The 72,089-nt window shown below is 35.9% G+C and overlaps 1 protein-coding gene and 2 pseudogenes across 1 annotated transcript; 2 read left to right on the forward strand and 1 right to left on the reverse strand.

The window, feature by feature from the left end:
- Positions 1–25,536: 25,536 nt before the first annotated feature.
- LOC149214554 (benzyl alcohol O-benzoyltransferase pseudogene) lies at positions 25,537–26,214 on the forward strand (annotated as a pseudogene).
- Positions 26,215–26,717: 503 nt separating this feature from the next.
- LOC149214555 (uncharacterized) lies at positions 26,718–30,911 on the reverse strand. The gene is made up of 2 exons (XM_089389430.1): positions 30,490–30,911; positions 26,718–26,727 (listed from the first exon to the last, which is right to left on the reverse strand). Exons 1-2 carry the CDS (start codon positions 30,909–30,911, stop codon positions 26,718–26,720), a joined length of 432 nt encoding a protein of 143 aa, XP_089245556.1.
- Positions 30,912–53,534: 22,623 nt separating this feature from the next.
- LOC149214556 (protein ASPARTIC PROTEASE IN GUARD CELL 2 pseudogene) lies at positions 53,535–53,852 on the forward strand (annotated as a pseudogene).
- The last annotated feature ends 18,237 nt before the right edge of the window (positions 53,853–72,089 follow it).

The following is a 72,089-nucleotide window of genomic DNA, read 5'->3' on the forward strand; positions in this document are numbered from 1 at the left end:
ATATTGCGACTCAATTCCAAAGCCCTATATGAACACAAAACATCTCTAACCAGCTATTGAGCATTCATTTCCTTTCCTTAACACTCTTCTTTGTTTCTAAGTATTAGGGTTTAGGTTCTCAAAATGTTCCTCAATATTCTAGGTTATTCTCTTCTTGTATAATGTCTCTATTAATTTTTTATTTAAGAGGTCTATAGGCCTTAACTCTCTACTACAATTGTTATTAATATTTATGGGTTTAATAGGCCTTTGTATTTCAATGAGTTGAGGTACTCGTATATCTTCACGATATCAAGCACTGGTGAAATAATTACCATTACTGAAACTCTCCCCATTAATTATTTCCCCCAGAAAGAAAAAAAATTTTGTTACATCAAAAATGTTTTTACACCATACACACTCCTATATTTTTTATATCAATTTAAAATAACTCCTTTTCTAGGGGTTTTATAAACATATATGCAAACAGAAATTCTCATCTTCCAAACTCCATAAAAATTTCTCAAATGAAATGAAACCTTAAGTCTTGTATCAATATGCATGATTTCTTGATCGTATATTTGTTGTCACATAAAATGTTGGTAGCATGGTGTTGGCATTAAATTCAACCATGGAGCTAGTTGTGTTGGCATTGATGTCAACAAGCTTGATGAGCTTGTAATGATGATCAATGGTTTACTGTTGTGTCGTAGAGGTGTGGACAGATTTTGGAGGATGTACAGGTGCATGAGGAAGTGGTGGTGAAGTTAGAAGCAGTTATGGGAAAGGAAGAATTTTCTTTTCCAAGTGTTAATGCATTTCCATGGTCATCCCTTATTCAAATAGTGGCACTCCCTTAGTGATATTAACATGCCACACATAGAGCACAAATATTGATGCAATATACACATTCATATCTTGCGACACCTTGCTATAGATGCGAAAAAGATATTCATGGGCTTTAACTAGTAAAATGCCCATGGAAATGAACGTGCTTAAGGTGCCTTGCCCGGTGCATAATGGTCATGACGATTTTATCTTGATATTCTCATTCATTAGAGTATGAATGTATTTATTTAGTGATTATGGAATTTATTTGGTCACCTGGGTGTCACAGAGTGAGCTAATTAATGCATGGATTTGGTCAGTGGATGGTTATGGGAAATTTTGTCCTCTATGATGATGTGTGAATGTTGAGCATTAAATGTGAAGTGTGATTCTTTTATTTGGTAAAAGGGATGATGGGACAATTTAATGTGGTTTTTATGATCCAAGGAGTGAAGGCCAATTATTATATATTGATGTTGTGTATCGTCTCCAACGTTAGATAGAATGGATATCCTCTTATCCATGAGAAATGTTTTGCAGAGGTGCACATGGAGCGAGGCTGTACATTGTGGTAGCTTAATATGCAGAGAGATTTTTCATGTATCATAATCAAGCAACTAGAGGTTCCTTAGCAATTAGAACATATGCACATGAAAAGCCGAATTCTATATGTTGTGTGTGAGATTGTATGATCTTCCCTATAACTCGTGGTATGAGTATGATGACATAGAGATCACATATTCCCTATACCTATGCATGAGTTAAAAGAGTTTAAGAGTTTATATGAAGATAGACTGAATGACTACTACACATTGTTTTATCTAATGATACAGAGAAAGTCTTAGTGTGGCTAACTTTTGTGCTTTGCCAGAGCTCAAAGTTTATTGTTAGAGATGATATATCGATGGGTTTTGATGCTTTGATTCATTTTTAGAGTGTCGTATCTTATGAATTTCCTTGTATTTTGTATGATTGTGTATTAGTGGTGGATTCTTGATTAATGGGGAAGAGTATTGTTGTATGCTGCCAGTATTGCCATTGTGACTGTGTAATGATGTTGGGGTTTGAGTAACAAAGAGGGGTTATTTTGTTGAGAGTGTAATTTCTGCATCAATTGAGGTATGAGTGAATAATGTATTTTGAGTGAGTTGTTTGTTGTTGGGTTCCTGATTTAGCATGATGAGAAGAGTATTTTATTGTTGAGGGAAGATTGATTGTCAGTGGCTAGTTGAGTTTCAGTTTCATTGATTCAATTGATTGTGTTGTTGCTGAGTATAGAGTTACAATGGGTGTAGTATGAAAATGGAATGAAAATTAGCCTACAACATTTTTATGTTGATGTGTGGATCCTAGTTTTAAAATGCATGAAAAGTGGTCCAAGAGAGCTTGAAAGTTGGGGCCTTCAGTGGGTGACTTGAAATATGTTGGTCTAGGGTGTAGTCGAATCATTTGGGTTGTGGCTTGAATACTTGTTAGTGGTGGATGCAAAAACTATTGGGTGTTGGTGGCCTACAATAGGTAGTGGCCTACATAGTTTAGGGAGTGATGGCTTCCAATAGGTGGTGGCCTACAAAGTTCGAGACAAGGTAGCTTCCATCAGGTAGTGGCCTAGAGAGAGTAGCTACTTGCACGAATAACAAGTTAGGGATTGAACATTGGTGGTGGCCCGTGCATGTGTAAAAGACTATTTTCAATAATAAGTAGAAAATCGAAGCAAAAGTAGCTGGTGGTTTTTCTCATAGAAGGGTTTGCACTTTAGGTTTGGTGTTCTCATGTGATAATTTTTAATGTGCTTGTGCCTTGGTGTTTTGTTCTTCTTATGATGTACTTGTTCACATGAATTGCTACTCAATGCTTATGTTATGTTTAAATATTCTACTTCGTAGTTGTGCTAATCAGTTGATGATTCAATTATTGTGCAAGATCCCATTTTCACTAGAAATTTTTGGGCAAAATTATTTTCTTATCTTGGTACTCAGTTATCTCATATCTCCATTTATCATCCTCATTCTGACGGGAAAATTGAGATAGTGGAGAAATGTTTGAAATGACATCTTTCTTTGTTTGTATATGCTAAAGAAACATAATTTGTCAAGGGGTTACATCTAGCTGAATGGTGGTATAACACTTCATTCCATATTGCAACAAAAATGACCCCATTTATGGAACAATATGTATATCATTCACCATCCATCACATCATCTTTTAGAGAAAATTCTAATGTTCAAGCAATGGATGATCACATCGAACATCAACAAGTTCTCCAAATCTTAAAGGATAACCTCACTCTGGCGTAGAATCAAATGAAACAACAAACATATGAACATTGCAATGAAATATGTTTTGACATAGGCGAGTGGGCATTTTTACCACTACAACCATATAAACAAATGTCCCTCAAGCAAGCTAAGAAGGATAATAAATTTTCACCCAAGAACTATGGTCCTTGCAAGATGTTGCAAAATATTGGTACTATGGCATAAAATTTGGAGTTTCCTGCATCTTCTCGAGTACACCCAGTTTTCTATGTTTCATGCTTAAAGAAGGTTATCAATGACAAGCTCCTAGTTTAAACAATATTGCCAAAACTTGGTGAAGAAGGAAAAATCATATTAGAGCTTAAAGCAGTCACAGAAACATGAACCCGACAGCTACGAAATCGACTAATTTCAGAGTATCTCATTAAGTGGATGAACTTACCCACTGATGATTCAACATGGGAGGAGGAGAATTTTATACAGAAGCATCCAAAACTACTCAAGTGTTGAGAAAAGCACTTTTTTTGAACTAGAAGGGAATGTTAGGTTCTTATAATATTAGTGTAGCCCCCTTATTGTTATTGTTAGTGTATCCCCCTTATTGTTATTATTAATGTAGCCCTCATATTATTATTATTGTGCCCCATATAAACACAATATGGTTATTAATGTGCCCTTAAAATATTATTGTTATTTAGAATCTTATTATATTTTAACCCCTTAGAATTATATATATAGAAAGGAGGTCTTGTAATTTGTATCATATAATATCTTTTTATTTATGTGATGTAAAGGAGGTTCCCCTCTCTCTTGAGGTGTAGAATAGTTGTAATTTTTATATATGTATAGTATGTAATTCTAGTAAATTATATACTACAGAGTAATTCTAGCTTAGGACTTCATACATGGATTTGTAGAGATTTGAGGGTCCTTAGATCCTCTACACTTGGGTGAAAATGGTGATCATCTTTATGTAATTCTTCATTTTTATTATTAATATAAATAGCTCCACTCCACAAAAGAAAGAAATAAATTTGATCTTATATTTTTCAATAGAAGTCTAGAAAAGGGTTAGGTCTAAATGACAAGTTTAGGTACAAATAAAGGAAACAAATTTTAGGAATTGAACCGAACAAGGAATGGAAGTTAATTTGATTTTGAAAATTCCTAGTTTTAATGAGTGTTTCTAGAAATGCGTTATGCAATCATAGGTTGATCATATAAACTCATAAATTAAACAAAGAATGGTTTTTAAAAGTTTTTATTGGTGTTTATAAACCTATGATTAAAAATCACATGAATTAATTTAGGTTATCTCATTTTTACATTTATTTACCATCTTGTCTTTATGAATACAATGTAGTATTCACATTGATTGTTGAGGTAATGTCAGTAGTTAATGCATGTGCGTAGATTTGAAGGTTTATATGATGGTCAAGTATTATGAAGGATTTTCTCATCATGCAAACATCAATTTTTCACTACGAAGGCTCAAGAATGTTATTATTGAACTTCATTGATATAATGCAATTCTTAAGGTGGTTGTTTAGATAATTTTAGTAATTAATCCATAAATTAAGATTTAAATATTTACATGATTCTAAAGTATTGTGAAGGTTTCTTCCATCATTCGAATAACATTTTCTCATCTGCTCAAGTATCTTAAGTATCTTACTATCGAATCGAAGCTTCATTCAACTGAATTGTTTTAGAAAATTAGTATGTTTGTTAAATTATTTATTGATACCTTTTATACATATATTTTATAGGAATGGTTTCTCGAAGACAACTTTTTTCCTTAATAGCCTCTACAGATGGTTCTAGTGATTCAGATACTTTGGTTGATTTATTTTGGGTAAGGGTAACATGAGAGGAGAGCATGAATCATTTGAAATTATGTTCTATATAAGTCAAATCCTTTCTCTATTGGATTGAGCTACTTAGCTTGGGTTGTAATACTTTCAACTTTTCATGAACTAGATAGTTGATGGTTTTGGAAAGCTATACAATAGCTATGTAAATGGTGGCAAGGAAATTTTGGATATTACAACCTAATTTATTACTCTTATACTCCTATCAACTTTTAAAATAATTATATACAAAGATAAGTTGGGCACTAAGGTGAAAAATTAATCTTTGAATAAGAAACGGTAGGTTAATGAAATAAGATGTGAATAATGATACTATCAAATGAGATTAGTTTTAAACTATATCAACCATATGAATTAAACAATTTTAACATTGAAAGTACAAAATAGTTACCTTATCTTATAATACATCTCATATTACCTCCAAAAGATATAACAATTAATTAACTTTTTTTTTGTATAGTATTATTAAAAAAATTGATATATGAATTAAACAAACATGTAACAAGAAGATTTATTAGTTTTATAATTACAATTCACTTGTTTTAAAACTATAAATAGAATTCATTGTAATACCATAAATTAATATTAAAACTTATTAATATTATAAAAAACCATAAGTTATTTCATAATTATAATAATTTATATAAATCTAGTTTTATAATATGTTATCCTTCGATCGAGATAAGAGATGACAGGATGACGATAGAGGGATCCATGCCTCTGACATGATATTGAATATCGAGCAAGGTTAGTGGGCACAGAGTTTCCCACATGCAATATTTCCCATCTGCAAGGTGGTGAGGGGGGAAATTACCACCTAGTGTCGGCATTTGGATAGTCATGCACCCTCATTAATCAGATTTCCCACAAGGAGTGAGGCAAGTTTTAGGAGAAGGGGTTATTGCAATTTAGGTTGTTCTGGCAAAGCATACCAGAATAGGAAGGTGATGCTTCAGATGACCTTGGGTTCAAACCATCTCAACAATAGCGTGGTGAACAGGTATGTTAACACAATGAAGCCCTCATATCATAATTCCACTGTAATCTACATAGTTTTTACTTGTTTCTTGTGGGTTTTATCGGCCTTGTGTCTTTTGCTGAGAGATATCATGTATATGTTTGAAGTTAATGTTGAGCCTGATCTTAGTGATGGCCTATTTGGTACCCTGCAATTTAGGTCTAGCTATTTTCTTCTCCGTAGTGGTGTTTTGTTTAACTATGTCCTCAAGCACTACTGGTCAGTCAAGTCTATCATGGTGGTAGGCGAGATTGGGGGGCTTCAACCCAACTCCTCGAGTACTCCCCATCTTACTTGGTATGAATGTGTTGGGAGGGGTTTTCAATTGTATTATGTACATTTCCTTTATGGAACTTTTAACTGGAACCCTAATATGTATGGGTACTTGGTCGCTGATTTGTATGGCAACTATATGGACAAAAAATTTAACTATCTCACTAGGAACTAGGAGCTTGTTTATCATGGACTTTTCCCTAAGGTTGTAATCTCAACTGTATTTGTGCCCCTAGCTTTTACAAGCTCACTCTTTCCATCCCTGTGGTGGCATATACTCCATAGATTCCCTCCATTTCGAGGGCCTTCTACAGAGAAACGTTGGCTAAGGAAGGAGTCAGTAATCCCAAATAAACTGTTTTTTTTTGTATTTCTCAATAGTGGGTTTCAAAACTTGGCTCGAAAACAAAATCTCTTGTAATGAAGAGCCAGGAGGGGTGAGGGTGCAGTAAAGATTATGTGAATGAGGCAGATCTGCCTAGCTCTGGACCGACCAAAGGCAGAGGCCGCAAAATGTGTCAGAACTGGATGAGAAACATTGTTTATGCCTACTAGTCACAAGTGCACCTTCAGGCAAGACAAATGATAAATATATGGGAAAAAGAAGCGGGCCAACAAATAGCAGAAAATGAGATAGAGTTGGAGGAATGGAAAGATCTCCTTCGAAACATTGGTCATACGAAAGGTTGCAGCACCCAATACAAAGAGACAGTTCAACTCCTTTGGATAACAAAATTTATATTAGCCAAATCCATTTCACCACCTCTTGTAGGAAAGGCAAAGACAACAACTGAAATTAAGGATATTCATAAGGAATTTCAGCCTATCCAATGCTAAAAAAAACATCAAAATGTATGGTTACCCCGCATTGAAAGACATATCCCTTGTATTCCACAATTTCAGTTGCTGAGATCGAGTGCTAAAGATTCGACATCAATTGAGTTCTCAAATGAATAGCTTGTTTTTCTATTTATTTATGAGCTTGATGAGCTTGATGAGCTTGGAAAATAAGCTTGATGAGCTTGTAATGATGATCAATGGTTTACTAGAGTGTCATAGAGGTGTGGACAGGTTTTGGAGGATGTACAGGTGCATGAGAAAGTGGTGGTGAAGTTAGAAGCAATTATGGGAAAGGAAGAATTTTCTTTTCCAAGTGTTAATGCATTTCCATGGTCATCCCTTATTCAAATAGTGGCACTCCCTCAGTGATATTAACATGCCACACATAGAGCACAAATATTGATGCAGTATACACATTCATATCTTGCGACACCTTGATATAGATGCCAAAAAGAAATTTATGGGCTTTAACTAGTAAAATGCCCATGGAAATGAACGTGCTTAAGGTGCCTTGCCCGGTGCATAATGGTCATAACGATTTTATCTTGATATTCTCATTCATTAGAATATGAATGTATTGATTTAGTGATTATGGAGTTTATTTGGTCCCCTGGGTGCCACAGAGTGAGCTAATTAATGCATGGATCTGGTCAGTGGATGGTTATTGGAAATTTGGTCCTCTAGGATGATGTGTGAATGTTGAGCATTAAATGTGAAGTGTGATGCTTTTATTTGGTAAAAGGGATGATGGGACAATTTAATGTGGTTTTTATGATCTAAGGAGTGAAGGCCAATTATTATATATTGATGTTGTGTATCGTCTCCAACGTTAGATAGAATGGGTATCCTCTTATCCATGAGAATGACAGAGAACTGTTTTGCAGAGGTGCACATGGAGTGAGGCTCTACATTGTGGTAGCTTAATATGCAGAGAGTTTTTTTATGTATCATAATCAAGCAACTAGAGGTTCCTTAACAATTAGAACATATGCACATGAAAAGCCGAATTCTATATGTTGTATGTGAGATTGTATGATCGTCCCTATAACTCGTGGTATGGGTATGATGACATAGAGATCACATATTCCCTATACCTATGCATGAGTTAAAAGAGTTTACGAGTGCATATGAAGATAGACTGAATGACTAGTGCACATTGTTTTATCTAATGACTGAGACAAAGTCTTAGTGTGGCTACTTTTGTGCTTTGCAAGAGCTCAAAGTTTATTGTTAGAGATGATATATCGATGGGTTTTGATGCTTTGATTCATTTTTAGAGTGTTGTATCTTATGAATTTCCTTGTATTTTGTATGATTGTGTATTGGCGGTGGATTCTTGGTTAATGGGGAAGAGTATTGGTGTATGTTGCCAGTATCGCCATTATGACTGTGTAATGATGTTGGGGTTTGAGTAACAAAGAGGGGTTATTTTGTTGAGAGTGTAATTTCTGCATCAATTGAGGTATGAGTGAACAATGTATTTTGAGTAAGTTGTTTGCTGTTGGGTTCTTGATTTAGCATGATGAGAAGAGTATTTTATTGTTGAGGGAAGATTGATTGTCAGTGGCTAGTTGAGTTTCAATTTGATTGATTCAATTGATTGTGTTGTTGCTAAGTATAGAGTTACAATGGGTGTAGTATGAAAATGGAATGAAAATTAGCCTACGACATTTTTATGTTGATGTGTGGATCCTAGTTTTAAAATGCATGAAAAGTGTTCCAAGGGAGCTTGAAAGTTGGGGCCTTCAGTGGGTGACTTGAAGCATGTTGGTCTAGGGTGTAGTGGAATCATTTGGGTTGTGGCTTGAATACTTGTTAGTGGTGGATGCAAAAGCTATTGGGTGTTGGTGGCCTACACAGTTTAGGGAGTGATGGCTTCCAATAGGTGGTGGCCTACAAAGTTCGAGACAAGGTAGCTTCCATCAGGTAGTGGCCTAGAGAGAGTAACTACTTGCATGAATAACAAGTTAGGGATTGAACATTGGTGGTGGCCCGTTCATGTGTAAAAAATATTTTCAATAATAAGTAGAAAATCGAAGCAAAAGTAGATGGTGGTTTTTCTCATAGAAGGGTTTCCACTTTATATTTGGTGTTCTCATGTGATGATTTTTTATGTGCTTGTGCCTTGGTGTTTTATTCTTCGTATGATCTACTTGTTCACATGTATTGCTACTCATGGTTTATGTTATGTTTAAATATTCTACTTCGTAGTTGTGCTAATCAGTTGATGATTCAATTATTGTGCAAGAAAGGTAAAAATTGGTATAAGTTAATAAATAGTGCACAATACTGATTCGACCCCCTTCTTAATATTTTCAAGCTTCCAATAGAAAAGATGATTTTCTTTTTCTTTTTTCAGGAAACAACTTAGTCAAAATTCTTTTCTTCCATATAGTTTGACAAGTTGTTTCTACTATAGAAACATACTTTTCCTCAATAGATGATAAGGCCACAATTAATTATTGCTTTTATGCCGATGCTATTGCGCCTAATCCAAAACTAAACACATGCCTAGATGTGCTCTCTCTGTCATCAACATTGCATGCAAAATAACTATTTGTATATCCATTCAACTTAAAATTGATATGTGATATACACAAGATACCATAATTGTTATTCCAACAATATATCTTTAGACCTTTTTTCCATCTTACCAATGAGTATTCTTTAGAGACTTCATAATTCTTCAAATTGAATTTATAACAAACATTATATAAAGCAATGTTATAGTCAAATACATGAGTTTTCCACCTAATTTCTTGTACAAGGTTTGATCAACACTTGACCCTTGATCATTTTTATTGGTTTTGTACCATTTACAATTGTTATTATAGTTAGATTATACTTTACCATACTAAACCTTTTCAATATATCTATTGCAGATTTAGATTGAAGAAAAAAACATCTTTAGATTGAGTTATTTTAATACCAAGAAAATATTTCATTAACCCGAAATCAATCATCTCAAACTCTATTTTGATGGTTGTTTTAAAAACATTGATCAACATACAAGAAAAGAATTAAAATTTTACCTTCACGATTTACCTTGGTATATAGGGTTGCCTCACTTTGAATCTTGTTGAATCTTTTTTTATTCAGGTATTCATCAATCCTACCATACCATACTCTTGGCTCTTATCTTAGTTCATAAAATGTTTTCTTCAACATGTAGAATTTATCTTCTTGTCCATCAATTTCATATCCTCAATGTTGTTTCACATAAACCTCTTCTTCCAAAATTCCATTTAAAAATGTAGACTGAACATCCATTTGATACATTTTCCATTTATTTTGTGTTGCAATAGGTGACACCGTCATTACTATGTCATGTGTAGCTACAAGTGCAAAACTTTCATTATAATCAATATTGGGTTGTTGAATGAACCCCTAAGCTACAAGTCTTACATTTTATTTCTCAACTTCACCTTTAGGAAGATCTACAAGATCCCAAGTATTATTTCTTTCTATGGCACAATATTTTCATCAATATCCTTTACCTAAACTTTTTCTTTAACAAATTCTTTAGAATTCATAGGATAATATGTAATTATTGAAAATTTTGAAAATTGATCTATTTCATCGTTTGGCTCATATAATTATCTTAAACATTTAGTCTTCTAACCTTTAATTTTTTTCTTTACTATAGATAATGTAGGATTTTATTCATTACTTACCTTTGATCCTATTGTTTTTTGTCCACCATAACCTGATGGTATATTGTGTTCTTGAGTTTTGAGTGTTTTGAATGTTGGGGTATGTTACAACCATTAGTGATTCTAAGTGAGTGTTGGGAGGAGGTATCAATGGATTTTATCATAGTTTCACCCAAGTCTAAAGGAGAGAGTGTCATCATGGTGGTAGTTGATAGAATTACGAAGTATGAACACTTGTGTGCATTATCTCATCCTTTTAAGGCTAATACAGTTGCTAATGCATTTACGGAAACAATTCTAAAGCTACATGGAAACCCATATATTATTTTAAGTGACGAGATCCCATTTTCACTAGAAATTTTTGGGCAAAATTATTTTCTTGTCTTGGTACTCAGTTATCTCATATCTCCATTTATCATCCTCATTCTGACGGGAAAATTGAGATAGTGGAGAAATGTTTGAAATGGCATCTTTCTTTGTTTGTATATGCTAAAGAAACATAATTTGTCAAGGAGTTACATCTAGCTGAATGGTGGTATAACACTTCATTCCATATTGCAACAAAAATGACCCCATTTATGGAACATTATGTATATCATTCACCATCCATCACACATCTTTTAGAGAAAATTCTAAGGTTCAAGCAATGGATGATCACATCGAACATCAACAAGTTCTCCAAATCTTAAAGGATAACCTCTCTCTGGCGCAGAATCAAATGAAACAACAAACATATGAACATCGCAGTGAAATACGTTTTGACATAGGTGAGTGGGCATTTTTACCACTACAACCATACAAACAAATGTCCCTCAAGCAAGCTAAGAAGGATAATAAATTTTCACCCAAGAACTATGGTCCTTGCAAGGTGTTGCAAAATATTGGTACTATGGCATAGAATTTGGAGTTTCCTACATCTTCTTGAGTACACCCAGTTTTCTATGTTTCATGCTTAAAGAAGGTTATCGATGACAAGCTCCTAGTTTAAACAAACTTGGCGAAGAAGGAAAAATCATATTAGAGCTTAAAGCAGCCACAGAAACATGAACCCGATAGCTACGAAATCGATTAATTTCAGAGTATCTAATTAAGTGGATGAACTTACCCACTGATGATTCAACATGGGAGGAGGAGAATTTTATATAGAAGCATCCAAAACTACTCAAGTGTTGAGAAAAGCACTTTTTTTGAACTAGAAGGGAATGTTAGGTCCCTATAATATTAGTGTAGCCCCCTTATTGTTATTGTTAGTGTATCCCCCTTATTGTTATTATTAATGCAACCCTCATATTATTATTGTTGTGCCCCATATAAACACAATATTGTTATTAATGTGCCCTTAAAATATTACTGTTATTTAGAATCTTATTATATTTTAACCCCTTAGAATTGTATATATAGAAAGGAGGTCTTGTAATTTGTATCATATAATATTTTTTTATTTATGTGATGTAAAGGAGGTTCCCCTCTCTCTTGAGGTGTAGAATAGTTGTAATTTTTATATATGTATAGGATGTAATTCTAGTAAATTATGTACTACAGAGTAATTCTAGCTTAGGACTTCATACATGGATTTGTAGAGATTTGAGGGTCCTTAGATCCTCTACACTTGGGTGAAAATGGTGATCATCTTTATGTAATTCTTGATTTTTATTATTAATATAAATAGCTCCACTCCGCACAAGAAAGAAATAAATTTAATCTTATATTTTTCAATACAAGTCTAGAAAAGGGTTAGGTCTAAATGATAAATTTAGGTACAAATCAAGGAAACAAATTTTAGGAATTGAACCGAAAAAGGAATGGAAGTTAATTTGATTTTGAAAATTCCTAGTTTTAATGAGTGTTTCTAGAAATGCGTTATGCAATCATAGGTTGATCATATAAACTCATAAATTAAACAAATAATGGTTTTTAAAAGTTTTTTTGGTGTTTATAAACCTATGATTAAAAATCACTTGAATTAATTTAGGTTATCTCATTTTTACATTTATTTACCATCTTGTCTTTATGAATACAATGTAGTATTCACATTGATTGTTGAGGTAATGTTAATAGTTAATGCATGTGCGTAGATTTGAAGGTTTATATGATGGTCAAGTATTATGAAGGATTTTCTCATCATGCAAACATCAATTTTTCACTACGAAGGCTCAAGAATGTTATTATTGAACTTCATTGATATAATGCAATTCTTAAGGTGGTTGTTTAGATAATTTTAGTAATTAATGCATAAATTAAGATTTAAAGGTTTACTGATTCTAAAGTATTATGAAGGTTTCTTCCATCATTCGAATAACATTTTCTCATCTGCTCAAGTATCTTACTATCGAATGGAAGCTTGATGCAACTTAATTGTTTTAGAAAATTAGTATGTTTGTTAAGTTATTTATTGATACCTTTTATACATATATTTTATAGGAATGGTTTCTCGAAGACAACTTTTTTCCTTAATAGCCTCTATGGTTCTAGTGATTCAGAGACTTTGGTTGATTTATTTTGGGTAAGAGTAACATGAGAGGAGGGCATGAATCATTTGAAATTATGTTCTATGTTCTATATAAGTCAAATCCTTTCTCTATTGGGTTGAGCTACTTAGCTTGGGTTGTAATACTTTCAACTTTTCATGAACTAGATAGTTGATGGTTTTGGAAAGATATACAATAGCTTTGTAAATGGTGGCAAGGAAATTTTGGATATTACAACCTAATTTATTACTCTTATACTCCTATCAACTTTTAAAATAATTATATACAAAGATAAGTTGGGCACTAAGGTGAAAAATTAATCTTTGAATAAGAAACGGTAGGTTAATGAAATAAGATGTGACTAATGGTACTATCAATTGATATTAGTTTTAAACTATATCAACCATATAAATTAAAAAAATTTAACATTGAAAGTACAAAATAGTTACCTTATCTTATAATACATGTCATATTACCTCTAAAAGATATAACAATTAATTATTATTTTTTGTATAGTATTATTAAAAAAATTGATATATGAATTAAACAAACATGTAACAAGAAGATTTATTAGTTTTATAATTACAATTCACTTGTTTTAAAACTATAAATCGAATTTATTGTAATACCATAAATTAATATTAAAACTTATTAATATTATAAAAAACCATAAGTTATTTCATAATTATAATAATTTATATATATCTAATTTTATAATATGTTATCCTTCGATCGGGATAAGAGAAGACAGGATGACGACAGAGGGATCCATGCCTTTGACATGATATTGAATATCGTGCAAGGTTAGTGGGCACAGAGTTTCCCACATGCAATATTTCCCATTTGCAAGGTGGTGAGGGGGGAAATTACCGCCTAGTGTCGGCATTTGGATAGTCATGCACCCTCATTAATCAGATTTCCCACAAGGAGTGAGGCAAGTTTTAGGAGAAGGTGTTATTGCAATTTAGGTTGTTCTGGCCAAGCATGCTAGAACAGTAAGGTGATGCCTCCGATGACGTTGGGTTCAAACCATATCAACAATAGCGTGGTGAACAGGTATTTTAACACAGTGAACCCCTCATATCATAATTCCATTGTAATCTACATAGTTTTTTCTTGTTTCTTGTGGGCTTTATCAGCCTTGTGTCTTTTGCTGAGAGATATCATGTATATGTTTGAAGTTAATGTTGAACCTGATCTTAGTGATGGCCTATTTGGTAACTTGCGATTTAGATCTAGCTATTTTCATCTCCGTAGTGGTGTTTTCTTTAACTATGTCCTCACATACTATTGGTCAGTTGATAGTCAAGTCTATCATGGTGGTAGGCGAGATTGGGGGGCTTCTACCCAACTCCTCGAGTACTCCCCATCTTACTTGGTATGAATGTGTTGGGAGGGGTTTTCAATTGTATTATGTATGTTTCCTTTATGGAACTTTTAACTGGAACCCTAATATGTATAGGTACTTTTTCGCTGATCTGTATGGCAATTATATGGACAAAAAATTTAACTATCTCACTAGGAACTAGGAGCTTGTTTATCATGGACTTTTCCCTAAGGTTGTAATCTCAACTGTATTTGTGCCCCTAACTTTTACAAGCTCACTCCTTCCATCCCTGTGGTGGCATCTACTGCATAGATTCCCTCCATTTCGAGGGCCTTCTACAAAGAAATGTTGGCTAAGGAAGGAGTCATTAATCCCAAATAAACGGTGTATTTTTGTATTTCTCAACGGTGGGTTTCAAAACTTGGCTCGAAAACCAAATCTCTTGTAATGAAGAACCAGGAGGGGTGAGGGTGCAGTAAATATTATGTGAATGAGGCAGATCTGCCTAGCTCTAGATTGACCAGAGGTAGAGGCCACAAAATGTGTCAGAACTGGATGAGAAACATTGTTGATGCCTACTAGTCACAAGTGCACCTTGAGGCAAGACAAATGATAAATATATGGGAAAAGGAAGCGGGCCAACAAATGGCAAAAATGAGATAGAGTTGGAGGAATGGAAAGATCTCCTTCGAAACATTGGTCATACCAAAGTTTGCAGCACCCAATACAAAGAGACAGTTCATCTCCTTTGGATAACAAAATTTATCTTAGCCAAATCCATTTCACCACCTCTTGTAGGAAAGGCAGAGACAACAACTGAAATTCAGGATATTCATAAGGAATTTCAGCTTATCCAATGCTAAATAAAACATCAAAATGTATGGTTACCCCGCATTGAAAGACATATCCCTTGTATTCCACAATTTCAGTTGCTGAGATCAAGTGCTAAAGATTCGACATCAATTGAGTTCTCAAATGAATAGCTTGTTTTTCTATTTATTTATGTGAGATAACTTTGATATGTATAGATGAACAACCAATCGAAATGTTTTTTCTGTCATAGGATATAGATAGTAGGAGGTATAAGAACATTCATGCTCATAGTGTTTTATTAGACATTCTCAAACTCTTTAGGTTTTGGATGGCTTACAATGCAATCAGATGGCCAATAGACTTGGTTTAAGTCTTCCCAATCGGAAAGTTAAAGCCATGATAAATCTGTAATCCCATGGGCAAGTTAAAGCCATGAAAGATCTCCTTCGAAACATTAGTCATACCAAATGTTGCAGCACCCAATACAAAGAGACAGTTCATCTCCTTTGGATAGCAAAATTTATCTTAGCCAAATCCGTTTCATCACCTCTTGTAGGAAAGGTAGAGGCAACAACTAATATTCACATATTCATAAGGAATTTCAGCTTATCCAGTGCTAAATACAAGATCAAAATGTATGATTACTCCACATTGAAAGACATATCCTGTTGGGTATTTTTGATGGGAAAATACCAAAACCAAGATTCAAACTAAACACAGAGACAATGCTCTGTTCTTTGACTCCAGGATCTTTTATGCACAGAGAAGCTTAAAAAAAATTTCACTGAGGAACAAAGTATTTCACCATCATAAAAACATTTCTATTAAAAAAAAACTGATACAAACTTCATCCTCTTTTACTGAGAGGGATTTACCACTGTAAAATCCTTTTTATATTCACTGCTGTGAAAAACAACTTACTGCTGTAATAAAAATTTACATATGCATTCAAAAATGCGCTCCACCATTTTCTTTATGCACTGCTGTGCAAAACCACACATGGTTTTTCTTACACCTCTGTTTTACAAAAATGCCACACAAAACATTGCAAACCTATTCTTGTCTTTTTACACACCGCTGTGCATACATCCACTGGTTCTCTCTCGCTACTGCGAACACCAGTTACTATTTTCCTCCCGTGTGCAACAACCATATAATATGGAACACACTTCACTTGTTATATGTTTGATTACAAAATGGTCAACGCAATAATAATATAAAAAAAAATTACGTACCCATATCCCATACAAAACTTAGTTAATGAGCATATGCGCCCATACCTCCGATTAAAAACATTAACACTTTACCTACCCATATGACAGTCTATTAATAAAACGTATGGTCAACAAAACTTAGATTTACTCCACGCTATGAATTTAATGCAGGTTTGTATGCAGCTCCAGGTGATCAACGGCGGAGAACACGAGAGAAAATCCAACGGTGGACAACAATATCGGAAACCCATTTTCTGCAGAGCTTTAGCTTCCGAGATTCTTACGTTGGCTTACGTCAGGGGTGAACCACGTGTCAGCTCCAAATTTTCTCGGGTTCAAACATTCGGAAAATCCCTTTGCCGGAAACTGGCCCGAGAACTCTCCGGCGGGTCTGCTGAACGTTTTCTGGCGTTGGTCCGGCTGCGTAGTTGGAAATTAGATTTCAACACTCCCCTTTAATTTCAACTACTGGGCATTCTGTCATACCCAGACACTTCCTCAAAAATTCAAAGCTCTTCTGATCCAGTGGCTTTGTCAAGATGTCTGCTACCTGTTCTTGAGTCCTGCAATGTTCTAAGACGATTTCTCCATTGTTCACCAATTCTCTGATGTAGTGAAACCTTGTATCAATGTGTTTCGTTCTCTTATGAAACACTGAATTATTTGACAACGCAATAGCTGAGCTATTGTCACAAAAGATCACTGTCGCTTTTGCCTCCTCTTGGCTTAAGCTTCTCAACATTCTTCTCATCCAAACTGTTTGACATGCTGCTGCTGTAGCTGCCACATATTCAGCCTCTGCTGTAGACAATGCTACAATGGACTGCTTCTTAGAAGCCCATGAAATGGCTCCTGAACCCATATTAAAAACATAACCGGAAGTGCTCTTCCAATCATCTACACTTCCAGCCCAATCACTGTCAGTGTATCCAACCAAATCTGAATGTTCTGAGGCATGATATAAAATTCCAAACATTTTGGTACCTTTGACATACCTCAAAATTCTCTTTGTTGCCTGCCAATGTGCCTCCTTCGGCCTCTCCATAAACCTGGAAATTAAACTAACAGCATACATTAAATCAGGCCTAGTTGCTGTTAAATACATAAGACTGCCCACAATGCTTTTGTACAGGCTAGGATCAAAATCCTTGCTGTTGTCCTCTCTGCTGAGCTTTAATCCCATCACTGTGGGAGTGATTGCTGCCTTGCATTCTTCCATCTTAAATCTGCCCAAAACTTGATTTACATATCTTGCTTGAGATACAAAAATTCCTTTTTCATTTTGATCTACTTCTATGCCTAAGAAGTATCTCAACAAACCCATGTCAGTCATTTCAAATTCATCCTTCATGACTGATTCAAAATTCTCAATAAGATAAATATCATTTCCAGTGAAAATAACATCATCTACATACAAGACAACAATTAAAATTTTACCATCCTTTTCCTTGATGTAGACTGTGGGCTCTCCTTCACATTTGTCAAATTCATTATCCAATAGATATGAATCTATCCTGTTGTACCATGCCCTTGGCGCTTGCTTCAGCCCATAAAGAGCTTTCTTCAATTTGCACACTTTGTGCTCTTCACCTTTCTTCTCATAGCCAAGAGGCTGTTCAACATAAACCTCTTCCTTTAACACTCCATTTAGGAATGCTGACTTCACGTCCATTTCATAGACTTTCCATCTGTTTTGAGCTGCTATGGACAGCACTGCTCTCACGGTTTCCATTCTTGCAACCGGGGCGAAAGTCTCCTCATAATCTCTTCCATACTGCTCCTTGTAGCCTTTGACAACCAGCCTTGCCTTGTGCCTTTCAATCTTGCCTTCAGCATTGCTCTTGGTCTTGTAGACCCATTTCACACCAATGACTTCTTTGCCTTTTGGTAGCTCAACCAAATCCCATGTTTTGTTTCTCTCTATGGCATTGATCTCCTCATCCATAGCTTCTATCCATTTCCTATCTTTGATTGATTCTTCGAAATGAATAGGATCATCAACATGACAATACAAGGCAAATAAGGAATTCATTCCTTCATCATAAATATCACTTAGATTTCTAAACTTCTTACCTCTTTCACTTGGTGTGCAAGTGCTTGAAGATGCACTTGAATTTCCTCCTTGTGGTGTGCTTGGAGAAGCACTCTCATTTATCCTCAATGGTGTCCCTCGCTGTCCTTGTGTTGGCGCTGCTGTTTGGGGATGCATTTCAGCCACTTCCTCTTCATCTTCATCATGAGACAAACAGTTTTTAACATTCACTGTTTTCTCTATGCTTCCATCCCAAGCTTCCTCTTCAATGAATTGAACATCCCTGCTTACAAAGAACTTCTTGGTAGATGGGATGTACAGCCTGTAGGCTTTGGATTCATCACTGTATCCAATGAAGATGCATTTCTCCCCTTTGCTGTCCAACTTCCTCCTTAGCTGATCTGGTATGTGTGCATAGGCCACACACCCAAAAACTCTCATGTGGGTGACTCCTTGCTTTCTCCCATTCCATGCCTCTTCTGGCACTTTGTTCAAGACTGCTTTTGTAGGACACTTGTTCAATATATAAACTGCACAATGTACAACTTCAGCCCAATACTCATTTGGAAAATGCTTTGCCTTCAACATGCTCCTTGCCATATCCATGATGGTCCTGTTCTTCCTTTCAGCAACTCCATTTTGCTGTGGAGTGTACCTTGTTGTGAACTGTTTATGTATTCCATTTTCTCTACAAAACTTTAGGAATTCATTTGAGATATACTCACCTCCTCTATGAGTTCTCAATACTTTTATGTGCAGCCCGCTTTGGTTCTCCACAAGTGCTTTGAAGTTTTGGAATTTCTCAAAGACTTCACTTTTGTTCTTGAGGAAATATATCCAAGTCTTTCTTGTAAAATCATCAATGAATGTCAAGAAATATAGGCTGCCAGCTAATGATGGAGCTTGCATTGGTCCACACAAATCTGAGTGGATAATCTCTAAGTGTGCCTTTGCCCTTATACTTTTCCCTGATGGAAAACTCTCTCTATGTTGTTTGCCCAATATACAACCTTCACAAAGGCTGTCCGACTTCTCTATCAATGGTAATCCCTTTACCATTCCTTTCCTACTCAACAAATTTAGACCTCCAAAATTGAGATGCCCAAATCTCAAGTGCCACAACCAATGTTCATCCTTTGGCACGCTTTGGAAGGCCTCTTGGGTGACTGCTGCCATTTCCTTCTTGTTCTTCATGTCTGCCCTGATCCGGAGAGGGAACATCCTGTTCCTTGTCATCTTCACTTCAGCAATGCATCTTTTGCTGGGTGGTATGTCCATGATGGTGCATACATCATTTTTAAAGAAAACGTTGTACCCCTTATGGACAAGCTGTCCAATACTCAAGAGGTTACATCTCATTCCGGGGACATAGTAGACATCTGCTATGGTTTTCCTTTCTGCTTGTTTTGAAAATATTTTTACTTCTCCTTTTCCCATAACAGACACTTTACTATCAGTTCCTAGTGTGACCTCTGACTTCACATTTTTATCTAGGGCAGAAAAGAAGGCTATGTTTCCGGTCATATGGTTGCTGCAACCTGAGTCTAAAAACCATATGTCCTCACTATGTGTTTCAGCCATGTTACAAGCTAACAAGACATTTTCTTGACTGTTGTTTTCTCTTGTAACATTTGCATTTTGTCTGTTGTTCATATCATGATGTTTCTTTCTACAATCACTAGCATAATGTCCATACTTTTTGCAATAATAGCATTGAACATTAGATTTATCATACCTTTGTCCTTGAGCCTGATACTGATCTCTTTGTTGGCTGCTGCCTTGACCTTGGTTCTGATTTGGATTGCTGCCTCTTCCTTGTGCATTTGCTGGGCTGTTCCTTCCACCTCTGTTCTGGTTTCTACCTCTTCCTCTTCAGTTTCCTCTTCCTTGACCTCTTCCTCTTACAAAGGACATCTGGGTCTTGAAGGCTTGCTCTAGAGATGAGTTTTCATTCCTACTCAACCTCTGCTCATGTGTTATCAGTGATGCATGTAGCTCATCAACTGAATAGTTTGAGAGATCCTTTGTCTCTTCAATGGTAGTGACTATGGCATCAAACCTTGAGGGTAAGACCCTCAATATTTTCTCCACAATCCTCCTATCTTCAATGGTTTCTCCATGAGTTCTCATTTGTGTGATTACACCAATCACATGAGTGAAGAATGAGTCAATGTTATCTGACTCCTTCATGTTCAAGTTCTCAAAATCCTTCCTCAGCAATTGAAGTTTTGTTGTCTTCACTCTCTCCATGCCTTGATAAGCTGTCTTAAGGGTTTCCCATGCTTCATTGGATGTCTTAGCTGCTGCTAACCTTGGAAATATACTCTGGTGTACTGCTATATACAACAACACACGGGCTTTTGAATCCTTCTTCCTATTGCTCTTCAGCAGATCCTTCTCTCCCTGAGTTAATGCATTGAACTCAGTTTCATCTGCTGGTTCTTCAAAACCATCTTCAACTATTTCCCATAAGTCTTGGGAAGCAAGCAAGGCTTTCATAGTTATTGACCAGTAGTCATAGTTCTTCCCATTAAACTGTGGGAGCTGGGTATTAAACATACCCATACCAGTGCTTGTGCTGGCCATTCCTTGACTGTGTATTTAAAAAAAACTGACTGTTTCTTAAATAATAAACAAGATAGCTATGAAGAATACCTGAATCCTTCGTTGTCTGAGTCTTCTGTCTGCCTGAGAAGTTTTGCTGCAGCAACAACCTTCTCCCTTCAGCTTCTTTAACTTCTTTAAAGAGCCTGAGCCTGCTCTGATACCACTGTTGGGTATTTTTGATGGGAAAATACCAAAACCAAGATTCAAACTAAACACAGAGACAATGCTCTGTTCTTTGACTCTAGGATCTTTTATGCACAGAGAAGCTTAAAAAAATTTTCACTGAGGAACAGAGTATTTCACCATCATAAAAACATTTCTATTAAAAAAAAACTGATACAAACTTCATCCTCTTTTACTGAGAGGGATTTACCACTGTAAAATCCTTTTTATATTCACTGCTGTGAAAAACAACTTACTGCTGTAATAAAAATTTACATATGCATTCAAAAATGTGCTCCACCATTTGTGCAAAATCACACATGGCTTTTCTTACACCTCTGTTTTACAAAAATGCCACACAAAACATTGCAAACCTATTCTTGTCTTTTTACACACTGCTGTGCATACATCCACTGGTTCTCTCTCGCTGCTGCGAACACCAGTTACTATTTTCCTCCCGTGTGCAACAACCATATAATATGGAACACACTTCACTTGTTATATGTTTGATTACAAAATGGTCAACGCAATAATAATATAAAAAAAAATTACGTACCCATATCCCATACAAAACTTAGTTAATGAGCATATGCGCCCATACCTCCGATTAAAAACATTAACACTTTACCTACCCATATGACAGTCTATTAATAAAACGTATGGTCAACAAAACTTAGATTTACTCCACGCTATGAATTTAATGCAGGTTCGTATGCAGCTCCAGGTGATCAACGGCGGAGAACACGAGAGCAAATCCAACGGTGGACAACAATATCGGAAACCCATTTTCTGCAGAGCTTTAGCTTCCGAGATTCTTACGTTGGCTTACGTCAGGGGTGAACCATGTGTCAGCTCCAAATTTTCTCGGGTTCAAACATTCGGAAAATCCCTTTGCCGGAAACTGACCCGAGAACTCTCCGGCGGGTCTGCTGAACGTTTTCTGGCGTTGGTCCGGCCGTAGTTGGAAATTAGATTTCAACATATCCCATGTATTCCACAATTTGAGTTGTCGAGTTCGAGTGCTAAAGATTCGGCATCAATTAAGTTCTCAAATGAATAGCCTATTTTTCTATTTATTTATGTGAGACAAATTTGATATGTATAGATGAACAACCAATCCAAATGTTTTTTCGATCATAGGGATATAGATAGTAGGAGGTATAAGAACATTCACGCTCATAATGTTTTACTCAACATTCTTAAACTCTTTAAGTTCTGGATGGCTTACAATGCCATGAGACTGGGTTTCCCAAAGTAAAAAAGACATATTTACTTTTTACTTGAATTTCAACAGTGTCATAGGTTAAAATTTACAAAATTGAACCAAAGTTAATTCCAAACTTGCTTGTCACATAAGTCTTAGAAAAGTTAGGTGTAAAGGATAAGGTTAGGTACAAATAAGGCAACGAATTTCAAAACTCAAAAGAGACCAGAAATGGAAGAAGATTCGCAGCCGGACATGAAATGGAGAAAGATCCATCGGATAAAGCGAGACAGTCCTAATTTTGTCGCTTGAACGGGAGAAGCCTCTTGTCACTTGTGGGCCTATAAATTTCAGCTTATTCATACGTTATCACAGCAGTTCAGTGGGCATTCCTTTCTTTGTTTTAAAGATTTCCTCGTCTGATTTCGTGCAATCAGTCTAGATGGCTCTCCAGGGATTGGGATTGGGATTTGGACCGGTAGTGGCGAGACATCTTACCAACATCGACGATCAATTGGGATTAAGGTTTCATATCAATACGCCTCCCGGCCTTCATTAATAGTGAGAGCAGAAGTGAGGATCCAGCCGAAATTATTGGAGATGCTCTAGGCAAGCTTCTGGTTGAATACTATCCCTTTGCCGGAAGAGTAAGAGATGGTGACAAGGGTAAGCTCATTGTGGACTGCGTTGGTGAAGGGGTTCTCTTCATGGAAGCCGATGCAGATATTTCATTGGAAGAACTGGGAGTTCTCTCTACACTTTTTCCTCATGGTTTGGACTTTATAAAAAACGTTCCAGGGTCAGAGAGCGTCACAAACACTCCTATTCTTCACTTTCAGGTTCGTAAATATTTTTTTAGGGCTATCACGGCCGCATGCAAAAGCGGACACGCATATTTCATAATAATGGCAGCTAGCAAACATGCATAAGCACCCATTTAATCTGTTTTGTATATTTCTGCATAACCGCAGGGACCTTTCCTCCTACACTAGAATAAATGTACGTAGAATAAGGTATTGGGAAAATGTATACATAGTTTTTGTTTAGAAGTATTTTTACGTATATGTGCATTTCCGATTCTGTGTGATCTTTTATATCTAATAGATATAGATGATACCCATTATCATTACATGTATAAAATCTGTAATGGATCAATGGTGCTTTTTCTTTAATATTTTAAAGTAAAATGTTTTGAAAAACTCTAGGGTAGTTCTCACTTCTTATGACATGCAAATCTGTTTTTTTCAATTTCTACATAAGTGAATGGGTGTTTGTTTCCATCACTGCCAGAAAATATTTGCATTTCTCGTCAGGTCTGGAATTTTATCGTTCCGTGAAATCTTTCTCTTGTAAATATAATTGAAATGTTTTTTTAATCAATTTTATGATAAAGAAAATATAAAATTCTTTGGAAATGGACTATTGTATTGTAATATAATCGGTCTAAATTTATCTAATTCTAGATCTATTATGTCTTCAGAAGATTAAATTTTTAAAAGCCTAAAGCCTAAATCTTTTTTCAAATTCCTTGCCATTTAAAAGAAATTGCACTGAAAGAATTTGATAATTTGATCTTTTGATTCTACTCCTATAATAGAATTAGAATTAGATGGATTTAGAGGGATAATAAATTAATATTAATATGAAATTTATTACTAAATTTAATATTAATATTAATATATTATAATATTATTATTATTAGATTAATAATTTTAGATTAATACATTATTAATTTAATATTAATATTATATTTAATGATGCTTTTTACGTAGTATGATAAGAAAATTAATATTTTCAAATATTATAATTTTGAGATGGAAATATTTATGTTTTAAAATATTTTAATATATCCATAAGATGTGATTTTTTTTAAATTTATTTTACAAATATTTAATTAAAAAACATTAAAAGATTTTAGAGTAAAATCTTGGATTCTATGTAAAAAAAAATGGAATATCTATATATATATTAGTTGTTCTAGTTTTAATTTTTTGAAAAAAAGTTTTATTATTTTTTGAAATATTTTGAAATTTGATAGTATATATATATATATATATATATAATTGTTTTAGTCTTTGAAGAAAAAAATAATTATTTTTGAAAATATTTTGAAAATTTGATAATAAAGAGTAAAATATCTAAGATCTGACTTTTTCTTTGAATTGACTTATTTGCTGAAATATTCCAGAACAGTTAGGTCTCTTGGACAGAACCCTTCAAAGTATCTTCAACATTAATGGAATCAAGTACATAATTAGCCTCTTTTCATTTTACTGGTAAGTTTTGAGTCGACTTGTGTGTCAATTTTTAGGAGTTATTTTTAGTGTGATTTTTCAGACTTTCTCCTGTTGGAATCGTATAGAAAATTTTGAGATGAAATTTTGATTTGTATTATTTAAATTAGTTTTTTTTTTGTATGTTTGGATTCACACTCTGGGAAACCTAAAGCAAGTGGATTGTGCAGAGATTACCCATCAAACTTGTGAATTCAATGAATTCCTACCAAATTTTAGAGAAATTAGTTAGAAAAAACTAACCCTAAAAACTTCCAAAAAAATCTTACTAAAACCAACTCGTTTTCAAAATCGCTGGTCTTTGCCCATTTAAATAATCACGTACGTAGTATCTTGTACATTTATGTAATCAACCACATAGTTCGTCTGTTTTGAAGTTTGAGATGCAAAAATTTTGGAGTTTGGCTATAAGAGTTACGTTATACTATGATCCAATATCGTGATAAATTGTGTGATACATTTTTTGGGGACAGGTGACACGTTTAAAATGTGGCGGGTTCATATTGGGTTTGCGTTACAACCATTCCGTGACTGATGGTGCTGGAATAGCTGAATTTCTGAAAGCTCTCGGTGAAATAGCAAGAGGTGCAGCAATTCCAAGCGTTCCTCCTGTTTGGAAGAGAGAAATCCTTCGACCCAGAGCCAATCCAGCTGTCAGGTATTCCTGCGTCCGCGAATTCTATGATTTTGAAGATAAATATAAATGCAGAGAGTCCACGGTGCCGGTCCGTGCAATGGAGGAAATGAGCTTGAAATCATTTTATTTTGGTTCAAATGAAATTGAGGCATTAAAAAGACAGGTAGAGGGCGTGAGGTTCTGCACCCCATTTGATGTAATATCAGCCTGCTTATGGCAATCCAGAATAAAAGCTACCAACATCCCTGCCGATGAAGAAGTGGCGTTAATGTTTCCATTAAATGCCCGTAGTCGATTTCGACCGCGACTTCCGGTCGGATACTACGGCTATGTAATAGCCTCCGCCTACGCCATGAAGAGAGCCGGGGATCTTAGAGGCCATCCATTGTCCTTCGCTACGAAACTGATTAACGAAGGAAAAAGGAGGGTGGATGAGGAGTACATACGATCTCTGATTGATTTGGCGGAGCTGAATGGGCGTCCACACAACGCATCCGACGGTTCTTTCATTATTTCCGACATTTCCAACCTCTCAGTTGCTATAGGTGAAGCTGATTTTGGGTGGGGCAAAGCAGTGAATGCGTGTCCTGTTTTTATGCCGATGCCCAACTTTTCATATTTTTTGAGACCTTCGCTGAGAGACACTGAAGGGTTCGTGGTTCCTGTTTGTTTGCCGGTCAGCGCTATGGAATTGTTTGAAGAAAATTTAAATAACACACTGAACAACGGCATGTAAACCTAAAAGGCCTATGATTGACATTGGAGCAAATCGGCTGCGAGGTTTCAAGTATGTGAGGGAGCAAGCAATTAGCATAGTGGTGAACCACAATCTATGAAAAATAATAATGTTGTATCATGCTTGCTTTTGTTAACAAGATCCACAACCGTGGCGGAAGTCCCTGCCGAAAAGGGAAAGGGCCATATACAAAATTAGATTTCTAAGTTAGTAAGTCAATCTATTTATTGAGATCAATTTTGTCGGAGAAGAGTTTAACATACCAAATGCCATAAAACTTGGGCATATATTTGAAATTCAAGTAATAATGAGATGTAACTAAATATTTCTTCAGTAATTTTCTCTAATTCATATTGGAACCCAACAAAACAATGAAAACAACTGTCCAAAAACAATCCTTCAACTCAATAGGTAATGGTAACAACTGTCCAAAAACAATCCTTAACTCAATAGGTAATAGTAGAAATTATTGTAGTTTTCATTTTCTCACTCGCAGGACATCTTCACCCAGGCCTGCAGATAATGTAGAGATAAAAATCAGATTTGATTTAAAAAAGGAGTTACAGCTCACAGGTGAGTACTGCACCTGGACACTGCACTCATCCAAAGAGAAATCTCTCCGTACACTCTACTTCATCAAATGAGCAATTACATCATTAAGTACATTTATTAGAACTCAGGAAGTTGCAACCAAACTCCTAAACTCTAGGAACAAATCATAAACTAAGGAGATACGTTACAACTTGTGTAACCATTTCTCCATTAATACAAAATAATATTAATTATTTTCAACTCCCCCCCTTAATGGAGAAAGGATTATCCTGAACTCCTAGCATCCCTCTAAACAATTCAAACTTTACACGCCCAAGAGGCTTAGTAAAAATATCAGTCATGTTATCACAAGTTTTATAATATTCAACACATATCTCTTTTGACTGTTGTTTCTCTCGAACAAAATGAACTTGAGTATCGATATGCTTGGTATTTTTATGAAAGACTGGATTGTATGCAAGCTTAATGGTACTCTGGTTGTCGGTTTTGATAATAGTCGATTCTTTCTGCTCTTCTCCTACATCGTTGAGAAGTCTTCTCAACCAGATAGCTTCACATGTGGCTGCACACAATGCTTGGTACTCAGCTTCACTTGAAGATAGAGTTACAGTGTGCTGCTTTTTGTTGCTCCATGCTATGACCCTGGATCCAATGTTGAATGCATAACCTGTGATAGATCTTCGATCATCCAAGTTACCTGCGCAATCGGAATCTGAAAAACCTACTAGAATAACATCAGAAGTGTCAGTGTACAAAATGCCATAATTACTAGTACCACTAAGATACCTCAACACACTTTTTGCTGCGACCCAGTGACTTTCGAGTGGTTTTGACATGAACTAGCTCAACACACTAACAGAATATGCCAAATCTGGTCTAGTTGTAGTCAGATATATCAAACTGCCAACTAGTTGTCTGTACATGGTAGCATCCACCTATTTAGTACCATCGTCACTGCTCAACTTTAAGTTCTGCTGTAATGGTGTTGCTGCTGATCTGCACTGCTCCATTCTGAACCTTTCCAACAAGCTTCTGGCATACTTCCCTTGAGTAAGAAAAGTTTGTCCAGAGTCTCTCCATACCTCCAATCCCAAACAATAATGAAGGTTTCCGAGATCTTTCATCTCAAACACTTGTGACATCTGCTGTTTGATTTCTTTGATCAGATTGTTAGCATTCCCTGTTATGATCATATCATCTACATACAAAGAAATCAAAATAATTTGCCTCTGTTTATTAAACTTGGTATACAGATTTGGATCATTCAAGCTTCTATGAAAGCCATGCTGAACAAAAAATGAGTCAATTTTCTCATACCACGACCTGGGTGCCTGTTTTAAACCATAAAGTGCCTTTTTCAATTTACACACAAGATGTTCCTGTCCCTTTTTCACAAAACCTTCAGGCTGTACTAAATAAATTTCTTCTTTCAAGTCACCATTCAGAAATGCAGACTTGACATCTAGCTGGTGTAGCTGCCATTTGTGTTTTGTTGCTAAGGAAATTAGCATTCTAATGGTGTTTAATTTGGCTACAGGAGCAAAGGTGTCATCGAAATCTATTCCCTCTTTCTATGAGTAACCCTTTGCTACCAGTCTAGCTTTAAGTTTCTCTATACTCCCATCTGCATTTATTTTTGGTTTATACAGCCATTTACATCATATGGGGGTTTTACTTTCAGGAAATTCAACCAAATCCCAAGTATGGTCTCTGTTTATTGAATCTATTTCCTCATACATTGCAGCCCTCCATGCATCAGATTTACTTGCTTCCTCATAATTTGCAGGTTCTACAATGTTTAAAATCTTTGACATTAATGCATAGTCTTTCAACTTAGATGATAATCGAGTCTTCCTACCTGATCTCCTTGGTAGGGGACTTACCTCAATTTCAACCTTTTCCGAGCTTGCATCCTCATTGATTACATTGTCTGTTACTTCTTCTTATTGTTTCTCCTCCTGCTCTTCATCTTCCTCACTGTTTTCTTCCAATAGCAATGGAATGTGCCAATCACTGTCAGAGTCATTCTTTCCATCTTCAACTTGTTCATGAAATATGACATCTCTGCTTGCAAAAACCTTGTGAGTCACAGGATTACATAACTTATATGCCTTGAACTCAGTGTCATATCCAACAAATATACATTTCAGGGCTTTAGGATCTAACTTCTTCCTATCTGCCTTAGGTATATGAGCATAAGCTTTTGACCCAAATATTCTTAAATGACTCACTACTGGTTTGAATCCAAACAATGCTTCAAAAGGGGTTTTGAAGCCTAGACACCTAGTAGGACTCCTATTCTTTAAATATACAGCAGTGTTAATAGCTTCTGCCCAAAGACCATTTGATAGACCCTTACCTTGAAGCATGCTCCTTGCGCACTCCACAAGAGTTCTGTTCTTTCGTTTTGCCACTCCATTCTGCTGTGGAGTGTGAGGCACTGTAAACTGTTGCACAATCCCATGATGCTTGCAGAAATCCATGAACTCTCCCAACCTGTATTCTCCCCTTTGATCTGAACGGAAAATTTTTATCCTTTTTCCTGTCTAGTTTTCTACCATGGATTTAAACTCTTTAAAATACTGAAAAGCTTGACTCTTTTTACTCAGAAAGTATACCCATGAAAATCTAGTGCAATCATCTGTAAATAAGAGAAAATAATATGCTCCTCCTAATGACCTGGTTTGCATAGGTCCACAGATGTCTGTATGCACCAGTTCTAAAATGTCTCTTTCCTTTCTATTAACATGCAAAGGGAACTCTTCTCTATGCATTTTCCCTAATGCACATCCATCACAATCCAGCTTAACATTATGGAAAACAGGGATTCCATCGACCATACCTTTTCTCTGAAGTAGGATGAGGTCTTGCAGATTAAGATGGCCGAATCTCTGATGCCAGAGATTTTCGGCTGTCGATCCAGCTACAACCATTGCTTGCTGTGGCATACTCTTCACATCTAGTCTGTACAGGTTCCCCATGCGCACTCCTGTTGCAACTGTTTCCATCTGGCTATCCTTAATGACACAGTTAGTCTTAAAGAATTGAACTTGCATGTCCTGATCAGTAATCATTGAGACAGAGACCAAATTTTTCTTAATTCCTGGAACATACAATACATTTTTAAGGTGTCTAATGTCACCGCTAGGTAATTTTACAGGAATGTCACCATGTCCTTTGATCTCATGTCCACTATCATCTCCTAAATAGATTTTCGACCCACATGAAGTTTCTTCAAGAAATTCAAACCAATCCTTCTTACCAGTCATATGTGAGGATGCGCCCGAGTCAACATACCATATGTCGTCCTCATCTCCTTTTGAAGCTGAAAGGGCACGATCGACTACAAATAGTCAAAGTTCGTGGCTATGATCCTCCTCTTCATTAATGAAGTAACCCTTATGTTTTCTCTGTTTGTTTCTTCCTTCGTCTGCCTGCCTCTTATAACAATCTCTAATCTCATGTCCAGGTTTCCCACAGTAAAAACATTTCTTGATGGGAAAATTATTAGCAGACATACCTTTAAATGGTCTCTTCTGAAATGTGTTGGCTCCTTTCTGCTGCTGCTGCTGCAGTTGCTGATGCTGCTTCCCTTTAAACTATCTCCTTTTTGCCATTAGAGCAAGGTCATTGCTCTGTGATTTCAAATTTTGTCGTCGCTCTTCTTCCTGTATCAGAATCCCTGTCAGCTCTTCAAATGAAGGGGCTTTCTCCCTTGCTGACAGCCCTGTGATGAATGTCTGATAATCATCAGTCATTCCGTTCAACGTGATCATGACCAGATCTGAATCGGAAACTTTCTCTCCGATATCTCCCAATCTGTCCTTCAGGTCTTTGACTCTAGCAATGAATCCAGCAGCGGATTCATTCTCCTCCATCTTCAATGCAAACAACTTGCCTTTGAGTGACAAGACACGGTTTGTATTCTGCGTCTGGTATAGGTTTTTGATCGTCGTCCAAATGTCAGTGGCCGATTTACAGTCTCTAATATGTGGGATAACATTTTCCTTGACGGACATCTTCAATATGACCTTTGCTTTTGTCTCCCTTTTATCCCAATCTTGTTCTTGTGTGGCTGATCCTGATCTCAGCTCACTTCCTGTAACGATCGACCACACATTTGCACTTTCAAGTAAAGTCTGCATCTTGAATTTCCAGTTGTTGAAATTCGATCCATCGAGTTTGCCAGACTCGTGGAGATACGATTCTAGACTGTTATTCATATTAGATTGATAAAATTTCTGATCCTCTGATGAATAAGTCTATCGAACTGAACACTTTCAGGATACTAAAAAAAAAAATCACCACATACCAGATCCGAACCTCTGTTTTTGCTGAAAAAAAAATTTATCTTCAGTGAGCCACCACCGGGCAAGTCCGATCTGCTGCCACCAAACAGATCTGGAACTCCAATGCGCCACCACCAGGCAAATCCGATCTGCTGCCACCGAACAGATCCGGAACTCCAATATGCCACCACCGGGCAAGTCCGATCTGCTGCCACCGAACAGATCCGGAACTCCAATGCGCCACCACCGGGCAAGTCCGATCTGCTACCACCGAGTAGATCAGGGACTCCAATACGCCACCACCGGGCTACTCCGCTCTGCTGCCACTGAACAGAGCCAGAAATTCAAAGTGCCACCACCGGGCAACTCCGATCTGCAAAAATTGCAGATTTTTCAAAGAGAAAGAGGTTGGCGCTCCTTCGACAGCGAAATGCCCGCGCCAGAAACAAAATCGATGCGTCTCCCGAAATTGGCGCGATTAATCCTTGATTTTCCACGCCAATTGTACTTTCTGGCGCGCTGGCGCGCTTATCACCCTCAAAACTGCGCCAACTGGCACGTCTGTTCCTTAAAAAATCATGCCAGCTCTTCCTTCCGCACAAAAATGGCGCGACTGTTCGCGACGAAACCGCGCCAACACTTTCTTGCGCTCAGAGATGATCAGTCATCTGAGACCTGTCTTCAGGTGTTACTACAGTCCACTTGATTCTACAAATTCCTCCACTACAGTTCTGTAATCAATGATGCATCCTAAAAAAAAATTAAGGCTATCCCTACTCTGTTCTCTGATACCAATATAAAAATCAGATTTGAATTAAAAAAGGAGTTACAGCTCACAGGTGAGTACTGCACCTGGACACTGCACTCATCCAAAGAGAAATCTCTTTGTACACTCTACTTCACCAAATGAGCAATTACATCATTAAGTACATTTACTAGAACTCAGGAAGTTGCAACCAAACTCCTAAACTCTAGGAACAAATCCTAAACTAAGGAGATACGTTACAACTTGTGTAACCATTTCTCCATTAATACAAAATAATAATAATTATTTTCAACTCGTAGCATAGATCTATTTACATCAAGTTCATGCCTTAACTTCGACCCAAATGTTATCTGCATATATCTATATACATGAAGTTCATGCCTTAACTTCGACCCAAATGTTCTGACTTAGTGGATATCCTGTATTCAATTACATCAACCTTATTGTCGACCATGTCGATGAATTATTGCACGCAGATGTTTTTTCTGAGGAGATCTTCATTCAATGAATTTTATTTTGACAAAAACATGAAAAATTAGCACATGCATGAAATTTACTTTTAATATATTACTTCAATTTTTTTAGACATGAAAAATTAACACATGCATGAAATTTACTTTTAAGATATTACATCAAATTTTTTAAGAAAAAATGCTATATAATAAAAACTTATTATATAAATTATCTTAATAAAAAAAACCATAAAACTTATTTTAATAAATAAATCATTGTTTTATATAAAATTTATCACAATACAATTCACATGTATATGTATAGATTACTTGTTTGAAACCACTGCAATACAATTAATCATAGTCAACATTATGGCGTGTACAAATTACTTATTTGAAACAAGTACAATACAATTAATCGTCCTAGTCAACATTATAGCATGTACAAATGGAGCCATCTGGGTGAAACCTCATGAACAAAGCAGTATCTCGAATACACAAATACAGACTTCAACGTATTACCTCTTGGCGTAGACACACGCCCTCATGCATGCAACGCTTGGTTTCGTATTTTCTATTTTTTATATGTATCTTTGTATTTATTATTTATTTGAATAAAACAACAAAAAATAATAAAAATGAAAAATAAATAAACATTTGGGTTATATGTGGGCAACCCACGTGCCCCCTTGGCTTAGAATCCATTGCTCCGAGACAGATTTACAAAGGTTGTAATATGCCCAGACTCTTATTTTCTCTCCCGTAGGGCGTTGCTGTCGATATCTCTCGAGAGAAAAGAATTGATTTGTCTCAACAATATATACATAATTGCTAGGTCTGTAGAGGAAGACACATATTCAACCATTTGGGTAGATGCTTGAGGTGGAGGAGAGGAGCTTTGCATTGGTGGGCTACAGGGTTTGAATGTTGTTGTTGCTTGAAATGGATGAGGGGAGATTTTCTTTAATGGATGCTAGCGGTGGAAATCCTTCAAGGCTTTTCAAAGGTAACCAAATCCCTATTCCCTAGCTGAATTGAGTTATTTGGTTTTCTTTGTGATGAGGCGAGATAGTCGCTCTACTCTACATCACACCCAAATGTTCTATTGACCATTTGCTTTGTGCTTCGAGGTATTATGCTCAATGCTGGTATCATTATCATTCTGGCATAGAATGAGGTATAAATGTTGATGCCTTGAAAGTATAGCAAATTTCAACGTATTTTTTTTTCTTGTGTTCATATTGTAACCCCAAAGGCTTTAGTGTATCAGGGAGTCGAACTTCCCTTTTTCAACTATCGGCTACAGAAATTACCTGTCCATACGTTTCATTCAAGGATATCTAAACATGTGTTGCAGTTTCCTTTGCTTTGTGTGCTAGGGTTTCTATTGCCATACATGAACTTGAAGGTCAAGATTCCTCTTTTTCCCTATTTTTTTGAATTGTGTTTGAAATAAATTTAATGGAATTTTTGAATAAACAATTGTTCCCTTCGAGGAATTAGTAACATGTTTGCCATCAAATGAGCTCATTGCTTACATCTAACTTTGAATTGTTCTTTGTATGTGAGTACAGTTTTTTTTGTGAATTTGCAAGCTTTCAGTTTACCTTTTTGGTTTGTCTTTTTTGTCTTGTTTGCAATGCAATTCCTTAGATGCTTCTATCTAACCAAGGCCTCTATATTATAAATATAATCAAGGTTTGGGCAGCCTAGCTCGCTCCCTCTTTCAGACAGAACAAATCTTCGAAGCTCTTATCTTGGCCAAAGGAAAAACACTGTGTAAGTAAACTATTCTATTACCTGTGTAAGTATAATTTCAAAAGAGAAAAATAATATTACCTGTACAAGTATATTTTTTTAGGAGAAAAATAAATCCAAGAATCTATTCAATTCCATAAAACCACATGACTATGGCAATGGATGTTATAGTCTATTTTGTATTGTTCTTGCATGTAGTAGGGAGATTTAATTGGAATTAAAATCATTGTTCTATTTTGTAGTTAAGATGATCAAGATAAACTAGCTAAATAAACGCATATGGTACCGGGATGATGAAGCTTATGAGTTCAGAAACAAGCAGGCAGAGATGTGTACCTTTAATTGAGGTGACTATTGCAAATGGTTTCTTTGCTTGGACCTGAGGTGACTACTGCAAATGGTTTCTTTGCTTGGACTTGCGTTTGAAAATGAACTACAATAGCATCGCAAATGGTTTCTTTTCTTGGACCTACATTTGAAAATGAACTACAATAGCATCATGTCTTATGGAGATGACCAGATGATAAGAACATGTTATGGAGATGACTAGATGATAAGAAGAAGATGTTGAGGCGGTGGATTTGTCTAGCGCCAAATGCCACTTGGTCAAAATGCCACTAAATGCAGTGCTAAATGTCGGTTAACCAAAGTGCCACTTAGTCGAAAGTAAATAATAAAAAAAGTGCTACTTAGTCGAAAGTAAATAATAAAAAAAGAGTGAGCATTTTGTAAACTTTAAACTGAAATATATCCCAAACATTTAATGTTCTAGATTTAATGCTAACACTCACCGTAGCATTACTTCAAGTTATGATTTAAAAAAGTTTGGATATGATTTAGGAAAGCTTTTAGTTCTTTTTAAACTTTGGATAAGAAAAAAATTAGATATATGATGTTGTCTCGAACCATCTGAAGTTTCCAATAAGAAGTATAATCTAAAACTTTGATTAAAAATTTGATGAGCCTAAATTTCCACCGAAAACGTTTGTTAAATTTTGGTAAAGTGAAGAAATTTTTTTATAGAAGAGCCAACTTTTCCTGATTAACGCTCTAGCAATTGCTAGAGTCCCTGCAGTGCTGAAGGCAGGGACTGGACTAATAAGAAGTTAGACAAAAAAGAATGCATTACCTTCGACTGCACTCATGTTGCTTTATCTAGAATCATGGAAACAATTTTGTTTCTCTCCCGCGACGCTGCAAAAACACACCGTCTTTTGTCCACACACATGAACTTATTTATGGGTAGTTGATATGAGATGCATAGTTAATATATATATATATATATATATATATATATATATATAACTAAATCAGAAGAAAAGCTGTTATAAATGTTGAAATAAACTATTTATTCAAAAAAAACAATTTTTTTTTTTTTAATTATCATTTTTTTATAAATATTGATTTTAATAAAATGACCTAGAATTCTTTTAAATTAATTTAAATCCTTCTTAAATTATTATTTTTTCTAATATGGAAAAATTTATACTTCTTTAAGATGATCCATAACTTTGAATTTAATATTTATATATTGATTTAATTTTTAAAATTGTCATTGTAATTATTTTCTTTATTTATATTTATATGATAAAAACTTTTTCTATAAAAATAAAATAATTTTAAATATTGTTCAAAGTTAGTTTTTTATGTTTAATATATTTGCAACTATTGTGATCAGTAAAGATAACGAAATGTGGTTTATGTGTGACATTGCTCTCTATCTCAATGTCTATCATGGTATCAAAGAATATTTTGGTTTGATTTCCTTACGGGAAAGTCAAGAAGATGTGAGAGTTGTGAGAATAATTGATTAAGTTAGAGGTAGCTTAAATGTGTGTTTGCTTTATGTTCTTGTGTTGTTTGTTTCAAGGTGTTGGGGCTTGGTTTCTTCTTATTTGACAACAATGTTTAGGAGAGACTTTTATTTTTGCATGGATCAAATCAGTCAAGGGAAAAAGATCCAATGTGATCTTCTTGATCTAAAAGGTTTGTTGAATATTTGAGGAGGCACACATGTTCTGTCAAGTCGTATGTTGTGTAGCTATCACCGTTTTTTCAGAATAGATATGTTGGGTTATAGTGTGCTGGTTCATAATGATTAGGAGGAGGCAAGGAGAGTCGAGAATCGATTGGAAAATGGTCCCATATTTATGTGATCGAATTCTTTCAATACACATTTAAAAAGGACATAGTGGCTACATGGAGCATGAAAGATTCTCGATCGTTGGGCTACACTAGGGTCACTTGGGGCAACGAATGACAATTACGACTGCCCCACTACAAGTACAAAAGGAAAAATGGGTGTAGCTCCAATGTAGCAACCATTGATTTCGCCAGGGATTCGAACTCCCAACTATGGAAGACATATTTCATGTCAATCAACACTGCTACCGAATCAAATGTCTCATTAAGAAGCAAGTATTTTTTATCCAAAATATTTAATCCTTGGGTGATTTCTGATCCAATATATGTTTTGAAGATGGGTTTCTGATCCAATATCTGCTTTGAAGATGGGGGCTGGTAAATCTAGACTTGTTTTGAGATTCGTCAAAGGCTTGATTTTATTTTTCAACCAAGCCAACCCATAAAGTTTGAGTTTGTTTTTATGGAGAGTAAATTGTGTGTGGTTTAAAGGAGTGTTCTCTAACAAAAAAATATATATATATTCTTCATAGACTTTTTTTATTTGGTTGTAGTGTGCTATTGGTGTAGTTTGGAAAAAAGAAAGCAAATGATGTAGACACATAAGACCAGGCTAATTACTGAACAAACTAATGTGACATGTCGTGCTCTGGGAGGTGTAACACCTCCATTGTAACTACATAAATATTCATATAATGGTTACAACTCTAGTGACTATACTAGGATGAAACAAACTTATTATGATTGGATGTTTAGGTTTTATTAATAAAATTGTTGATTTTATTCTAGGAATTTCATTGGATGACACCAGAGTACAGGATGAAACTTGCCAGATACAAACCAACGATAAAAGTGCTGCAAGGAAAAGGCAGGCTTTTGCTTTTATGAAAAAGAGTGGAAAGCCTAGGCTAAGGGAAAACAGAACCCCTGAAGGCAAGACGTGGCCAAGGAAAAAATCTGTAAACATGATAATAATCAAATAAAATGGAAACCCGAGGCATGTATTAAATAGAAGTGAACATGAGGATGTAAACATAAATATTTTTGTCATTATTATCCATAAAAAAATACATATATATAACTAAGGAATGCGTGTCAATACTTGAGATAATAAGTTACCATGAAATTACAAACAAGCTGGACAAGGCTTGCTATTATTTAAGAAAGATTCAAAATATTCATCCACTGTACATCGATAGGATTTCACAGTCCCGTTCTTTCCAACTTTAAAAGAAAACAGAGGACATGGCCAACCTGACCAATGCAACCTCTAATTTAACATACATATAGCACAGTCCCTGACCCAAAAACAAATTAAACTTAGATTTAAAACTACAGGCTATTTGAAACCTTAACAAAAGAATAACTAATGAAGTAAAGTAGTTGTACAAATATTCAATAACAAAGGCCTGTGGAAGCCACAAGTCTCATGGTTCAGAGACCTAGAATTTCCAAGCATGTCAAGGGCATACCCCAGCATTGCCAAGAACCCAAAACATACAAACATCCATACTCAACGAATCGAGAGTGAGTAGGGTGGAGCTGTAAGTGGAAAACCCCCCAAGGAAAATAATAGCAGAGCCAAAAGTCACCAAGTTGTAAAGAAGATGACAATGATTAATAAAGTGCATCTAGTTCCACAGAATTGTGCATCAAACCCAGTCATCTGGGAGCGTACCTGAGTCATCAGTGAACACAAACATTTAGTGAAGCAAAAAATACATGAAACTTAGTAAAACCCCGACGAAAGGAAAAGAGAGGTAAAGAATTACATGTTGAGCCATCAAAATCCAGAGTTGTACTTCACTCCTGCAAGAAAAACCCATGACACGAGTTGGGAAATAGGTCAAGAATACAAAAACCCAAATCATAAATGTTACCACACATAGAATCTGGTGAAGAAGCTTACCTAAGACCTTGGAAACACTATCGTGCCAAGGATTATAGTAGCCACAGAACCCTTGAGTCTTTTCTACAACAAATACCACCCAATTCATATTAACAAAGGAAATAATATAGTCATCAAGTAAAAATCAAGGATAAAGGGTTTCTGAATGGAGGGGTGATAGATACCATACCTCGCAGGGAGTGGTAGATAAGCCAAACTAATGTTGTTGGAAGAGGAATCCTTTCATCAAATGGCCGATCGGAGGGCAAAACGATGTAAAAGTGCAAACTCATAGAGCTGAAAGCAACTACAACATTATAGTAGTGGGAAGGTAACCTTACGCCTTCTTCTGTTCTTCTCACCACAAGGAGAAAATGGAAAACAAAGCATAGGAGGGAGATCAAATTGATGTTAAGGTTAGGCTGGAGGATTTTGGACCATAGATCAACCAGCAAGGGATCTCCACCCTTGATCCCATCTCGAAAACCCAACTCTCGAGACACGTTCCCATAGAACGAATGCATGGATCCAACGGTGGTGAATTAAAAGGGTTTGCACATATCAAAAGAGTAGTAACAACATACTATCCGGGCCGACATCAGAAAGGGCGGGAGGGTACATTTATACCCTAAGAGAAATCAATAATCGTGTGCCATGTGTAAAGTAAGAGAAAACCAGTGGAAAGGCTGAATCCAAAAGAGTGTGGGTTAGAGCATAAACCATAACTTACACATGTTGCATATATTCACATATAGATATGGGTATACAAATAATAAAACCCCTACCACCAAATCAAAGGGTTTAGCTTACACACCACCCAAACATGTCAAAATTATACTATTCAACACCATTAACTAAGGAAAAACTTTGCGGTAGGTTATCAAGATATGAGTATAGTGATAAATCACGTAAGAAAGTAGAAGAAAACAATTTTGTTTGTTTGTGTGATTTAGGTTTGTTACAAATTGTATCAGAGCACAAATTCTACTTTGGAGCCTGTAAAGGGCATCTACACTAGAGAAGAGTGTGCAAAAAGAAAGGAATATATATACATATATACAAACTAATATTGTAGTTTTTCTTATCTATTCTAAATTGTGATGTACGAAAATTGGAAAGTTCGATCAATTGCGAAAGGACTTCGGCCACCTAGTACTGGAGGAGATGAACTATACGTGGAACTGGGGGAAGAGGGAAGTACTACCGTATCCTCCTAGTTGGTGGAAATGGTAAAGACACTGCAACTGGAGTTGGTTCAACTCTGTAGCAGTAATGAGAAGTTGTTGAAAGCCAGTGAAGAATAGGAGAAGTTAATCAAAGAATGGACAGAGAAGTCTAGTCACAAGAGTGTAGACATTGAAGGCATGAGGAAGATAGAGTCCGATAAGTCAGGAAGTGGAGGGGAATCCGATCCTGAGTCACCAAAGGTTTATAAGAAGCAAAGGAAAGCCGAGTTACAAGGTGAATTTAGAAAGATCAAACCACTAGTATTTGATGGAGAGGAGGAGGATGCAGAGGCATGGCTGTTGAATATGACTAAATATTTCAAGTATATGAATATGAAAGCAACCTGAAAGCACGATTGGAAATTTATCAATTGCAGGGTAAAGCCACATTGTGGTGGGAAGAGAGGAAGAGTGTTCAAATGCTTGAAGAAAAAACAATTTCATGGGAGGAATTTCAGAAGCAATTCAAGGCAAGATTTTTGAGTGAAAGGTATTATGATGACAAGGCTAAAGAATTCCATGAGATGAAGTTGGGGCAAATGACTATGGACAAATTTGTAAACAAATTCACCAACTTGTTGCGGTATGTAATGTATTTGAAAGAGGAGAAAGCTAAAATTCAACATTTTATGAATTTCTTTCCAGTCTCTTAGAAGGAGAGAATTGAGTTTTATAATGCAAAGACCATGGTGATGTGGTTAGAAAGTCTAGGCTACGTTATCAATAGTTTAAAATTAAAAATGAAGGTGGCAAACTGTGGAGGACCAGAGAAACAAAAACCACTCTACCTGAAGAATTTTGGTAGAGATCATCAGAGAAGGAAGGGGTTTAGAGGAGAAGTACCCTTTCCATCTCAGTCCTACATGGGTTTGAGAGTGACAGAGCAGAACAACAAAAATAATGGCACTGCCAAAGAACAGTTAAGGTGTTGAATGTGAAGGTAGCCACATATGTTAATGAACTCCCCACACAACTCCTGATCTATCCAAAACATACATGCAATTTGTGAGGCCACTAAAGTTAATGATGTTACAAGAAGCATACCGAGGATTAGCGTCACCCTGGAAAACCGACAAGCTGAACATCAGGCCATTATGCTGGAAATAGAAGGTAAAATCTTAAACCAGTATGTGTCAATTTTAATAGATCCAGGGGCTACAGTAAGTTATATTAAACCCGAAATTGTAGAAAAATGCAATTTGAAAATAAAAAAAATCAAAAATGCATGGATAGTACAACTAGCCATAGGAACCAAGCAGAGAGTAACCCAATATGTGAAACAATTCCCTATTGATTTTAATGGATATTCCTCAAAGGTAGAATTGAATCTTCTTCCACTCAGGTCATATGAATTATTAGTAGGAATGGACTGGTTACAACAACAAGCTATTGTTATAAATTGTTTGGAGAAAACAGTGACATGTGTAGGGATGGATGGGGTTCCTAGAGTAATTAAAGGAAAAGTGAAACCGGTATCGGTTTAACAAATTTCATCCTTGCAGATAAAAAGAAGCACCAAAAAAGGTTGTCAATTATATTTGGTGTAGGTTGAAGCTATAACCTAGTTGTCTGAAAGGGAGGAATTGGAAACGATTCCAATCATCAAGGAATTCCTGGATGTTTTTCTAGAGGAAATTCTGGGATTACCCCCATCTCGAGACATAGACTTTACTATAAATCTAGTGCCTAGGGTTGTTCCTATATCTAGGACTCCATATCGTATGAGTACTCCAAAATTATTGGAGTTAAAAATGCAGTTACAGGAATTAATACACAAAGGTTACATCAAACCCATCATTTCTCCATGGAGGGCATTGGTCCTATTTGTGAAAAATAGGGACGGTACATATATAATGTGTATGGACTACTAGAAATTGAACAAATTAACAGTGAAAAACAAACACCCCCTTCGAAGAATAGATGATCTATTTGATCAAGTGAGAGGAGCCACAATTTCTCAAAAAATTGATCTAAGAACAGACTATCATCAATTGTGTATTAACGATGAGGGTATTCAAAAGACTACTTTTAGAACATGATATGGGCATTATGAGTTCGTGGTGCTACCGTTCGGCCTCACCAATGCTCCTGCAACTTTCATGTGTCTCATGAACAACATGTTGCACTAGTACTTGGACCGCTTTGTGTTAGTCTTCATAGATGACATTCTTGTGTACTCTAAAAACAAGGAGGAACATCAAGAACACTTAAGGTTGGTATTGCAGACATTAAGAGAACATAAATTGTATGCAAAAGGAAGTAAGTGCTAATTTTTTAAAAACAAAATACAATACTTAGGACATGTCATATCTAAAGAAGGGTTGGCAGTAGACCCTAAGAAGATTACAACAATTTTGTAATGGCCAATAACAAAGGACATATCTACGATTCATTCCTTTATGGGAATTGTAGGATACTATCGCAGATTTGTAAAGGATTTTTCCAAGTTGGTATACTCCATCACCTCGTTACAAAAAAAGGGAACGAAGTTTGAGTCGATGGAAAAATTCCAGGAGAGCTTCAATAAACTAAAAAAGAATGCTGACAACGACTCTTGTCTTACGAGTAGCAGATCCAAATCAAGAGTTTGTAGTATGCACAAATGTGTGCCTTGAAGGTTTAGGAGGGGTTTTGCTACAAAACAATGTTGTAGTAGCCTATGAATCCTGGAAACTGAAGAAACATGAGCATAATTATGTTGTATATGACCTGGAATTAGCTGCAGTAGTTCATGCACTGAGAATGTGGAGGCATTATTTGCTGGGAAAGAAGTTTATTTTGATGACTAACCACATCAGTCTTAAATATTTTTTTAGCCAATCCAACCTGAATGCAAGATAGGCAAGGTGGTTAGCCTTCCTTAGTGAATTTGAATTTGAAATCAAACATATTAAAGGAAAGGAGAACAAGATTGTTGATGCATTAAGTCGGCATGCTCATGCTTCAATCGCACACATGGGAGTAAGTGTAAGAACGAATTTTGAGGAGTAGGTAAGGTTAGTTGGTCAATAGGACCCACAGTATCAAGAATTGCAGAATAAAATACAACAAGGAAAAAAAACAAGGTATGTGATTAATCCTCAAGGATTGATCACCTACCAAGGTAGATGGGTCATTCCCAATGTTACCCCTCTAAAATAGATAATTTTGGATGAGAAACATAAGAAACCATATGAAGGCCACCCCAGATACTAGAAAATTATAACTTCTCTACAAAAAAAAAAAAAATCTGGGCCGGAATGAAAAAAGAGGTAGCTGATTAATTGGCAAGGTGCTTGCAATACTAGCAAGTGAAAGTAGAGCATCAACATCCAGCAGGCCTGTTGAATTCATTACCCATTCCGGAATGGAAGTGGGAAGTGATTTCTATGGATTTCATAACTGGATTATCAAGAACTTGATACTAGCACGATTCCATTATGGTGGTAGTAGATGTACTAACAAAGGCATCCCACTTTATTCCTGTGCAATCCACCTTTGGAACAACACAAATTGCAAATATATTCATGAAATATATCTTTAGATTACATGGTATACCAAAAATGATCATATCAGATCGGGATGCAAAGTTCACTTCAAATTTCTGGAAATCATTGTTTGGAAATTTTGGTACCAAACTGAACTTCAGTACTACGTATCATCCACAGACGGATGGGAAAACTGAAAGAATGAATCAGATCTTGGAAGACCTGCTTTGAATGTATGTAATGGATAGACCCGCAAAATGGGAAGACTATCTGCACCTAGCCAAGTTCTCCTATAATAATAGTTATCAGGCTTCCATCAAAATGAGCCCCTTTGAAGCTCTCTATGGCAGAAAATGTCATACCCCTCTTAGTTGGAGTCAACCAGAGGACAGATTGGTCCTTGGACCCGAGCTCTTGGGTGAAATGGAGGACACAGTGCAAAAAATTCAACAAAATATTAAAATCACTCAAGATCATAAAAAAAGCTATGCAGATAAGAAAATGACTCTTAAAGAATTTCAAATTGGGGAACATGTGTATTTGAGAATCAAGCCTTGCAAAAGTACTTTGAGTACTAGAAGTTGTGCTAAATTCGCACTGCGGTACTATGGGCCATTTGAAGTACTGGATTGAATAGTTCCAGTAGCATATCAATTAGCTCTACCTGCTCATGTTAAAGTACATAATGTGTTTCATGTGTCGCTATTAAAAAAATATGTGCATGACAACTCTCATATAATTGATTGGCATCTTTTACAGGTGGAGCCTGAAGGAGATTTCTTTCCTGAACTACTACACATTCTGGAGTGGAGGGAAACCATACTGCGGAATCGGGTCATTGCTTAGGTTAAAGTGCAGTGGCGACACTTTACTGCTGAGGAAGCAACCTAGGAAAAAGAATATGTCATGAAGGCAACTTATCCTGAATTATTTTCTTATGAATAATAACACTGAGGACGATGTTAAGTTTGAAGGGGGGGATGATGCAACACCCCCATTGTAAGTACATAATTAATTGTTAAATGGTTACCACTCTAGTGACTATACTAGGATGAAACAAACTTATTATGATTGGATGTTTAAGTTTTATTAATAAAGTTGTTGATTTTATTATGGGAATTTCATTGGCTGACACCAGAGTAGAGGATGAAACTTGCCAGAATCTGAGAGGAATCAGATTCATCTTGATTTTTCCTAAAATAAAATAAAATATATTTATGGATATATATGACATCTCAGTGGGAGATAAGGACTGCGAATAAAAGCGCTGCAAGTAAAATGCAGGCTTTTTCTTTTAGGAAAAAGAGTGGAAAAGCCTAGGCTGGGGAGGAAACGGAACCACTGAAGGCAAGACGCGGTCAAGGAAAAAATCTGTAAACATGATAATGTTAAATAAACTTTATCAAGTCTTAGTATTGGTTACTAAGGCCTTGCAAGTTATCATAGCTCGGGGGGAATCAGAGGATTCAAGGATGGGAGGTCTTGTGTGGTCAACCATTGTTTTCCCTCTCTAGAGTGTACTCGTCATAAATTTTGAACTATATTAGGAAATTCGATGGTCTTATATTGATAAAGTATAATGGGATTCTGGTACAGATTAGAATAATGTGTAAATTCAGTGTTGTTATCTTTCTTAAGTATGTAGCTGGTAACTACCATTGTGTTAAGAAATAGTACTGTAGTCAGAGTAGAATATTACTCTGTTTTTATTAAATGATTGTTAGTTACAAATTAAGAATATGTGATGAATAGCACTGAGTTATGAATTCTTTTCAGCAATATATAGTATAGGTAGAAATTCTAGCTTGCTTTCGTGGGAGGTAAAGAAGACAAGAAAGTAAACAGGAAATTGAGACATGTAAGATGTAGGTAGTTGTTGTATGCATGTAGTCAATGGTTATTCCATATTTTATATTCTGTTTAAGAAGTAAGAAGACTGTAGTATCATGCAACAGAGAGAGTGTGTCCTCATTTTAACAACAAGATAAACTTTATTACCATGCAACAGAGTGAGCATGAATAATGGTACAAATTCAACCCCGCTTGAGCAGTATAACTATGATAATAATATGGCCAAAGAATTATATAAAAAAAGGAGCATATGCATAGTAGCATGGGTGGGTTAAGCAATTAGAACCCCTGTCAAATGAACCCAAGTAGGATACACGAACATATGTGAGGATCTGATGAATAGAAAGAAAATGAAGAGGCGCTATGACAAGATGAAATTATATACATACGTGACCCTATTGATAAATAAATGAGCCACTCTATGTTGAATCAAGGAGTGAGCATGTGAAATCATTTAGCTCCTGGTAAGGAAAAATATAGATTAATAGTACAAACAGTTGAGACAACAAGATCATTATTCTACCAATACTTTGGAATGGTTGTGTTGATTCCTAGATGTAGCAACAACTCCAAGCATATGCCAGGTTTAGTCTAAATAAAGAGCATGTTAACCATTTTGGATACAGGTATCAACACCAATTATGATGAGTTCCTATATTGCATACAGGGTATAATTACCCAAAACCATAGTAATCCAACTGAGAGGATAAGAAAAATTAGCTACAGCAAGCCCATTAAATATTTAGCATATGTGCTTGTGGGGAGCAGAACGAAGTTGAGTGATACATTACCATAACTAGAAATGGGCACGCCCAGCTACAATGGTACTTAGAAAGTGTTGCCAGATTGACATGAAGGAGTGGAGTAGTCTAAAACGCTCAGTGTGCATACAGAGTAAGCTAGTGGAGGGGAATAAGAAGAACATGGGGTGTGAGGTGGAGAAAGAAAAAAAAAATGAATTGAAGTCTAAGCTTCAAACCCCTGGAGAATAAATAGGTAGCTCGGTCATAGAGAGGTCTAACAAGGAAATCAAATAAAATCGAAACCTGAGGCATGTATTAAATAGAACTAAACATGAGGACATAAACATAAATATTTCTGCCATTATTCTCCATAAACAAAAACATAAATATAAATAAGGAAATCATGTCAATACTGGAGATAATAAGTTACCATGAAATGACAAACAAACTGGAAAAATCTCGCTATCATTTAAGAAAGATTCAAAAGATTCATCCACAGTAGTACATTGGTAAGATTTCACAGCTGTGTTATTTCAAACTTTAAAAGAAAACAGAGGACATGGCTAACCCAGCCAATGCAACCTCCAATTTAACATACATATAGCAGAATCGTTGACCCAAAAACAAATTAAACTTAGATTTAAAACTACAGGCTATCTGAAGCCTTAACACAAGAATAATTAATGCAGTAAAGTAGTTCTGCAAATCTTCAACAACAGAGGCCTATGGAAACCAAAAATTTCATGGGTCAAAGACCGAGCTTGTTCAACCAAGATGAAGCCATATCCCAGCATTGCCGAGAACCCAAAACATACAAAACTCCATACTCAACAAATCGAGAGCCAGTAGGGCGGAGTTGTAAGCGGAAAACCCCCAAGGAAAATAATAGCAGATGCAAAAGCCACCAACATGTAAAGAAGATGAAAACGATTAATAAAATGCATCTAGTTCCGTGGAATGGTTCATCAAACCAAGTCGTCCGGGAGCCTACTTGAGTCATCAGTGAACACAAACATTCAGTGAAGCAAAAATACATGAAACTTAGCAAAACCCTGATGAAAGGAAAAGAGAGGTAAAGAGTTACCTGTTGAGCCATCAAAATCCAAAGTTGTACTTCACTCTTGTAAGAAAATCCCATGACACGAGTTGGAAAATAGGTCAAGAATATAAAAACCCAATTCAGAAATTTTACCACACATAGAATCTAGCGAAGAAGATTACCTAAGGCCTAGAAAACGATATCGTGCTGAGGAGAATAACATCCATGGAACCCCGGAGTCTTTTCTGCAACACAAATCACTCAATTCATATTTAGAAAGGAAATAATACAGTCATCAATGAAAATCAAGGATAAAGGGTTTCTGAATGGAGGGGTGATAGATATCATACCTCGCAGGGAGTGGTAGCCAAGACGAACTAATGCCATTGGAAGAGGAATCCTTTCATTGGGTGGTCGAGTGGAGGGTGAAATGTTGTAGAAGTGTAAACTCGAAGAACTGAAGGCAACTACAACATTACAGTAGCTGGAAGGTAACCTTATGCCTTCTTCTGTTCTGCTTGTTGCAAGGAGAAAATGGCAAACATGACTGAGGAGGGAGATCAAAACGATGTAAGGGTTAGGTTGGATAATATTGGACCATAGATCAACTAGCAACGGATCTCCGCCCTTGATCCCATCTCAAAAACCCAATTCTTGAGACACGTGCCCATAGAACGGATGCATGGATCCAACGGCAAGGGCTAACAGTTAGAATTAATGGAGAAATGGTTATGTGGTTGTAACGCATCTTCTTAGTTTAGGAGTTGTTCCTAGAATTTAGGAGGTTGTTTACAACTACCTATTTTTCAGTGATGTATTTAATATGTAATATTCATTCATGTAATGCAGAGTGAATGTGAGCGAGAGTCTCCTCCTTGTTTTCTTGAGTGCAGTCTCCAGGTGGTGTTCTCACCTGTGAGCTGCAACTCCTTCTGATTAATTCAAAGTTTAATTATTTTTATCTTGGTATCAGAACTTAGGGTAGAGGTAGCCTTAACTTTTATTTTTTTTGTTTTTTGTTTCTGGGATGTATCATTAGTTGCACATCTGTACATGTAGAGATAGCTGTGTGATCAGGTGGAGCTGCAGTAACACCTGAAGCGAGAAGGCATCAGATGACTGATCATCACTGAGCCGAAGGAAGGGCTGGAGCGGAAATTCGGAGCGGAATTTTTTTTTTTACAGAAGGTGCAGTGATTGGCGCGGTTTTTTCAGGAACAGTCGCGCAATTGGCGCGGGTTTGGGACTGTAAATCGCGCCAGAGAAAAGAAAGACCATTTTGGCGCGGATCCGTGGCTGTTAAGCGCGCCAAAATTCCTGCACTCCGCGAACTTTCATTTTCCGGAATTGGCGCGGGTTCTGCGCTGTTTTGAGCGCCATCCCTTTCTTTCTGTAAATCTGCAATCTTTGTTGCAGATCAGAGTTGCCCGGTGGAGGCACGTGAAGGTTTCTGCTCGGTGGTAGCAGATTTGATTTGCCCGTTGGTGGCGAATTGAGGATCCTTGATCAGCTCGGAGGTCGCAGATCGGATCTGCCTGGTGGTGGCGAAGTGAGGTTTCGTGATCCGCTCGGTGGTAGCAGATCGGACCTGCCCGGTGGTGGCGAATCAGAGCTCTGTGATCTGTTCAGTGGTAACAGATCGGTTTTGCCCGGTGGTGGCATAGTGAAGTCCTTGATCTGTTTGGAGACAGCAGATCGGACTTGCCCGGTGGTGGCACAGAGAAGTTCCTGATCTGTTCGGTGGTAGCAGATCGGACTTGCCCGGTGGTGGCCAGTTGGAGTGTTCAATAGTGCGAAAATGAACAATAGTTTGGAATCATACCTCCACGAGTCTGGCAAGCTCGATGGAACGAATTTTTCCAACTGGAAGTTCAAAATGCAAACCTTGCTGGAGAGTGCGAACGCATGGTCGATCGTCTTGGGAAATGAACAGAGATCCGGAAATACAACCCAAGAACAGGATTGGGATAAAAGAGAAACAAAGGCAAAAGTCATACTGAAGATGTCTGTCAAAGACAACATTATCCCTCATATTCGAGATTGCAAGTCGGCCGCAGATATTTGGAGCACGATCAAGGGTCTGTATGAGACACAGAACACAAATCGTGTTCTTGCACTCAAAGGAAAATTGTATGCACTAAAGATGAATGACAATGAATCTGTTGATGGATTCACAGCAAGAATCAAGGATCTGAAAGACAAATTGGGATCCATTGGAGAAAAGGTATCAGACTCAGATCTGGTTACCCTCACACTGAACAGGATGACCGATGAATATCAAACATTCATCTCAGGGTTGTCAGCGAGGGAGAAAGCCCCATCCTTTGATGAGCTGACAGCGATTCTGCTCCAGGAGGAGGAGAGAAGACAAAATCTGAAGACCCGGAGCAATGACCTTGCTCTGATGGCAAAGAGAAGACAGCACAGAGGAAAGCAGCGCCAGCACCAACATCAGCACCAGCAACCGCCGCAGCAGCAGAAAGGGGTCAACTCCTTTCAAAGGAGACCATCTAGAGGTATGAATGATAACTATGCTAAGAGATGCTTTTATTGTGGAAAGCCTGGTCACCAGATCAGAGAGTGTTATAAGAGGAAAACAGATGAAAGGAGAGGTAAACAGTAGAATCATCAAGGCTGTTTTGCTGAAGAAGAGGAAGACCACAGCTATGATCTTCGGCTATTTACAGTCGACTGTGCACTTTCAGCATCAAGAGGAGATGAGGAAAATACATGGTATGTCGATTCAGGCGCATCCTCACACATGACTAGTAAGAGAGTGAATGTGAGCGAGAGTCTCCTCCTTGTTTTGTTGAGTGCAGTCTCCAGGTGGTGTTCTCACCTGTGAGCTGCAACTCCTTCTGATTAATTCAAAGTTTAATTATTTTTATCTTAGTATCAGAGAATATTTTGAGTTTCTTGAAGATTCTACATGTGGATCCAAAATTTATTTGGGTGATGACAGTGGCTATGAGATCAAAGGTTGTGGGGATATTCCTGTGAAGCTACCTAGTGGCGATATCAAACATCTCAAAAATGTTCTATATGTTCCAGGAATTAAAAAGAATTTGATCTCTGTCTCTATGATAACAGACCAAGACATGCAGGTACAATTCTTCAAGAATGGATGTGTCATTCAGGATAGCAAATTGGAGACAGTTGCAACAGGAGTACGCGTGGGGAATTTGTATAAATTGGATGCAAGGAGCATGCCACGACAGGCGATGGTTGCAGCAACATCAACAGCTGAGAATCTCTGGCATCAGAGATTTGGACATATCAATCTACAAGATCTCATCTTGCTTAAAAATAAAGGTATGGTCGATGGACTTCCTGCTTTACATAATATCAAACTGGAATGTGATGGATGTGCATTAGGGAAGATGCATAGAGATGAATTCCCTGTGCATGTCAACAGAAAACAAAGAGACATCCTAGAACTAGTGCATACAGATATTTGTGGACCTATGCAGACTAGGTCTTTAGGAGGTGCATACTACTTTCTACTGTTTATAGATGATTGCACTAGGTTCTCTTGGGTGTATTTTTTAAGAAAAAAGAGTCAAGCTTTCCAATATTTTAAAGAATTCAAATCTATGATAGAGAACCAAAAAGGAAAAAAGATAAAGGTTCTCCGCTCGGATCAAGGGGGGGAATACAGGTTAAATGAGTTCATGAACTTCTGCAAGCAGCATGGGATTATACAGCAGTTCACAGTGCCACACACTCCACAGCAGAATGGAGTAGCAGAACGCAAGAACAGGACCCTTGTGGAGTGCGCAAGAAGTATGCTTCAAGGTAAGGGCATTTCTAATGGTCTTTGGGCAGAAGCCATTAATACTGCTGTTTATTTAAAGAATAGGAGTCCCACCAAATGTCTAGGCTTCAAAACCCATTTTAAAGCATTGTTTGGACTCAAACCAGCAGTTGGTCATCTGAAAATATTTGGATCTAAAGCTTTTTCTCATGTACCAAAAGCAGATAGGAAAAAGCTAGATCCTAAAGCCTTGAAATGCATATTTGTAGGATATGGCACAGAATATAAAGCATACAAATTATATAATCCTATGACTCATAAAGTATTTGCAAGCAAAGATGTCATTTTTCATGAACAGATAGGAGATGGAAAGGAAGACTCTAACAGTGACAGCCACATTCCATTTCTGATAGAACTGAACAGTGACGAAGAAGAAGAAGAAATGGAGCAGGAGCAGAAACAGGAAGAAGTAGCAGCAGATAGCTCAATAAATGAGGATGCAGGCCCAGACAGTGGTGAAACAGGAAGAGTTGAGGTAAGTCTTTTACCAAGAAGATCAGGTAGAAAGACTAGACTACCTGCAAAATTCAGAGACTATGCTTTAATGTCCAAAATTTTAAATATTGTAGAACCCTCAAATTATGAAGAAGCAAGTAGATCACATGAATGGAGGGCTACAATGCATGAAGAAATGGAATCCATATATAGAAACCATACTTGGGACTTAGTTGAGCTGCCAGAAGGAAGAACCCCTATAGGTTGTAAGTGGCTGTATAAACCTAAGATAAATGCAGAGGGTACTGTAGAAAAATTCAAAGCAAGACTGGTAGCAAAGGGTTATTCACAACAGGAAGGAATTGATTTTGATGACACCTTTGCCCCTGTAGCTAAACTTAATACAATTAGAATGCTAATCTGTTTAGCAACAAAACATAAATGGAAGCTACACTAGTTAGATGTTAAATCTGCATTTCTGAATGGAGAATTAAAAGAAGAAATATATTTACTACAGCCTCCTGGTTTTGTGAAAAAGGGGAAGGAACATTTAGTGTGTAAACTCCATAAGGCACTCTATGGATTGAAACAAGCACCCAGGTCATGGTATGACAAAATTGATTCATTTTTTGTTCAGCATAGTTTCCATAGGAGCCTCAACGATCCAAATCTGTACACCAAGATAAATAAACAGAGGCAAATAATTTTGATTTCTTTGTATGTGGATGACATGATAATAACAGGAAATGCAAATAGTTTAATCAAAGAAATCAAGCAGCAAATGTCACAGGAATTTGAAATGAAAGACCTTGGTGATCTTCATTATTGCCTAGGATTGGAAGTGTGGAAAGATTCTGGTCAAACTTTTCTAACTCAACGAAAGTATGCCAGAACCCTGTTGGAAAGATTCAGAATGGAACAGTGCAGAACAACAGCAACACCATTGCAGCAGAACCTCAAGTTAAGCAGTGACGATGGGACAAAACAGGTGGATGCCACTTTGTATAGACAGCTAATGGGAAGCCTGGTATACCTTACGACAACTAGGCCTGATTTGGCATACTCTGTTAGTGTGCTAAGCCAATTTATGTCCAGACCACTCGACAGTCACTGGAATGCAGCAAAATGTGTGTTGAGGTACCTTAGTGGTACTTGCAATTATGGTATTTTATACACTGACATTTCTGATGTTACTTTAGCAGGTTATTCAGATTCTGATTGGGCAGGCAACCTGGATGATCGTAGATCCATCACAGGTTATGCATTTAGTATTGGATCCAGGGTTATTTCGTGGAGCAGAAAAAAGCAAAGCACTGTAGCATTATCGTCATGTGAAGCAGAGTACCAGGCGTTGTGTGCAGCTACATGTGAAGCCATTTGGTTGAGGAGATTGCTTACTCATGCAGACGAAGGACAAAAAGCAGCAACCAGCATCAAAACTGACAATCAAAGCACAATAAAGCTTGCATACAATCCGGTTTTCCATAAGAATACTAAACACATTGATACTCAGTTTCACTTTGTACGAGAAAAGATACAGTCTAAGGAAATTTGTGTGGATTATTGTAATACTTGTGATAATTTAGGTGACATTTTTACTAAGCCTCTAGGGCGAGTAAAGTTTGAGTTATTTAGAGGGATGTTAGGTGTGCAAAATAACCCTTTCATCATTAAGGGGGGGAGTTAGAATTAATCGAGAAATGGTTATGTGGTTGTAACGCATCTTCTTAGTTCAGGAGTTGTTCCTAGAATTTAGGAGGTTGTTTACAACTACATATTTTTCAGTGATGTATTTAATATGTAATATTCATTCATGTAATGCAGAGTGAATGTGAGCGAGAGTCTCCTCCTTGTTTTTTTGAGTGCAGTCTCCAGGTGGTGTTCTCACCTGTGAGCTGCAACTCCTTCTGATTAATTCAAAGTTTAATTATTTTTATCTCTAACCAGCCATATATTGTGTATTAAATGCTGGGCCAGCTATGTATGTCAAGGATATGTATGCGCCCCCATGATTTATGTCGTATATCCATAGAACGGGACTCCGGCGACCACCTTGTGTTTCCGGTGACGATCATGATTTGCGTGGCTGCGGGCAGGGTCGATGGGGGCGTCGATGGGCAGCCGGAGGCAGCAAGTTCGAGACGAGGGGCCGCGGTTGGTGGGTCCCGCGCTCGTCACCGGAAACACAAGGTGGTCGCCGGAGTCCCGTTCCATGGATATACGACATAAGTCATGGGGGGCGCATACATATCCTTGACATACATAGCTGGCCCAGCATTTAATACACAATATATGGCTGGTTAGCCCTTGCCTGATCTCAAAGCTCGCATTTAGATAATGGAAACGACTTGTGCATTTCTCCATCTCCGCTCCACCTGATTTGTGCGTAACGTGGCAGCATGTGTTTGAATTGCAAGAGCATTGTGCATTTGAATTCGATGATGCTTCATTAATTATTGAGACGCTTTATTCACTGCTGCAGTGGTCCAACATCGTGGAGGAAGGTCGCAGTCAGTTTCTTTAGGAAATTCAATAAATTGAATTGAAATGAAACTCAAGAGACTCTCTCAAATTTAGTGGCTACACCAAGAGAGAGGCTACTGAGGATTTCGAGGCAGAGACATCTTGCTCTAGGGTTAGTGATGACGAAGATGATCAAAAGGGTGGAACCACGAAGAAGCTCAGATTGTCCAATGAGCAATCAGATAATTTGGAAGATAGCTTCGAAGAGAACAATTCCCTCAATCTTGCTAGTCGATCTTGAATATATTTATTCTTGATTTGCCTCACATTATTTCATTTGTGATTTCTTGATTTGCCTCACATAATTTTGTTTGTGATTCCTTGATAAGCTCATGCAAGTTTTATTTTCTTTATACAAAAGCTGCCTACGAAGAAATGAGGAACGCTTTCATTGCGGGTACCCAACATCTTCCCAGAGCCGAGGGGGTCTCCCTCTTCGACACCTGCTACGATCTGTCGGACCAAGATTCCGTGATGGTTCCCGGAGTGGACTTCCACTTCTCCAACGGGGAGAGCTTATCTCTCCCGGCTAATAATTATCTGGTTCTAGTGGATACCATGGGTACTCATTACTTTTCCTTTGTGCTCACCGACTCTGATCTATCTATCATGGGGAATATTCAGCAGCAGCATATTGGGGTTTCCTTCGATTCCAACAAAGGTCAAATTGGCTTCGCTCTCGATCAATGCTGATGTGGAATCTTCTGCTCTTGCTTATGTATATTATGGTCTATTTCAAAACGAATTATAAATAGTAATGGTCAACCTTGTACAATGAGTGAATTGTGTGGTCTATTTCCAAACGAGTTATAAATAATAATGGTCAACCTTGTACAACGAGTGAATTGTAGAGTTTGAAATATTAATTTTAGATATTTGATCGTTAGTACTTGGCTGCTATTTATCTGATTTCTAAAAATATTATTCCAATGTCTTTAATCTAAACCATCCATCTCTGAAAATCCATATGAGATTATGGAGGTTTGCTATATGTAATCATTTTACTCTATGTTTTAATGTGAAAGTATTATTGTATGTTTGTTATAGCATGAGTCTGATTATTATATTACAATGATTCTCTAATTACTATATTATGAGTTTGATAGCATAATTCCAATGCTAAGAGGAATTATCTCATCCTTTTTAACTAATTAAAGGAAAACTTAGTAACATAATGCCAATTAGAATTTCAATTGGCATTACGATGCATATATCTCAGATATTAAGATATGACTTCTCAGGCATTGGGGACTGAGATGATTAAATTGAATTCACCTTAATTAATCAAAACACACAGAGTTGTTTTGCAACATTACCATGACTTCTCAAGCATTGGGCACTGAGATGATTAAATTGAATTCACCTTAATTAATTAAAACACACAGAGTTGTTTTGCAACCTTTCCATAGTTTTCTTATGGGGAAAGGCTTTCACATACTTGGAACTATTGGGATGTTATAACATTGTTATACTTCTCCTGATTTTGGATTTTGGTTACAAAAATGGGGATGGAATTACTAACAATTATAATTCCATTGTCGAGGTTTAGGTTTATAGATCTTCAGGTAACCTATCTTATAATGTCACCAAAAAGTTTTTAAAGAAATTTTCAATTTCATTAGTAAATAAACGTGTGTCAGTTACCAAAAAGATTTTAAAGCAATTTTCAATTTCATTATTAAATAAACGTGTGTAAAATATGGGTTTTGATAATATTATGCCGCTTTGAACAAGCTTGCCACTGAGCTTATCAGTGTCCTCGGTGAGGTTGATGGTTCCCTACCGACTCTATTATCTCACCTGATGGTGTTTTCAAGATTTGGTATATGTTTCAGAGCAAAGAAAACACAGTGGTGGTAAAGAAAATTTAACGGCTGTGGCAAATGGAATATTGTTTTGTCCTGGAAATTACATGGTTCATTTGCTGGAGCAAATAAGGTAAGCCTTCTTGCGATAAAAGCATAGAATACTTTGGAAGTAAAGGGTATGGGCACGAAAAATTGAAATGGGGTTTTTTTACTGTGTTTTTTTACAGTTAATAAGGATGAAAACTTGTGCCGTAGGGAAATTTAGGTTTAAGTTAAGTAAAATCTTGTTAAATTCTCTTCAATAGTTCCCCCATTTACTGGTTTTTTTAGAGTGTCTCTTGTTTGAACAGTGTTATAATGCATATCCCAAATATCCCTCTGTGGTTTTTGGAAAAGGCCATTACCAGTCATACTACTTCCACTCTTCTTGTAGTCAGAATGTTAGCATGCAAGTATCCATTTGCCCTATCATGCCCCTCTTTTACGCAAATAGTTTCCTCATGCCTATAGTCTTGCTTCCTGGATAGATGGTGGTATGAGTGGAGTAATTTCTTCTCGGTATCTCACCCCTATAAAACCGTCGCCATTAAGATAGGATACAGATGGTGGTTTTTCCAGGGGTGGTATTGCATATGTTGTTGTGAGGGTCCTGAGTCCTAAACAAACTCGAAGGTGGTTATGTTGTTGTGAGGGTCCTGAGTCCTAAACAAACTCAAAGGTGGTTTCTGGTCTTACTTGTTTTGCTGCGAAGGGCTACTACTAGAATCCATCTTTACGAAATACAGGGGGTTTTTCAAATCTTGTAATTTTATAATTAATTTCATTTCATTTTCTAGCACCTGTTGGAGGTGACAGGTGTCCATATCCCTACACCTAGCATGCTCCTCCTGATGTCTGCTCCTGTACATCATAAGTGTAACTTTATTGTTTTAGGACATTCTTGTTACCGAGGTGATTTCCAAATCAGCGTTAGATTCGGTGGCGTTTACATTCCTTCGGGTGGCAAGCTCCAGGTAAGTTGAGGCGTGGGTATTGGCGAGTCTGCAAGTGGTCAAGTGGTATTTATTGTCTATCGTGACCTGTCCTGCAGTCAACATGATAAAAAATTCCATAGGAATGTACCTGTCCTGACACTTTTCCTACCTGGCGACGTTGAGATTCTCTCGGGAGGTGGTTCCAAGGTGGGTTGGGACGTGGGAGCTGCTTTGATTGCCATTGGTTACCTTGGTAGGTGGAAAGTCTTAAAGCCAATATCAAAAACATATTATTGCATATATTCTGATGGACCCCTTTGAGTCCGACATGTCAGTACATGAAGCTTTTATTCAAGCTACATTAGCGACTGAGTCACAATGCCATTCAAACTTGAACACAATGTAGAATGTGGCACACTCCCCTTAGTTGACAACCCTAGGTGACAAACGTGACATGTGGGTAGATGTTGATTTCCTGCCGCAGAACAAGTTGGAGGGTAAAAAAGTTGGCAAAAGGCAGGGTGGCAGAAAACAATGTCCTATTATGTTTACAACTTGAGCGCCTATCCTCTCTTTTGGCCACGACATGCTTCTTGATCGAGTAACGAGTCTCCAGAGGCGGGCATTAGTAGGAAGGTGGTATTTTACAGAGATAGAAGAAGCCGAGATGCGATAGTGGTAGGCAAAAAAATGGAAAATCCTATTGGGTTATGTCCCCATGGTGGTGAGGCTCATGGGAGGATGGTATAGTTTTCATTTTTTATACTACCTTGACAAAATCACCATCTCTCATTGATATACCTATTTCCTCTCCCATCTGTCCCAGGGCACTTAGAGCATGTTTTCCCCCTAATAGGTTGAAATGAATTCCATCCTTTCACTCAATATAAGGGGTTTGGGGACCCTTCCAAAATTGCTCGCACTAAGAGACCTATTTATTTCATCTAAGTCCAACATTACTCTCATCCAAGAATCAATGCACTCTACATCTCAAGCTGTCGATTATTTTAGGAGGATGTTTCCCACATTGTATATTGTGGCAACTGATGCCACAGGAAGATCAAGTGGTCTTGCTATTTTTTGGGACCCAAGGTGGGCAAAATTGAAGGCATTTTCATGCTCGGTGGGTATTTTTCTGGTTGGTTACATCAGAGGTATCCCAGGAAGATCACACATTCTCAATGTCTATGCTCTATACAAAGGGCGAGAAGGTTTTTGGGAAAAAATGGAGGCAACTAGGATTCTTCACTCACCCTCTCTGATTTTGGCTGGGGATCTTAACTATACCTTAGGCATAGAGGAGCTTCGGGGACAATCTAGGGTGGTAGACAAGATGACACATAATCTAAGAGAAATTATTTTCTCCCATGGCTTAATAGATGTTTTCCCACCTAAAAATGCTTCCACTTGGGATAAGAAAAGAAGTGGAAACAAATATATAGCAAAGGGACTTGATAGATTCCTCGTCCAAGAAGATATGGTGGATAAGATGGGGGATGTAAGATCTTTTATTATTGAAAACTATGTATTAGACCATTGCCCAATCACTTTTTTCTGGTGCAACACTGATACAAGAGTTGGAATGCCTTTCAAGTTCAATAGATTTTGGCTAGAAGAGTTAAATTTTGATTCTCTTATCCGATTATTCTAGAATTAAAGAAGAAATACAGAGGATGACCTCTCGTGTACTGAAAGATTTATGAATAGGCTTTGAGTTCTTAAAGCAAAGGTAAAAACATGGGAATGGAAGAAGAAGGAGGACCTGAGAAGGGAATTGTCAGTTATTGAGGAAGAATTAAAATCCTTCCACTATCAAATGGCCACGCATTCCCTTCCTGCCAATGAAAGGAAGAGAATACATGCTCTTAAACTAGAAAAAAAGAAAATTCTACAAGTTAGAGAGAAGACTTGGAGATTGAAAAGCAGAGCTTTATGGATTAAGGAAGGTGATAAAAATACCAAGTTCTTTCATCACTTTACCAATTGTAGAAGGAAACAAAATACAATTTGGAAGATGAATGATGGTGAGGGAAATTGTTATAACAAGAAATCATAAATTACAACCTTGGCGGTTTCATATTTAAAAAAAAAACATATAATAGACGGGAAGTGGAGGATGCAGAATCACAGATATGGGTAGTTGATGAATATCCTATAATGTTTAATGATGAGGACAATGTGGAGTTGTTTAAGGAGGTAAAGGAGGAAGAACTGAACCAGGCTATTAAATCAATGAAAGGAGACAAAAGCACGGGTCCAGATGGATGGACTATAGAATTTTTTTCCCACTTCATAGACATCTTCCAGGAGGACTACTACAAGTAGTTGAGTAATCAAGGACGAAAGGCTTCATACATCCTCATCTAAGCTCAACCTATATCTCCCTTATTCCAAAGGAATCAGAGGCGGATACCTTTGCTGATTATTGTCCAATATCACTGTGCAATATAACATACAAGATTATCTCTAAGATAATTGGCAATAGATTAAAAGCATCCTTATCTAAATTCATCTCACCTGAGCAATATGGTTTTCTAAATAATATAATAATCCATGATGCAGTGGCTGTTGCACAAGAATTTATGCACACTATTAAGTAAAAAAAGATGAATGCAACAGTAATGATGGTAGATCTAAAAAAATCTTATGACTGCTTAGATTGGGGTTACCTGAGACTGGTACTGCACAAAGTTGGAATAAACTCAAATATGGCTAAATGGATCATGGGATGTGTGTCTACAGTTCATTATGCAGTAACAATCAATGGATACCCATCCAATTTTATTTTTCTGCGGGTAGGGGACTTAGACAAGGATGTGCCTTATACCCCCTTCTTTTTATACTGGCGATGGATGGACTAAGTTTAAATATTAAAAAATTTGGGACCACAGGTGAATTTGAAGCACTCAAAATCAGCAGTCATGTCACTATCTCTCATAGCTTTTTTGTTGATGATATCTTGCTGATGGGTATGATAAACAGACTTAAATGGTATTCACTTTCATTAATATTAAAAATTTTTGGGAAGGCCACGGGTCTTGTACAAAATGAACAAAAATCCATCATTTTATATAGATCATGTAACCAAGATGATATCAGATATATCTAGAGGTGCTTTGGGGTAAATGCAGAAAATTTAGATAATGGTATGAAATATCTAGGGTATCATCCAAAACCAGGATTCTATAAAAATGTTGATTGGTTGTCGCAGGTGGAAAGATTCTACTCCAAGAATAAGGGATGGGAATACAAATGTTTATCAATGAGAGGACGTATCATCCTCACACAATCAATTCTTACATAGCTAGGGATTTATTGGGCACACTTGTTCTGCATTCCACAAAAGATTACAAATCTTCTGAACCGAGTAAGGCAAGCTATATTTGGTCTGGAGCTAGAAGGAGCTGTAGATATCACTTGGCCAAGCTGGAGAAGGTCACTAGACCAAAAATATTGGGTGGATGGGGTGTTCTAAATATAAATTATTTTTGATGGGCACTAATTTTAAAATCTTTATGGAGGGGCATCAACAGTAAAGGCATATGGGGAAAGGAGATCCGGTTCAAATACATGAAGAATAAGGATTTTTCCTTCAGGTTGAGGCAAGGAGCAATAAAAAAAAATGTGGTTCACAAATATGGAACAGTTTTAATAAGGTCAAGCAAATCCTCCTCTAGAACATCTCGTGGTCTTTTGGATCAGGTAATAGTATTATGTTGGGAAAATACTGCATTATAGGAGCAGGTGAGGTTCCACTTGGGACAATGGAACTAATTAACCATCTGAACAAAAAAGGCATTTTTATCCTCAGCCAGCTAATCAATGACTTGAATGGTAGCATTCCAATCTGGCTTGACTCCACCCAACTGAACCTTCATTCAAAGTACAAAGTGGATTGGCTACAGCTTGTTAAATCACTAAAAGAGGCAGGGATATGTTATGACAACTAAGGTGATTGCATCACATGGGCTGGTAAAAAGAAGAAAACAGGAGAGATCGAGGTGGCAAACGGTTATCTCAAATTATGCCTGAAGGAGCTACAGAATGTGGAATACTGTTGGTTTCACAAGTTGTGGGAAATTAATATTCCTATAAAAATTATCATTTTCCTTTCACTAACTTGGCAGAATAAGAATCTTACATGGGAGAACTTACAAGAGAAGAATCACCATGGTCCTGGGATATGTCTTCTATGTAGGAATAATGATGAGGATAATGGCCATTTATTCCTAAATTATCCTAGATCTATAAACATCTGGAACACTTCACCACCAAGTTGCATATTCCATTCATACAATTTAATACAATTGAGGAATGTTTAAAATGGTGAAGTACTCAAAGAAAAAGTAGGTGAAGGCTCACCTTGGTCGTCTTCTGGGAAATCTAGAAAGGTCGAAATCAATTTATTTTGGATCCAATAGATAAGGAGAAAGTGTAATCTATGAACTCATAGAACAATGGGTTATATCAGATTAAAACGATGACATTAAGCAAAAGAGGAAAGCAGAAAAGGGGAGGGTACATATCACCAATTACCTAGCAGGGGTTTTTGATGGGGCAGCGCAAGGAGGGAGATGTGGGTGCAAATCTGAATAAAGCTATCCGAAGAACAAGAGTTCTGGATTCACTGGAATGTGGGAGAGGGAACAGATATGAAAGTAGAAGCAATAGATTTATGGGGATTACTATGGTTTATCAAATATTTGGATATCCCTCAAATACAAATTTATGGGGATTCCAAATGTATGATAGATCATATTGTGGTGAAGAATAACATCTAGCAAAATTCCCTACAAGGTTGCTGAGGTGTATGCAAAGCCTATGGAATACTCTTCATCAACCTTCCATTCAGCATATTAGCAGGGCACACAACAAGATCGTGGATGAATTGTCAAAGAAAGGATTACTAGCCACAGAAGAAGGTATGCATATCATGATAAAAATAGGATCAGATGAGACAGAAGTAGAAAATGTCAAGCTACCAGGATAGACTACTAAATATCATCACAAAAAAGAAGAACATCAAGCAGATAAGTTCCTTGAAAATCTTTGTATCTTTTTTGTTTAAGTTTTGTACAATTTTTCTATTTGGTTTTGTATAGAAAAGACAGAAGAAAGACTACTTTAATGTAGTTATATATAGAACATGTAAATGATCTGAGATGCATTTTAGTCTTATAGATTCCCATAGTGTGAATCTGTGATAAATTGTGGATGGAGCAGAGCATATATAGATTCATAGTCTTTGTTTTATATTAGCATACAACTTCAAATGTTTGTATGAATAGTATTTACTCCTCCCTCTAGTCAAATTATGAATATCACTCGATTTATGAGAACGATTTGTTCATCATATGTATGTACTGTTTTAATCATAATATACACATATGGTTTTCTGCTACTAAAAAAACATGTATAAAATTTGGCATATCATTTACAAATTCAAATACATAATAAAATAACTTCCTTACTATGAGAAAGATGCGACCTAACCTATTATTCATTAATTTATCTAACCGATTAAACATAAGTTTCCAATTCATGATTTCCTTCATCAATATTCAAAATTTCTCGTTCCTGCTAAACTGGTTAGATTGCATGTGACAAAATGCAACAAAGTCCTCCTTAAATCTAATTTTATTTAAGGTTTTTAAAATTTAAATTAACATGTTTCTTAAGGTTTTTATAATTTAAATTAATATGTTTATGTCTTTCATATTATGATTTAAAATATATATTCTTCTGAATAATATAAATTATGTTTATTGGCTTAGTTTTAATTTCTTATTATTTAATGATTATTGTTATATTGATGAGTAATACTTTATTATTATTTAAAATATATATTCTTCTGAAGAATATAAATTAGGTTTAATTGATTAGTTTTAATTTCTTAATATTTAATGATTATTTTTATATTAATTAAAATTGGATGATGAGTAATATTTTTAGATAATTGTGTGTTTCAACTGAGATGTTCTAAGAGTGAACATTTCATTCATCAAAACTTAATTTGATAATTGGAGGAGTGAGAGAATATGAATAAATAGTATAAAATATAACTTTTAAAAATGGAATATAAATGTTAAAGATAATGAAAATAATGTGAACATTGATGACATAATAATTAATTTCTTTTATATTATTATTAATTATTGAATATTTAGAGAATATAATAGAAAATTTGGATTGACTTTAATGGTGCATGAACCCTAATTTTGAAATTAGGGATTTCAAAAGTAATTTAATATTTTTTGTATTAATTATGGTATATAAAAATAATATAAGTGATGGTGATGTGATTACTCTTTATTGATGGGAACATTAGTGTGGGATTTTTCCAATGAAAAGGGGATGGTTTTTTATTAACAATTATATTGTTTTAAAATTTTAATATCAAATAATTTAATAAGGAAATTATTATTTTATGTTAATTTTTTTTTTGTAAGTGGGTATATGAGAAATATTTTTAATTTAATAATTTTTTTGAAAATTAATATTTAATAATGGTAAGGAAAAAACATTTTTACTTTTTATTCTCTAAGAATTACAAATTCTATTTTTTAATTATTTTGTTAAATTTAATAATAATAAATAAATTATCTTAGTTTTTTAATTAATGTTGTCGGTTTTTTAATAATGAATCAATTTTATCATATTTTCAATTTCAATTCAACTTTTTTTTTTTAATTAGCAAGTTAAAATATTTTTATTGAAAATATAATTCTTGAGGATCATTGGAGCTTAAATATTTCCCACTAGTGAGCCAAGAAATTTCCCAAGTTGTGAGTTGTTGTTGGGCTATGCATGCATCTTGTTGTGTCATTTAAAACCCCAACGACGATGATTGGGGTTTGTAGGGTGTGAAGCTAAATTTATTTCTATCTTTCATATTATAAAATATTTCAAGAATCCGTAATTGAAATAAATTTATTGCCACTAAATCTATGTATATCTGTATAATATATTTCTAAAATAGAGAAACCAAATATTATAATAATTTTTATTTTAGTTGATAAGATATACAACAATTTGTGAATGAGAACATTGTAAAAGTATTTTTGTATAATGATTATTAATTTTAAACCTTATAACCTAATACTTAGCTAAAAGTTACAATGATGAATATTAGAAATAATGAATATGAAATTTTGCATAATTACCAAAATTTCTAAACATCTCATAAATAAACCTTTCACTTTTTTTATTTTAAAATATTTATAATACACTCATTTTAATTTGTGAACAATTTTTTTCATATATATATATATATATATATATATATATATATATATATATATATATCCCAAAATTACATCAGTTATCTATAAAACCTTGAAGTTGTGGTTTTAGAACCATAAATATACATAATAAAAAATAGATTTAATTAAAAAATACAGATGATAACTTTGAGAGTCTTTTATACCTCAAGATTTGACTAGACATAATCATTTGCAAACACTTGACCACTCAATACAAAAGAGGCTGGTATATTCAAAAGTGGGAAATGCTATTTCATAACTATTATTACCCTCATTTCAAATTTCATCGAATGAATTTGGCAGTTGTGCAGGTTTCTGAATTTTTCAAATTTCATTGAATGAATTTCGCAGTTGCACAAGTTTGTGATTTTATCTGTTTAATGATAATAGTTTACATGTTTGACTTTAAATGTTTACATGGTCCAACATCGCATTGTGACAAATATTGTTTCAATATGAGAATCAACCATGGTCCAATGTCGCATTGTGACAAAGATTTTGTTGATTTGAAAATCAATCATGGTCAAGCATGGCCAACCATGGTCCAATGTCACATTGTGACAAGCATTTCCTCAATATGAAAATCAACCATAGTCAACCATGTTTATTTTAGTGTTTATAATAAATAATTTTCTTAGCCATGGTCAACCATGGTCCAATCTCACATTGTGAAAATGATTGTCTCAATATAAAAATCAACCATGGTCAACCATGTTTATTTTAGTGTTTATAATATTTAACTTAGGGTTTATATACCTTGGGTTTATAATATTAGTCCCTTGGGTTTAATATTATTCAACCATGCTCAATCGTGGTTAATCATGTTTTATAAAATCAATCGTGATCAACCATGGTCCAATGCTGCATTGTGAAAAAGATTATATCAATATGTAAATCAATCATTTTCTCAACCATGCTCTAACATTGCATTATGACAAAGATTGCCTCAGTATGATAATCATCCTCAACCATGGTTGAACGTCACATTGTCACAAAGATTATGTTTCTATAAAAATCAACCATGGTTAACCAAGGAAAACTATGGTCCAACGTCGCATTGTGACAAGGATTTTCTCTATATGAAAATCATCCATGATCAACCATTAACAACCATATTTTTCGTAGTGTTTATAATATTGATTTTAGGGTTTATATATCTTCAGTTTATAATATTATTCCCTTGGTTTTAATATACTCCCTTGGGTTCATAATCCCTTGGGGTTTTAGTATTAATCCCTTAGGTTTATTACTCCCTTGGGTTTATTATTCCCTTGGGTCTATAATATCAATCATTGTCAACCATGGTTAATCATAGGCAACCATGGTCAACCATGGTCGAATGTCACATTGTGATAATGATTGGCTTAATATGAAAATCAAACATGGCCAACCATATTCCAATGTCGCACTACAATAGATTGTCTCGATATGAAAATCAATCATGGTCAACCATGGTACATAGTCACATTATGACATGGATTTTGGCAATAGGAAATAAACCATGCTCAACCATAGTCAACCATGTTTATCTTAGGGTTTATAATATTTATCTTAGAGTTTATATAATTGGGTTTATAATTTACATCGCATTTTGACAAAGATTATCTCAATATGATAATCATCGTCAACCATGGTAAATCATGGTCAACCTTAGTGAACCATGGTCGACCATTTTTTTATAAAATCAAACATGGCCATCCATGGTAAATCATGTTCAACCATGGTCAAACGTCTTATTGTCACAAAGGTTGTGTTGATCTGAAAATCAATGATGGTTAAGCATGGTAAACGATGGTCAAATGTCGTATTTTGACAAGGATTGTCTCAATATGAAAATCAACCATTGTCAACAATGTTTATTTTAGTGTTTATAAAATTTAGGTTAGGTTTTATATACTTAGGATTTACAATATTTGTCCCTTGGGTTTAATATTATTCCCTTGCGTTTATAATATTAATCATGGTCAACCATGGTCAATCATAGCCAACCATCGTCAACCATGGTTGAATGTCACATTGTGACAATGATTCTCTCAATATGAAAATCAACCATGGTCAACCATAGTCCAACATTGGATTGCAACAAATTATCTCGATATGAAAATCAATCATGGTCAACAATGGTCCAACATCACATTGTGACAAAGATTGTCTCAATATGGAAATAAACCATGCTCAACCAAGTTTATTTTAGGGTTATAAGATTTATCTTAGGGTTTATATACCTTGAGTTTATAATTTACGTCGCATTGGCAAAGATTGTCTGAATATGATAATCATCATCAACCACGTTCAAGAATGGTCAATCATGGTCAAACTTGATCAACCATGGTCAATGATGTTTTATAAAATCAAACATGGCCATCAATGGTATATCATGGTCAAACATCATCAAATGTCGCATTGTCACAAAGACTGTGTTGATATGAAAATAAATGATGATTAAGCACGGTCAACCATGGTCGAACCTCGTATTGTGACATGGATTGTCTCAATATGAAAATAAACCATGGTCGACCATTGACAATGCTATTTATTTTAGTGTTTATAATATTTATCTTAGCCTTTATATACCTTGGGTTGATAATATCTGTCCCTTAAGTTTAATATTATTCCATTGGGTTCATAATCCCTTTGGGGCTTGAATACTAATCCCTTGGGTTTATAACATCAATGCCTTTGGTTTATAATATCGATCATGGGAAACCTTGTCCAACCATATCCAACCATGGTCAACCATGGTCGAGTGTCACATTATGAGAATGATTGTCTCAATATGAAAATAAACCATGGTTAACCATATTGCATCATCGCATTGTGACATATTGTCTTTATATGAAAATCAATCATGGTCAACCATGGTACAACGTCACATTGTGAGAAAGATTTTTCTCAATATGGAAAACAACCACGTTGAACCATGGAAAACCATGTTTATGTTAGGGTTTCTAATATTTATCTTAGGGTTTATACGCCTTGGGTTTATAATTTACATCACATTGACAAAGATTTTCTCAATATGATAATCATCGTCAACCACAGTCAACCATGGTCAATCATGGCCAACCTTGATCGATCATGGTCAACCATGTTTTATAAAATCAAACATGGCCATCCATGGGCAACAATGGTCAAATGTCGCATTGTCACAATGATTGTGTTGATATCAAAATCAACAATGGCTAAGCATGGTGAACCATGGTTGAACATCGCATTTTGACAAGGATTGTCTCAATATGAAAATCAGCCATGGTCAACCATTGTCAATGATGTTTATTTATGTGTTTATAATATTTATCTTAGGGTTTATATACCTTGGGTTTATAACATTTATCCCTTAGGTTTAATATTATTCCCTTGGGTACATAATCCCTTGGGGTTTTAATATTAATCCCTTGGGTTTATTATTCCCTTTGGTTTATAAGATCAATCCCTTGGGTTTATTATTCCATTGGGTTTATAATATCAATCATGGTCAACCAGGGTCAATCATGGTCAAACGTCACATTGTCACAAATATTGTGTTGATATGAAAATCAATGATGGTTAAGCATGGTCAACCATGGTTGAATGTCGCATTGTGACAAGGATTGTCTCAATATGAAAATCAACCATGGTCAACCATTGTTAACGATGTTTATTTTAGTGTTTATAATATTTATCTTAGGATTTATATACCTTGGGTTTATAATATTTGTCCCTTGGGTTTTTAGTATTTATCCCTAGGGTTTATTATCCCCTTGGGTTTATAATATCAATCATTGTCAACCATTGTCAACCATGGTAAACTGTGTTTATTTTATTTTAGGGTTTATAATATTTATCTTAGGGTTTATATAACTTAGGCTTTTAATATTAATCGTTGGGGTTTATTATTATCTTTCGTTTATAATATATATCATGTTGAACCATGGTCCAACGTCACAATGTGATAAATATTGTCTCACTATGATAATCAAACATGGTCAACCATGGTCCAATGTTTCATTGCGACAAAGATTTTGTCGATTTGAAGATCAGTCATGGTCAACCATGGTCCAATATCACATTGTGATAAGCATTGCCTCAATATGAAAATCAACCACAGTCAACCATGGTCAACCATGGTTATTTTAGTGTTTATAATCAATAATTGTCTTAACCATGGTCAAGCATGTTCAGTCATGGTCCAATGTCACATTGTGAAAAGGATTGTCTCAATATGAAAATCAACCATGGTGAACCATGGTTAACCATGTTTATTTTAGTGTTTATAATATTTAACTTAGGGTTTAGATACCTTGGGTTTATAATATTAGTACCTTGGGTTTAATAATTTTCAACCATGCTCAACCTTGGTTAATCATGTTTTATAAAATCAATTGTGGTCAACTATGGTCCAATGTCACATTGTGACAAAGATTGTATCTATATGAAAATCAATCATTTTCTCAACCATGCTCCAACATCGCATTATGACAAATATTGTCTCAATATGATAAACATTGTCAACCATGGTTAACCATGGTTGAACGTCACATTGTCACAAAAATTGTGTTGTTATGAAAATCAACCATGGTTAAGCATGGTCAACCATGGTCCAATGTCACATTGTGACAAGGATTGTCTCAATATGAAAATAAACCATGGTCAACCATGTTTATCTTAGTGTTTATAATATTTATCTTAGGGTTTATATACCTTCAGTTTATAATATTAGTCCCTTGGTTTTAATATATTCCCTTGGGTTCATAATCCCTTGGGGTTTTAGTATTAATCCCTTAGGTTTATTACTCCCTTGGGTTTATAATATCAATCTCTTGGGTTTATTATTCCTTTGGGTCTATAATATCAATCATGGCCTACCATGGTTCATTATAGCTAAACATGGTCAACCGTAGTCTAATGTCACATTGCGATAGATTGTCTTGATATGAAAATCAATTATGGCCAAGCATGGTCAACAGTGTTCCAGCGTCACATTGTGAGAAAAATTGTCTCAATATGGAAATCAACCATGGTCAACCATGTTTATTTTAGGGTTTATAATATTAATCGTAGAGTTTATATACCTTGGGTTTATAATTTACTTCACATTATGAGAATGACTCTCTCAATATGATAATCACATCAACCATGGTAAATCGTAGTCAACCTTGGTGAACCATGTTTTATAAAATCAAACATGGTCAACTATGGTCAAAGGCTGCATTGTCAAAAAGATTGTGCTGATATGAAAATCAACCATGGTTAAGCATCATCAACCATGGTCCACCATTGCATTGTGACAAGGATTATCTGAGTATGAAAATCAACCTGTTCGCATTATGATATAGGTGTTGTCCTTAATGGCAACTCACTCAGATGAATGTTCACAGTGCAGCAGGTCAACAACAAAGGATTACAGATCAGACTCCAAAGAAAGAAGAAAGAGAGGTATACGCGGGTTCACTTTTTCCAAGGTGCGTATACACACGGTTTAATAGAACAAAAGTAGCGTATAACGTATACACACATTTTCACAGGAGGAAAAGCGTGTACATGTTGGAAAACCAAGTTTTTGGTCCAAGGTATTTGATCCAAGGTATTTTGGTCCAAGGTAATTGGTCCAAGGCATTTGGTCTAAGGTATTGACCTTAGGTATTGGGTCCACGGTATTGGTCCTAAGTGGTTTTGGTCCAAGGTATTGAGAAAGTCCTAAGAGTATATAAGGAGGAGAAGATCATTAGGCCAATGTGTGCAAGCAATGAGATTCTAAGGAATACTTCTATCTGAAGTATATATATTATGTTGCAGGGTTATGTTTGGGATTGGATCTGAAATTTTCATGTGCACCTTGAGTTCAACATTGGATCAAGAATCACGAGACTTGAAATGACTTATTCTTGAATGATCTGATATTGGTTGAGACTAGATCTGATGTTTTGCGCCTGTTCTACTTGTTATCTATCATGATCTGGGTTTGTCTGAAGTCTGAAATTGCAGCAAAGTTCTGAGTCAAAATTTGCAAATATGTACGTAGGTTCATCTCAGCCAAAGCGCGTGTACACGCAGGTTTGACTCTTTCAAGTAGCGTATACAAAAAGAAAAACTTCTGTTCAGATTTGACAGATCTATCTTATCAAACTCTGTTGTTTTACTGTTGTCTGCCAATGAAGTCCTCTTAGATTTGAATGTAGAACTGTTGTATAAGGAAATTGAGTCTAATTGATTGATTGATTAAGAAGGAAGGGTGATCCTTGTTGCTATCTGTTTTGAACTTTGTAATATGATAATAGATCTTCAGAATGTCACTGATTGGTATAGTTTATGATTCAGTATATTTAGAGATACACACAGTTTGGGTTCAACCAAGTAGCGTATCCACTCTAATGCATGATTTTTGAGGTTACAACTAGTTCTGGATGATGATGTAGCATTTTGGGTTCATCACAGTGTTCTGGTGTCAGTGATCTGATTGTTCAGATTAACTAAATATTGGTTGATGCAGTTTAAGTTTAGAAGACTTTAATAGGTCCAGTTTGAAAGTTTGATGAAATGTGGCCATCAGCTTGTGGTGTTGTGATCCAGGAGTATCTAGTCTAAAAATTCCTGAAACGTGGTCCCTGGTGGAAGAGTGAAGCTTTTTGTAGGCTGGCACCTACATAATAGTAAAACATATTGTCTAATACAAGAGCTAAGTGGTTGTAGCTCCCTTCCAGTAGAAGCTGTAAAAAGAGAGAAGGTTGTAACCTTTTGTAGGTAGAAGCCTATGTACTGGTATGAGTCTACACCAGTACAAGATTGTAAATAGATTTTCTTATTACTAAAAGAAGACAGAGACGACAACAGCAGGTGGTTTTTCCCCACATTGGGTTTCCACCTTAAATCTTGGTGTTCATGTGTGATGCTTTATTCTTCTTTTACTGAACTGTCTAATAAATCTCTGATATACCGGTTTAAGCTCAACACATGATAAACTGTCTAAATCACAAGTTCTCTACATATACGGTGATTTCTTTAAGCACAGTCACGTGTACATGATAGTTCACTTCACTAAAGTAGCGTATATAAATCTGTTTGGGAAGTAAATTATTGATCTAATAATACTAATTCACCTTCCTCTCAGTATTATTTCCAACACAACCATGCTCAACCATTGTCAACAATGTTTATTTTAGTGTTTATAATATTTATCTTAAGGTTTATGTATTTTGATATTATAATATTTGTTCCTTGGATTTAATATTATTCCCTTGAGTTCATAATCCTTTTGGGTTTTAGTATTATGCCTTTGGTTTATTATTCTCTTGGGTTTATAATATCAATGCCTTGGGGTTTATTATTCCCTTGGATTTATAATATCAATCATGGTCAACCATGGTCAATCATAGCCAACCATGGTCGAATGTCAAATTGTGGCAATGATTGTCTCAATATGAAAATCAACCATGGTCAACCATAGTGCAACGTAGCATTGTGACAAATTGTCTCGATATGAAAATCAATCATGGTCAACTATGGTCAACCATTGTCCAACGTCTCATTGTGACAAAGATTAGCTCAAAATGAAAATAAATCATGCTCAACCATGGTCAACCATGTTTATTTTAGGGATTATAATATTTATCTTAAGTTTTATATATCTCAGGTTTATAATTTACGTCACATTGACAAAGATTGTCTCAATATGATAATCAGCATCAACCATGGTCAAGCATGGTCAATCATTGTCAACGATGGTCGAATGTCACATTGTGAGAAAGATTGTGTTGATATGAAAATAAATGATGGTTAAGCATGATCAACCATGGTCGAACGTCGCATTCTAACTAGGATTGTTTCAATATGAAAATATACTATGGTCAACCATTGTCAAAGATTTTTATTTGAGTGTTTATAGTATTTATCTTAGGGTTTATAATATTTGTCCCTTAGGTTTAATATTATTTCCTTGGGTTTATTATTCCGTTGGGTTTATAATATCAATCATGGTCAACCATGGTCAATCATAGCCAACGATGGTCAACCATGATCAAATGGTGCATTGTGACTAAGGTTGTCTCAATATGAAAATCAACTATGGTCAACCATGATCAAATTTCACATTGTTACTAAGGTTGTCTCAAAATGAAAATCAACCATGGTTAACCATGGTTGAACATCCCATTGTAACAAAAATTATCTTGATATGAAAATCAATCATGGTGTAGCATGGTCAACCATGGTCCAATGTAACATTGTGACAAGAATTGCCTCAACCATGTTTATTTTAGGGTTTGTAATATTTATCTTAGTGTTTATATATCTTAGGTACACAATTTTTGTCCCTAGGTTTTATTATTCCTTTGGGTATATATTATTCATATGGTTTATAATATTAATCTTTCGGTTTAATATAAATCCATTGGGTTTATAATGGTCAACCAAGTCCAATGTCACATTGTGATAAAGATTTTCTTAGTATGAAAATCAATCACGGTCCAACGTCTCATTTTTACAAAGATTGTCTGCATATTAAAATTAATCATGGTCAGCCACGGTCCAACGTCACATTGTGGAAAAGATTGTGTCAATATGAAAGTCAATCACGGTTAACCATGATTGTTTTAGGGTTTATAATATTTATCTTAGAGTTTTTATACCTTGAGTTTATAATATTGATCCCTTGAGTTTTTAGTATAAATCCATTGGGTTTACTATTTTCTTGGATTTGTAATATGAATCCCTTGAGTTTATTAATCTAAGGGTTCATATTCATTCGATATAATGTTATTTATAGGATTTTTAATATTAGTCCTTAGATTATAAATCTTTGAGTTTAATTAATTAATAATAATTACTATAAATTATTAAAAAACAATATTTTTAGTAATTATTTTTAATATAGAACATTATTAGTTTTTTTTTTGCACTACTGGTTCACGG

The sequence above is a fragment of the Pinus tabuliformis genome, chromosome 1_1 (assembly GCF_031772625.1).
Source record: "Pinus tabuliformis cultivar Carrire ecotype Pingquan chromosome 1_1, CPIR1, whole genome shotgun sequence".
In the NCBI taxonomy this organism is placed as follows: Eukaryota; Viridiplantae; Streptophyta; class Pinopsida; order Pinales; family Pinaceae; genus Pinus; species Pinus tabuliformis.

Excerpts from the sequence above, each read along its gene's own strand:
- LOC149214555 (XM_089389430.1), bottom strand. The coding sequence starts at position 30,911 with ATGCAGACTTTACTTGAAAGTGCAAATGTGTGGTCGATCGTTACAGGA.